The sequence below is a fragment of the Acipenser ruthenus genome, chromosome 12, assembly GCF_902713425.1.
Source record: "Acipenser ruthenus chromosome 12, fAciRut3.2 maternal haplotype, whole genome shotgun sequence".
In the NCBI taxonomy this organism is placed as follows: domain Eukaryota; kingdom Metazoa; phylum Chordata; class Actinopteri; order Acipenseriformes; family Acipenseridae; genus Acipenser; species Acipenser ruthenus.
The window spans coordinates 22,455,159-22,527,247 of NC_081200.1; the positions used below are offsets into that span (position 1 = coordinate 22,455,159).

The 72,089-nt window shown below is 41.8% G+C and overlaps 1 protein-coding gene and 1 non-coding gene across 2 annotated transcripts; both read right to left on the reverse strand.

Annotated features, from left to right (window-relative positions):
* Window positions 1–23,605: 23,605 nt before the first annotated feature.
* Window positions 23,606–38,512, reverse strand: LOC117416547 (vitellogenin-like). The gene is made up of 36 exons (XM_034027686.3): window positions 38,427–38,512; window positions 37,716–37,736; window positions 37,479–37,630; window positions 36,937–37,188; window positions 36,699–36,860; window positions 36,462–36,610; window positions 36,185–36,335; window positions 35,938–36,095; window positions 35,680–35,845; window positions 35,463–35,588; window positions 35,164–35,382; window positions 34,853–35,070; window positions 34,662–34,759; window positions 34,356–34,480; window positions 34,165–34,266; window positions 33,687–33,806; window positions 33,387–33,576; window positions 32,866–32,959; window positions 32,587–32,772; window positions 32,210–32,357; window positions 31,902–32,112; window positions 31,405–31,583; window positions 30,672–31,031; window positions 30,522–30,578; window positions 30,069–30,170; window positions 28,818–28,910; window positions 28,302–28,514; window positions 28,066–28,208; window positions 27,221–27,359; window positions 26,856–26,988; window positions 25,763–25,946; window positions 25,178–25,272; window positions 24,885–24,979; window positions 24,627–24,792; window positions 24,147–24,308; window positions 23,606–23,828 (listed from the first exon to the last, which is right to left on the reverse strand). Exons 1-36 carry the CDS (start codon window positions 38,464–38,466, stop codon window positions 23,716–23,718), a joined length of 5,322 nt encoding a protein of 1,773 aa, XP_033883577.3. The 5' UTR covers window positions 38,467–38,512; the 3' UTR covers window positions 23,606–23,715.
* Window positions 38,513–40,952: 2,440 nt separating this feature from the next.
* On the reverse strand, window positions 40,953–41,037 carry trnal-uaa (transfer RNA leucine (anticodon UAA)). Its single transcript has one exon. It is a non-coding gene; the product is annotated as a tRNA-Leu (tRNA).
* Between the last annotated feature and the right edge of the window lie 31,052 nt (window positions 41,038–72,089).

Below are 72,089 nucleotides of genomic sequence, written 5' to 3' on the forward strand. Positions count from 1 at the left end.
GATACTGTACTTTAACCCAACAGGCATTCAGTTATTTATTTCCTTTGACATAAAAAAGTTGAATTCAGTTGGTTATTTTCTCAAGGAAAGTAGTAGAACTGACTGTTTACTGCATTTTACAGATTTACTATTTCTTTAAAACTGCATGTACAATTTGGTGCAGCAGGTTAACTTAAATGACTGCTTGCAGTTATTTAGTACAACTGGAAGAGGGTACCCTGCAATCACTAATAAAGCCATTCTACTTGTTTGAAGGTTTTAGAAAGCTAATTATTATCATTCAAATACCAATAGTAAACTAAACATAATCTGTTTGTTTGTTATGCCCAGTGTTTAATTAATATTCCTTGCTAACTCATTTGCAAAGGGCAGACTCAAACATTTTGACAAGATGACAACCAACTGACCCATTTTCACCTAGTCCTTTTCTTGGCCTTTTTGGAGTGAACATTAAACTAATCATTGTATTTCCATAAAATGAATTGGAAGCTTGCGGCTGTTCAGACAGGGCAGGGCAGCCAACTCCTTTCCTGGTTGCTAATGTCCTTTGTTACTTAAACTTGCCTGTGTTTACCTGTGCTGCTGCCATTCCTTTTTTTGTTGCTTCTCTCCATCTCAACCCCTCAGCCTCCCTTCTCTTTAACGTCACAGCCTCACCTCTCAACCACCTCACCCATGCTCCTTTTTAAGGTTCTGTTCTGTAAGGTTTACCACAGCTGAGGTGGCCCAGGCCCAGAGGAGTGAGAGTAGACCTTTATCTAAAGCTCATTCTGGGGGCTGTGATCTCCTGTACTGGGGATGGGGCCTTGCTCCCTCTCTCTACCTCTAGTGTGTGTGCTGGTAGGTTCAAGATCTGCCCTTCCTTATTCTAACTGCTGTACTGTAATGGCATTTGATCCTGAAAAGTGGAATGACCTGCTCACGCCGCTCCTTCCCTGCCTGTCTGTGCCAGAGCCAGCGAGGCAGAACGGTTACCAGTGGCTACGGTCAACCTTTGTTTCATGATGAATTATTGCAGCATATAACTAATTATATATATATATATATATCACTTTAGTAGACTGGCAGTAAAATACTGTGGGAACCATTGATTTAGTAAAGTGAGGGAAAGAGCTAATGTGAGAGGCTCCAGTGTCAGACTTGCCTATTTGTTGAGCTGGTCAATATTCACCAAGGTGAAAGAGATAAGACATTACTCTGATAACACTGTTTAAAAAAAAAAAACGATGTAAAGCTACATTCGTATCTCAGAAACTAAACGGATAACAACATAGAACATCTGTACAGCACTGAAAAACACTATTTAAAAAGAGAAAAAAAACCTAAACTGTACTGCTGAACCTCGTCTTCTTTAATATTAGCATCACAAGGGTATCCATGTATTATAAAAAAATAATAGATGGGCCTCTTCAGTGAGTTACATCTTGGGTTTCTGTGACAGTTTATAAATTAATCGACCTGCGGCCTCGTAATTTATGACGTCACAGAAACACTGGACGAAATTATTTTCCTGTAACTCACTGAAGCCCATCTATTATTCTATATATATAATACATGGATGAAGGCTATATTTGCATCCTGAGCCATTCAAAAAAAGTGATAATACCACAGTAGTGACGTCAAAAAGTGAAAATACGCTACATGTGACAGGCAAGACCAAGACCGGTTTTTCTGTGAGTAAGAATGACACGTACTTCTTTTTTCTTTATAGACGCTGGCAGATCTAGCCTGTTTCCTATGTCTGTGGAAGGTAACTAGACCTGAAGAGTAGCATCTAAACTCAGGACATAGTACATTATCACAGACTTTTATATATAAATAGTAATAATAATAATAATATAATAATTATTTAATAAGGGGGAAGAAGTAAAACAAAAAATGTAATTCATAGCTACTTACTTTTATATAAAACATGTAAGCCTACCCACTATCTGTTACTCTACAGTTTATTTGTTAAAATCGATAAAATTGGCACAATGACAATCTGATATGGTAAGTGGAAAGGTAACCAAAAAAAAACTGCGCATGAGCAAATCTAGTGGTCCTGTGCAATATACTGTGTATAAATAGATACTGTGCAATATACTGTGTATAAATTTCTAACTTTTTAATATATATATATATATATATATATATATATATATATATATATATATATATTCTTTTTATTTTCAGCTGCTGCTCCGGATAGCTTGGGTATGTATATTTTAAGTGTATTCTTGTATTTTATTAATTAATTATGTTTTTTTTATTGTTTCCGTGGTAACTGGTATCTGTGCTTCATTGCAGACCCAGATTACAGCAGCAGTAAGACCTATGAGTACGATTATGAGGGTCAGCTTCTGGCTGGGCTTCCTGAGAAGGGCCTGGCGAGAGCCGGCCTGAAGCTGGGCTGCAAAGTGCAAATCAGCGGAGTCGCCCAGAAAACATACCTGCTTAAGGTGAAACTGACACGACGATTCACACACAAACTCTCCTGATAACACCGTGTAACAAATTTTTATTTTTTTTTGGTTCCTGGGTAGTAAGTGTTATTTCCTAATTGCTTATGCCTCAAAAGTATAGAAAATGGCTATTATTCCCCACAAACTTTGCTTTTGTGACCAGGACAGTGATATTTTGAAATTTACCTATTTCCAATGAGAAAACCGGCGAATTTGTGTCTTTTCGTTCACATAAAGTCAGAAAAAAACAACATATGAATCCAAATGAACATGTATTTATACTAAAGTAATACAAAAATGACTACAAAAGATTTAGAAGTGAGTAGTTTTTCGAGATTTACGATTATACTGTAAATCACTTTCACGAATCAGCCCCCAAATGTAGTCTCCCATCATGTTCTCGTTATACTGTCCTTCATTGAAAGCTCATCCAGGAGCCTCAAAGCCGTGCTGCTCCATAATGGTAACAAGTACCCGTCTCTTCCCCTGGCTCACTCGGTGCACCTCAAAGAGGATTACAACAGCATCAAGACCTTGCTGGACGCCTTGAAGTATGATGAGTACGGCTGGGACCCCTGGAAGGTGCTGATGCCACCACTGCACATCAAATTGGGCCTTATGAAACAATTTGTCAGAGCTCTAGATAAGGAGTCGGCAGCCTTCAAGTACCTTCAAGACTTCTTCCCTAAGCTGTCTGAGGCAAAGGTCAAAGCCGGTGTCTTCATCGGACCACAGATAAAGAAGATCCTGGAGTGCAATGAATTCCCCAAGAAGCTCACTAGTAAGGAGAAAGCGGCTTGGAACAGCTTTGTCGCAGTGGTTCGGGGCTTCCTGGGCAATCACAAGGCCGAAAACTATGTGGAGCTGGTTGAGACTCTGGTGAAGAACTACGGCACAATGGGCTGTAGGATGTCCCTCAAAGTCCATATCCTTGATGCTCATCTTGATAAATTCAAGGAGAACATGGGAGCGTACTAGGAGGAGCAAGACGAGCACTTCCACCAGGATATACTGGACTTTGAATGCCGCTACCAAGGACAGTATAACGAGAACATGATGGGAGACTACATTTGGGGGCTGATTCGTGAAAGTGATTTACAGTATAATCGTAAATCTCAAAAACTACTCACTTCTAAATCTTTTGTAGTCATTTTTGTATTACTTTAGTATAAATACATGTTAATTTGGATTCATATGTTGTTTTTTTCTGACTTTATGTGAACGAAAATACACAAATTCTCCCGTTTTCTCATTGGAAATAGGTACATTTCAAAATATCACTGTCCTGGTCACAAAAGCAAAGTTTGTGGGGAATAATATCCATTTTCTATACTTTTGAGACATAAGCAATTAGGAAATAACACTTACTACCCAGGAACAAAAATTGTGTTACATAGTGTAATCATTTTTAATCACTGCTGCCATTAGGCATTCAACTCCAGTCGTTAATAGTGGGGGGTGTCACTTTGGAATTACCGGAAATAAAGGTGCAAAATGAAATAATGATAAACCCTATGCAGGCATGAATGAATGTAAACCCTCAGATCCTATTGATGTAACTAATGACAGTGCATACGGTCTGAGAACTAGGTCACAACCCATTTATATAATAATAAAGCCCCCTTTAGAGGAATTATCAGCATTAACAAGCTAATTAACATTGGAAAAAAAATCAGGAACAATAATTTTGTCAGATAGTCCACAAAGGAATTTAGCTCAGACTGGTTGGAGATCTACGAAGTCTCATCTGAGGATAAAGATGGGACGATGTGGCGCCAAAATGTCTCCGCTTCCTCAGGAGAGTCAAACAGCATCTGCTTGCCCCTGAAGGTAACACGAAGTCGAGCAGGGTGAAGCAGGCCGAATTTAATCCCATCTTTGTACAGTTTGCCTTTGATGGTTTTAAAGGTAGCACGTTGTCTGGTGAGGTCAGCGCTGAGATCCGGAAAGAGGAAAATCTTGTGACCCCGAAACATAAGCGGGCCCTGCTCTCTAGCCAGGCGTAAAATCAGCTCCTTGGTCTGGGAAAGCATTGCCCTGGGCCTCTCATCCTTGCCAGGCTTTGGGGTGTCAGGGAGCGGTGCGCCCGATCCAGTTCAGGCGGCGATTCAAGAACTCCATCACAAAATATCTCAAGAAAGAAATCCGCCATGAATTTCGTCAGGTTCGGTCCTTCAAATCCCTTGGGGATAACAATGATGCGCAGATTCTGCCTTCTGTTGCAGTTTTCCAGATCGTTCAGCTTTCCTTTTAGTTTCACATTGTCAATAACCAAGGCTCCACATGTTTCCACCAATGCACTCACCCGATCTCCAGTGTCAGTGGCAGAAACCTCCAGGTTCTTTAGGCGCTGTCCAGAGGAATGAACAGTTTTACCATGCTGTCCCCACCAGGGATGCGGGAAGTGAGGATGCGGTGACAGTGCGGACGCACCCCCACATGCTGAGGGAGGGGTGCGGTGGCAGTGCGGACGCACCCCCACATGCTGAGGGAGGGGTGCGGTGGCAGTGCGGACGCACCCCCACATGCTGAGGGATGGGTGCGGTGACAGTGCGGACGCTCCCCCACATGCTGAGGGAGGGGTGCGGTGGCAGTGCGGACGCACCCCCACATGCCGAGGGAGGGGTGCGGTGACAGTGCGGACGCACCCTCACATGCTGAGGGAGGGGTGCGGTGACAGTGCGGGCGCACCCCCACATGCCGAGGGAGGGGTGCGGTGACAGTGCGGACGCACCCCCACATGCCGAGGCAGGGGTGCGGTGACAGCACGGACGCTCCCCACATGCCGAGGGAGGGGTGCGGTGACAGTGCGGACGCACCCCCACATGCTGAGGGAGGGGTGCGGTGACAGTGCGGGCGCACCCCCACATGCCGAGGGAGGGGTGCGGTGACAGTGCGGACGCACCCCCACATGCTGAGGGATAGGTGCGGTGACCGTGCGGACGCACCCCCACATGCCGAGGGAGGGGTGCGGTGACAGTGCGGACGCACCCCCACATGCTGAGGGAGGGGTGCGGTGACAGTGCGGACGCACCCCCACATGCTGAGGGATAGGTGCGGTGACCGTGCGGACGCACCCCCACATGCTGAGGGATGGGTGCGGTGACCGTGCGGACGCACCCCCACATGCTGAGGGAGGGGTGCGGTGACAGTGCGGGCACACCCCCACATGCCGAGGGAGGGGTGCGGTGACAGTGCGGACGCACCCCCACATGCTGAGGGAGGGGTGCGGTGGCAGTGCAGACGCACCCCCACATGCTGAGGGATGGGTGCGGTGACAGTGCGGACGCACCCCCACATGCTGAGGGAGGGGTGCGGTGGCAGTGCGGACGCACCCCCACATGCTGAGGGAGGGGTGCGGTGGCAGTGCGGACGCACCCCCACATGCTGAGGGAGGGGTGCGGTGACAGTGCGGGCGCACCCCCACATGCCGAGGGAGGGGTGCGGTGACAGTGCGGACGCACCCCCACATGCTGAGGGAGGGGTGCGGTGGCAGTGCGGACGTAAGGATAGGGAGACTGTGTGGTCCAGTGGTTAAAGAAAAGGGCTTGTAACCAGGAGGTCCCCGGTTCAAATCCCACCTCAGCCACTGACTCATTGTGTGACCCTGAGCAAGTCACTACGTGGCAACCGCCACACAATGTGCTGCAAGAAGCGTAGCACCTGCGCATTCTTAAGTGAATGCCAGTAAGCCTGGCCAGGCAATCTAGTTATTTCATGACAGCGTTTTTAATTAGCTCCTTAATATTTCGCCATACATACATGTATATATAATCTATATCCTTGCCTGGTTTAAAAATAAACTCTTGGGGCAATTATTGTTTTAGTTCGTGTGCTGGGTACATTTGTTTATATTTGGGTTAAAATGCTATGGTCCTAGACTAATTCGTTTTAGGTATTTTGGCCATTACTGTTTTCTGTAATTGAGGGCGGAGCTTCCTTTGCTTAAAAGCTCTAGACCAATAGGGTATAAAAAAGGGTTTTGAAAGTCTGTTTAAAAGAGAGAAAAAATACAGAGTTATTAGAGAGACAGAGAGAGAGAACTTACAGGCAACCTGTTCAAACGACAGAAAAAACAGGTTAGTCTGTGTATAGCATGCTTCTAGTCGGTGTTATGTCAAACAACCGTGGTTTGGTTTTTACCAGTTTCTATAGCGGGTTCGACTAATACTAGTGCAATAGCTAGTATCACATGCTGCTCAGTGCTCGTTGGGCAATACTTCCGTTTTGGGTCCTATTTTTCTTCCAGCTGGTTTGATTTATATATTTACTTTGATACTTTACTGCTTTTACGGGACAACGGAATGAGAGAAGATATTCAAGCAAATGTCGACTCCCAACATTGTATGAACTGGAGGACTTGCACACGGATTCATCATAACCGGGTGAGATCGATCCTTTTCTATTTTTTGCTGCAGTTTGGATTACAAATATTTTTTGAATGGCCATTTGGGTTTTTGTTTGTAGAGCGTTCTTTTGGGATTGCTGGATTGTTGTGTTATTTTTCTAGAACTTTATGTTTTTGTTTGTTTTGTTACTTTCTGGGTGTGTTTTAATATCAAGCCCGGGACTGAAACTTTTAAGTACTCATACACTGGGATATAATTATTGCAACTGCGTGGGCCATAGAATGAACAGCCTGATTATTGGTTGGCTTGCCTGTATTTTTTTGTTGTCTCCTTCCCTCTCTTTTTCTTTTTTGTTTACTCAAGTTCCAACAGCGAGGCAGATTATTAATAGTTTTGCTATACATTGGTACTGTGATTATCGGTACAAAGGCCTGTTCATATAATGTGTGTGTGTGTGTGTGTGTGTGTGTGTATGTGTGTATATATATATACAAATAGACATAATAAACCTATCCTGTTTAAAATTTACTCCCTTGGTTCTCGTGAAATCCTTGTTTTTTGCTGTACTGATTTACCTGCTGGGACTGTAGTATTGAATGTTTAATGCTCGGTGCTAGTATACACTTATGGCCTAGGTGTTTGGTTATTGCACACTAGGTAAGTTTGTTACAACTTAACCTCCTTGTGCTCCGTCTTTCGGGTGAGATGTAATTGTAAGTGACTCTGCAGCTGATGCATAGTTCACACACCCTAATCTCTGTAAGTCGCCTTGGATAAAGGCGTCTGCTAAATAAACAAATAATAATAGGGTAGAAGAAACAGAAAGGAGCAGTTAGTAGGACAGAAAGTTGTCACTGACTGAGGGCGACGATGCCGACACATCCCAGGAACCAGCAACCGAAGACAGGATAGAAAAGTGGTCACTGACTGAGGGCGATGATGCCGACACATCCCAGGGGCAGAGGACCCAGCGACCGAAAACACATATGAGGGTTATGACTCGAGGAGCCGCCCCTCGAGAGGAAGTCAGTCCTGGAAGACCGGGACACTAAAGGAGCTGAGAGAGAGAGAGGTACCCAGCATCTGAGACTTCTGTAAAGGTGCGCTCGTTAAAACCCCCAATTGGCCAAGACTTCACACTTCACGCTGCCTGGGACCTGAAATAAGGACAAAGCATAGAGGTTAGAATGGGACTCGAGCACGAGTGGCCACGTCCCGAAAGAAATGCAGAATAGAACAGAGCCTCGAGTGAGGTAAGATAAGCGCAGGAGCTGCGACAGGACAGAGTGTGGCCGGGGGTCCGCTCTTACTCACATGGTGAGAACCCCTCTGAAGGTAAGGGAGGTGGATGCCTAGCCCTGAGGTCGGGGAAGTGAGACTCACTTGCCCGCCAAAGGATGGCCCCCCGGCACCTCATGGAATCTCCCACACCGTGACACACACAAAAGACAGCACATGCCAACGCATAACATAAACAAAAGACCAGAAGGACAAACGGGACAACCAGAGGTGTAATTAGTAATTTGTTAGTAGGATGTGACTATGTGTATACCTGCCGCTCAGTGGAGAGGAAAAAAACCCTTGAGGCTGATTAGGGGAAGCCCCCACTCCGGGCATACTAGCAATTTTAAAAATGAGCAGCAACTATATGAGAGGAGGATGAATGAATGAAAGAATCCACCGCAGAAGAGGACCAGCTCCCCACATTCATGATCTGGCTGTGATTAATGTTGGCCTTCACGGCAGAGGGGGCTGTGCCTACAGAATGGTGGAGGGGGGGAGGCCCGCTCTGGAGGCGAGGGTGGAGAGGTGTGTTGAGAACCAGTGACGAGTGATCCTAGGAGCGAGAGAAATCAATGAATAGAGGGTCCTGGGGGGGTAGAGTCAAGGAGGGAGGCATGCTCTGGAGGGTGGAGAGGTGGGTTGAGAACCAGTGATGAGTGATTATAGGAGCGAGAGGAATCAATGAACTGAGGGTCCTGAGGGGGGGGGGGGGTTCTTGCCGGGGAGATACCTTGATGTTGAAAAGAAGGGGCAGATAGGGGACTCTACTTGACAACTGAATGAACTGACCACGCTGAAATTGATCTTTCTTGGAGGTACACAACCGAATGATGAAGTAAACTAGAAGCAGAAGAAACTGTGAATTCTGAGCTTCTGAGGAGACCAAAGAAGGCTGAGATGCAGATGATCTCTATAGGTAGATCCTTGTAGGGAGAAAAGTGGCCTTTCTGAAGAGTAGAATGAGCAAATGGAGAGTGTCCATTGATAGAGAGGGCGGGAAGGTGAGGCAGAAGGGAAAGCTCTTAAGAATCCCACGGAGGGTCAGGCGAACTGCTGGTATGGAGTGAATAGGGGAAGATGGAGAGAATCCCTAGCGTGGACGATGAAAGCCAGGATCTGGTTTTGATTGAAGGAATAGGATGAATCTGATTCTGGGCACAGAAGGTTGAAAACACTGACCAAGCTGTAGAATATGAAGCTCTCGAAGAAGGAGCAAGGGCTGCAGACATTAACCCTTTGCGGTCCTATGTCGGACCTGGTCCGACATTGCAATTATTCCTATCCGGTCCAATGTCGGACCCTGTCCGACATCATCAAAAAGACGCAAAAAACTTGTTTCTAGTCGTTTTTTCTCCGGAAAAAGCCGAGAAAACCATTCAATGACTGAGTGGGAGCGACAGGAGCCGAGACAAGCCGAAAAAAAAGGGCTTATCTCATGAATAGTCATACTTGCCCCTGGCATCTGATAATGGAGGCCATAAGGAAACAAGCTGGCTGTGACTGCATCAGCGCTCAGAGAATATCACGGAAATTTGCAGAGCTTTTTTCAGATGTTATAGTAATAAAATAATGACTTGGATCGCATTATTGAGGCGTTTGGTGATAAAACGAGTGATCAGGAGATGATTGATCGGTATGTTCGACTATTATTATTATTATTATTATTATTATTATTATTATTATTATTATCATTTATTTCTTAGCATATGTGAAAGCTATAGCGAACGAAAGGGTGGGGCGGGGCTGGAGATGCCTAGTGAGTGCTTTGTTGATATGTAGGGCCTTTTAAACCCGTTTGACTGTGGAAAAAAAATACTTTTAACAGCGCGTCTAAAATTAACTGCGCGTGTGAAAATAAATTGGACCTGACGGGTCTGACACACGCGTCTGACACAATCGACTGCAAAGGGTTAAATGCTGAGCAGATTGAAGGAGGTTACTGAGAGTAGGATTCAGTCAAATAGCAGCTGGTGAAGCTGAGGTAGTCTGGGGGGGGGAGTAGACGGGACCAACTAACGGAACTTGGATACCGAAAGTAGAGGCAGAAGGGGAGCTGGAACTGAGGGCTGAGGTGGCAGCTGGAACTGAACGAACAGATGTAATCGACTGCTGGGGAAGCTCAGCACCCTTTGCACTCCATTTTTTGGAAACGAGGTGTGGCAATGTGCCCCGCCCCTGTATGTATTTTTGTGTTTTATGTTGTCACCAGCAGCAGAAGAGTGGCAGGATTGTGCCACCCCGCTGTCAGCACTGCTGTTAACAGCCTTACAACCTGTGGGCCCCTTGAAGCCTCTGGTTATGGCCCAGGACTTTGTGCTGGACTTTTGGGCTTTTAAGGGGGGAGGTGGCCATTGAGGCCATGTGTGCTGCGCACACGGGGGGGTATATGTGGCAATGTGCCCCGCCCCTGTGTGTATTTTTGTGTTTTATGTTGTATGTTGCGTGTGTTAATGTTGGTGTATTGTAGTTGGCACACGGGATATAATGTGGGTAATGAGCACTAGTGTTTAAAATGTATAAATGTATTTAGGCACGGGGATTGCACTTCACTTCACATGCATTTAAAGTATTTAATATGTGAGCACGGGGTGGAAGAGAATTAGTTCACGTCCTGGGATTCAAGTGAATAATTAATTAGTAATTGAATCCCGGCACAACAGTATATATAGATGCACGTTTTACTCACTCGGGGTTGTGTGTTTGAGAGCGGAGAACGGGAGAGAAAGAGGAGAAACGTAAAAAAGTAAATAACAAATGCTACTCGTGCGAGAGGGCTTGCACGATACTTGTTTGGTTCGTCCACTTTGTTTGTTTGTCTGTCTATTTACTTTGGCCAACGCGCCGTTTTTGTTTGTTCAGTCAGTGTTTTCTGTTTTATTCAGCTTTTTTAAACCGGCGCAAGCAAGCGCATTTACCATTTCACTAAAGTACTGTGTGTGTTTCCTTTCCTGGGTCTGACATCACCACTAAGCTGTCAACTGTCACACGAGGGCAGAGATGAGGTGTCGACCATCCTATGTGTTTGTTAACACGGGATCGATCAGCGGTTTGCTCCTATCATGTCTGCTTGGAATGGAAAAGCTGAACTCACATTCAGAGATTTGGGTTTCACAACTCCAGTCATTCTCCTTGTAGTGGAACTCCTTAACTCATTATCAAGACAGATTTCCAGTCTCATACCACGTCTCTCACCATGTATTAATGCTGTAATATTTGAGAGGATGTGTGGACATATGAATAGATTGCTGAGAAAGTCAAGAACCCCGTATTTTTGATTAGATGGGGATTAGAATTGATTTGGTCGGGAGCAGTCTATGAGTGTATTGTCTATTGCAGGATAGGAGGACACTTTGACTGAAATGTTATAGTCATAGGACATGGTTTCCGTGTCTGACTGGCAGCTCACGTTGATTAAATGATAACTTTGAAGGTTGAATGGATGCCTGATGCAGGGAAGCTGGAAGTTAATGTGACGGTAGATTCAGAGCATCTCAGAAAGCCGATAAGTGCGTGGCTTCATGACCAGGTCCTCAAAGGGGCGGGCGGGGGGGTAGAGTTGAAATTGAAGAATGTCGGTTGATATGGGTAGGCAAAAGGTTGAGGCAGGAGGGGAACTCCCGAGAATCCATCAGAGTGACAACAAACTGCAGGAATGGATAGAAAAACTGTAGTGTCCGACCTTCGCAGTGATAGCAAACCGGCTTAAAATATATCTATATATAGAACTTGTGGTATTATAGTGCCATTTAGAGGTTACGATTGGAATTAAACCATTGGGTTGAGTGAAGCAGGGTAGAATATATGAGGTTATTACGATTAAAATCCTTGTCTATGTAGAACAACATGTGCTTATTCCTTTAGATTTGAATAGTAAATATTCAAGACATGTTTTAGGACAGTTAGTCATGTATGTGAATAAGTTAACGCAGTATTTAGATGTCATGATTCGGCGAGTTGAACTCGTCCCCACCAGTTGTGAAAGCGCAGCAACAGGAAGCCAGAAGATTGCAGTACTGAGGCACAGAGCACGCAGAGCCTGATGAAGCTGCCTGGTCACCATAGCAACTTACCACTCCCCACAGTCACTCAATGAGGGCGTTGCCGTGGTAATCATGGTCTGTGAAGCGCCGGTGGAAAAGTTGCAGTACAGCAGTGTCATTGGCGCATGTTTTGACCAGTCAAATCACGAGCCGGTGGTTGAAATGGAGTTTGTAATGGGCTGGATAAGTCTTTAAGACATTGAACGTACCTAATGGAGGTCCAGAACAGGATCTTCTGATGGAACGGTAAATTGTGCTGTCTCTGTGGGATCGGGGGTGCTGGCTCTGTGGGAGCTGGGGAGGGGCATCTGATTGCGGGCGAGGAGTAAAGAGAGATTCTGCAGACAAAGCTTTTGTGGTGGATTTAAATAGAGCTAAAGTAAGGCAATCACTGACAACGGGAATGTCGATGTCTTGTCGAAGGAGCTTGAAAGTTTAGCGGAGGACCAGTCTTTCTGATAAAGTTGCAGACAAGTTGAGTAATGAAGCTGCGCTTTGAATGGCCCTGTTGTTGCTGAGGTGGAGACTGGATGGGGCAGGAAAGACTAACGTTGGAGCTCTTGGAGCCTGTGGCAGGATGGCTGATGTGGTGATGTGTGTGACGTCAGGTTCCAGGAAAACAGTACACCAAAGGCAGAATGCGGGTCAAAACACTGCGTGGCGGCGCAGTTTTTTTTATTAAACAAAATAAACTTTTCAAAACACAAATAAAAGGGCACAAGGGCCAAACACAAGAAAGCTAGAATACCAGAAATAAACAAAACGAATACCTTAACCAAACAAAGGTAGCAGTCGTTTTCTCTCACTGCTGTCTATCTCCTCCAAACTCTTCAAACTCTCTATCTGTTCCTTATCCTAACTCCAACCAAACAATGAGCCTGGAGCTGGGCTTATATAGCAGGTGGTTAGGAGTTAATTGCACAATTAACAATCAATAAACTCCTGACCACCTGCACCTGAACAATCATCCCTGGATGGGAATTAACCCCATCCTAGCCAAACACTATTACAACTGCATTTGAACCAATACAGTCGTTTTTCAAAACAGAAGAATATACAAAATACAATCAATAACAGTAAATCATAATACAATTATATAGGGGGAAGCGGGCACCCCGTCACATTTGCCCCCCCTTGTGCACAGCACACATGGCCCTACGGCCACCTCCCCCCCTAAAGTCCCAAATGTCTTTGTCAAACTCCTGAGGTGGGGACGGAGGCTGCCTTGGGCCCACAAGCAGTCCGGTGGTCCCAAGCAAAGATAGTTCAGCTGCCTCAGGCAATGACAACCTGGCAATCCCGGGCAGTGGAAACCCGGCGATCCCGGGCAAAGGCAGGCCAGCAACATCCCTGGACATTGATGCAAGGCAGACAGCAACTCCAGGAGATGGTGCGGAGCAGGCAGCTCCCCAAAGTGGTGGCTCGCAGACGGCATCCCCAGGTGGCGGTGGCACGCAGGCAGCATCTCCAGGCGATGCAGAGCTCTCAGCGACCCCAGTCGATGCAGAGCTCTCAGGAGACGACGGCAGCGGACCCTCAGGAGGCAACGGCGACAGCGGACCCTCGGGAGGTGCACTCGGGAGGGGAGCCCCTGGCGATGAAGGCGGCAGCGGGAGCTCCACTTCTCCCTCGTACTTTGTAACTGGTAGCTCCATAGGCGATGCGGAGCACCAGGCAACCCCAGGTGAAGCAGGACCCTCGGCGACCCCAGGCAAAGCAGGACCCTCGGCGACCCCAGGCAGAGCAGGACCCTTGGCGACCCCAGGCAAAGCAGGACCCTCGGCGACCCCAGGCAGAGCAGGACCCTCGGCGACCCCAGGCAAAGCAGGAACCTCGGCGACCCCAGGCAAAGCAGGACCCTCGGCAACCCTAGGAGAAGCAAAAGACACACCAACTCAGGTGATGCGGAGCAGGCTTTCCCGGGCGGTGCAAAGCAGGCATCCCCGGGCGGTGCAACTTCATCCAGCGGGCTATCTTCCTCAGCTGAGACTTTGACTAGCCCGTTGTCTTCCTTCACAGGTGGGGAGTGCCAAACATCTCCTTCTACTAGAGGTGGAGGGAGTAGTAGCTCCAGCTCTGCTCCCTCTGGTGGATGTGGAGGGAGCAGCAGCTCCTGCGCTACTCCCTCTGGTGGGGGTGGAGGGAGCGGTAGCTGCTGCGCTACTCCCTCTGGTGGGGGTGGCGGGAGCGGCAACTCCTGCGCTACTCCCTCTGGTGGTGATGGAGGGAGCGGCAGTTCCTGCGCTGCTCCCTCTGGTGGGGGTGGAGGAAGCGGCAGCTCCTGCGCTACTCCCTCTGGTGGGGGTGGAGGGAGCGGCAGCTCCTGTACTACTCCCTCTGGTGGGGGTGGCGGGACACCCTGGTCCTTCCGGTGGCGCTGGACCCTCTGGACCCCCTGGCGACGCGGACATGCAGGCAACCCCAGGCGATGGAGGGAGAGACAGCTCCGGCTGTTCCCCCTCTGCTGGCGGTGGAGGGAGAGACAGCTCCGGCTGTTCCCCCTCTGCTGGCGGTGGAGGGAGAGACTGCTCATATTCTTCCCCTGTGGGTCCCTTCAGCACTGGGCCTGTGGGCTTCCCCTTCTCGGGCCGTGGACGCACCGACTCCTCCCGCTCGGGCCTTGGACGCACCGACTCCTCCCGCTCGGGCCGTGGACGTACCGACTCCTCCCGCTCGGGCCGTGGACGCACCGACTCCTCCCGCTCGGGCCATGGACGCACCGACTCCTCCCGCTCGGGCCGTGGACGCACTGACTCCTCCCGCTCGGGCCGTGGACGCACCGACTCCTCCCGCTCGGGCTCCTCCCCCTCAGGCTGTTGACGTTCGGGCTCCTCCCTCTCGGGCTGTGGACGTTCGGGCTCCTCCCTCTCGGGCTGTGGACGTTCGGGCTCCCCCTCTCTGGGCGACGGCAGCGGCTCCCCTTCTGGCTCTCGGGATGACGGCTCCTCCCCTTCTGGCTCTCGGGACAGCAGCTCCTCCCTCTCTGGCTCTCGGGACAGCAGCTCCTCCCTCTCTGGCTCTCGGGACGGCAGCTACTCCTCCACTCTGGGCACTGGACACTCAGGCACCTTCCCTCTGGGTACTGGACACACAGACACTTTCCCTCTCGGCACTGTACGCACTGGCTTCTCCGGGTTTGGCGACTTGGGCTTCCCCTTCTTGGACACAGGACACTTGGGCTCCTCCCTCATGGGCTCTGGAGTAAGCAAGGCACTGCCCGCTGAAACTGGTAATGGTGGAGCCCCTCCCATGTCTGCAGCCAGGTAATCAAGCACCATAGCTGCAATGTCCTGGAAGGACTCTGGGTGGTGCTGCTTCTCCCAAGCTTCCCACCGTTTCCTGTCTCGAGCCCACAGGACGTTAATCGCCACTGGGAGGTCCCTCTTCATGTCCCCATCGAGGTCCACCAGCCAATACCAAATCTCCCGCGAAGTAATCTGCTCTGGTAGCACCAGAGCTGACGGCCCTTCTCCAGACGGTTCTTTCTGGGTTCTTTGGGGTGCCTTGTTTTGGCTCATTCGAGCAGCCAACACCTCTCCCTGATATTGGGAGGGGCAAATGGCCACTGTGTGCCCGAATTTGCTGCAACCAGAACACTCTTCATCCACCAGGTAGACCTGACAGACAGCAGACGGCAGTGAAGCCACGCTGGACTCTTCCTCCAGTGCAGGCTGCAATGGCTGTTGCACTGCCAGTCCCACAAAAGGGCACTTCCTCCAGCTGTGTCCAGAACCCTCACAGCGACCGCACCAGTCTGGAGGCACCTCCGGGCAGTCCAACCAGCAGTGCTCCAAGTGGCCGCACCAGGTGCACCCGGGCCAAACTTCCCACGGTTCCACCCATGGCTCTTCTTGTCGGGGTGGCTGCTGCTGCTGTTGCTGTTGCTGTCGCTGTTGCTGCCGCTGTTGCTTCTTGCTGCTGTTCCTTCCCATATTAAAAAATAATAATACTTCTTCTCAAAGAAAACAAAAACAAAAATAAGGCACCCACAGTACTGCTCCTGGCCTGAGTCCTCCGAGGCGCTGTTTGATCCCACTCTGACACCACGTGTGGCAGGATGGCTGATGTGGTGATGTGTGTGACGTCAGGTTCCAGGAAAACAGTACACCAAAGGCAGAATGCGGGGCAAAACACTGCGTGGCAGCGCAGTTTTTCTATTAAACAAAATAAACTTTTCAAAACATAATACAAATATATAGGGGGAAGCGGGCACCCCGTCACAGAGCCGAAAAGAGAAGCTGAATTAAAGAAGGATTACCTGAGCAGGTAGGAAAAAATGATTGATAATATCTTGGCAGCGCTGTGCAGAGAAGTGACTTGCAGTGAGCGAGGCAATGAAGTTTAGATATTAGCGGTGAAGCACAAAATGACAGCGTCTGAGCATTTGCTACAAAACGAAACACTAGACAGCAAAGGTGCAAGTGATCAGGGCTTAAATAGAAAATAGATACTAATTAACAGGAAATTAGAAGCCCCCAGCTCCTCGCCCCCGAACCACGCAGGCTAACATATAACTGTGTTTCTTGCCACGACATGACAAATATTAGGTTACGTAGGTAACCATGGTTCTATGAGTAGGAGCAGCTCCCTCTCCTTTCACTGTTGGGATATGTGCTAGTCATATGCCGAATCACTGAGCTTTCAATACCAAAGCTGCCAAAGGCCATGCCCCCGCGACAACACACTTCCCCTATAAGTAGTGACGCCTTGGGGAGCTCTTCCTCTTTTCGCATAGAATGTCTGACGGCATCCTGCGTGACCGTGAGTTCAAGGGGAGGGAGCAGCTCCCACTCATAGAACCATGGTTACCTACGTAACCTAACGTTCTATTTCGTGGTCGCAGCTCCCTCCCCTTTCACTGTTGGGAATACCCAAGCTGTCACAGGGGAAGGCGGAAGGCAACGGCGGTCGCATGAACCACCTCATGGCATAAAAGCCGAGGAAGCCTGCGACCCTGCCAGGACCCTCGTGCCCAATGTAGGCCTACCCGAACTCGTCACATTAAAGTGATAGAACCGGGTAAAGGTGAGCGGGGTAGCCCAGCTAGCCGCATCACATATCTTCGCCAACGTGGCCCCCCAAAAGAGGGCCCATGAAGCGGCCATGCCTCTGATGATACCCTATGCCCCTCGTCCCGGAAGCAGCAACAGGAAGGGTCCACCGAGAGGGCCCGCAGTTCACTGATGCGCTTTGCAGACATGATAGCTAGCAGGAAGGCTGTCTTCATTGACACGAATTTCATGTCTGCTGACGGCATAGGCTCATATGGCGCCTTAGATAGAGCCTCAAGCACCACATCTAGGCGCCAGCCCGGCAGCATCTCCCTCCGTGGTGGTTGCAACTGCCGCGCCCCCTTAAGGAAATGTGTCGCCAGGACATGAGCACCTGGGATGACCGAATCCACTGGCAGGTGGCTCGCAGAAATCGCTGCCAGGTAGACTTTCAGGGCCCTGCCCTTGTCCAAGAGGCCCTGAAGGAATTGCAAAATAACCGCCATAGGGCAAGACTTAGGATTGTGACCGCTTGTGATGAATGTTTTCCATCAATACGAGTACAATGACCGTGTCGAGGGTGCCCTGGCATTCTGCAATGTCTCTACCACTGCCCTTGACAGCCCTAGAGCTGTGACGTGTTCCCGCTCAGGGGTCAGACCCAGAGCTGAAGCTGGCCCGGGTCCGGGTGCCAGAGAGCGCCCCCTGCCTGACTGAGGAGATGTGCCTGTAGGGGAATCTTCCATGGTCTGCCGCTCAGGATCTGGTGGAGGGAGGAGAACCAGATCCTTCTGGGCCACCGAGGTGCCACAAGGAGGACTGTTGCTCTCTCTATCCGGACCTTCTCTAGGAAGGCCGGGAGTAGCGGTAGCGGGGGGGAAGGTGTAAAGGGGCACTTCCTCTGAGCCCAGAGAAGTAGTGAGGCAGCCATACGTCACAGCCGTCTTGAGCAAAGTCCACCCTGGTGATTGACATACCACGACTGTCCTGGTGTCCGATCGGACAAGGACATGCCTGCGACGCAGCACCGGAAGGAAGTGTAGAAGGGCGAGGAACACAGCTCGGAGCTCCAGTGTGTTGATGTGTGCGGAGGTCCAACGGCCCATCCAACAGCCCTGGACTCCTCTGCCACACCACACTGCTCCCCAGCCTGTGGCTGAGGCATCCGTGGTGATGACCATTCGCCTGTTGATGGCACCCATGCTCACTCCCTCCAGAAGATGGAGAGGGGAGTCCCACCAGCGGAGGACAGACCGACACCTGCGGGACACCTTCAACTGATGGTATCTGTCGGGGTGCAGGCTGAAAGAATTCAGCCAGGTCTGGAGGGAACGCATGCAAAGGAGACCAAGGGGAAGGGCAACTTTAGCTGCTGCCATTAGGCCCAGCAATGTCTGACACAGCTCCAATGGCACCGATGTCCCTAGCTGAAAGGGGGACACACATGCTCGGAGGGCTGTGAATCTGTCTTCCGACAGGTACGCCCTCATGGTGCGGGAATCCAATCGGAGCCCCCAAAAATGTGTCACTTGTTTGGGAATGAGGTGACTCTTGCCGGATGGATTGGAGAATCTGCCGATGCGTGAGCATCCGAAATCGTTTCTTCTTCAAGAAGTGATTGATGCCCCGTAAGTCCAGGATAGAACGGAGGCCTCCACCCTTCTTGGGGATCAGAAAATACTTTGAGTAGAACCCGTCCAGCTGGACGTCTGGTTCCATTCGGCAAATAGCCCGCTTTGCCAGCAAAGACACCACTTCCAGTTTTAAAGCTAGCGCTTGACTCAGGTCTGTCACTGTCGTGACTAAAACCCCGGAAGGGGGGGGGGGGGGGGGGGGGGCCCTCCTTTGAATTGGAGTGCGTACCCTGCCTGTATGTAGCTCGCACCCAATTGTCGGTGGTATATTACCTCCAGGCCGACAGATGGTGCTGCAGGAAGGGGTGCTGGGCTACCGGCCACAGACCATCAGGAGCATGGCTCAGGGGAAGCGCGTTTACTGCTCTTCCCCCTCCTCCTTTGCTTGGGAACACGGTTTCTGACCGCAATCACCTCGCTTCCTTGGAGGGGGGCCATCTGCGACGGTGGCGCAGGTCCCCCCGGGCGATAGCAGCATTACCTCGGGATGCCCCCCGGACCCCCTGGGGACGGGAAGGCTCTGAGATCATAGCCGCTACCCTGCGGGAGTCTTCCTCCTACAGGATGAGCAGGGATTAAACCCTGCTGTTACTGTAGTCATATTTATGAGAAGCTACAGTACCCTAACCCTCCTGAACAAGGGGGGGGGGCTTCCCTAATAGTGCAAAACACTGTCCACACCCTCTCTGAACTCAACTGCCTCAGTTTACAGAAAAAGGAGCAGGAGGGCCTTTTCCAGTGTTTTTAATGTTTCCTGCAATGGTTACGAACTAACCGAGAGGAGCAGGAGGGAGCCTTCCTTTACTCAACTTCAGTGATAAACACGAAAGAGCAGGACTTGCAGTACCCTTTTTTAACTCAACCGCAGTGAGCAAGAGGGTTGCATTTTTAATATATTATTATTAATGCACCTTTCCTGAACTCAACCTCAGCGGCCAGCTGACCGAGAAGGAGCAGAAGGACGCTTCTCTGTACTCTACCTCAGTGATTAGTTATACTAATCAAGAAGGAGCAGGTAGGCTTGTGCAGTATCCTAACCCTCCCTGAACTCAGACCCAGCGACCAGAACTTAATCAAGCAGGAGCAGGGAGGGCGTAGTGAACCATAGCTAAAGCGTGCAAGCACAGCTGTAGCCTGATACACACGCTGCACTTAGAAGTGCAGCACCCCACTCTACCTGAACTCAACCACCCATATTAGAACGAATCTAGAGGGAGCAGGGGGAAAGGGATACTTACCTTAGAACACAGGCAAGATGGTGCCCGAGAACTGTAAACAACAGAAACTCGAACTGCCATGTTTTTTTATTATTTTTTTAAAATCGCCTTGTAAACACAAGCAAAATGTACTGGGAATCAGTGGAAGGGTTGCTACAAGACCGCCAGCTTCCTAGCACTGAAAAACAGTCTGGACTAGCAACAGTACACACAGCTCAGATTTTTTTTAGACGACTGCTATGAAAAAGCGAAAAGAGGAAGAGCTCCCCGAGGCATTGCTACTTATAGGAGAAGTGTGTCGCCACAGGGGCGTGGCCTTTGGCAGCTTTGGTGTTGAAAGCTCAGTGATTCGGCATATGACTAGCACATATCCCAACAGTGAAAGGGGAGGGAGTTGCGACCACGAAATAGAACTGCCATTTTCATTTTTAGCTTCCAGTAGAAAATAGTTTTTCCATTGACCATTATTGTTACATTATTGTTAGATTTTGAGTTGAATATTTGGTAATTGACCGCAATGTAATGGGGAGTTCCAAAATGTAAAAAAGAAATGCAAGACATATATAAAAGGAAGCCGGGTAGGGATGCAAGACGTTTATAAAGGAGGGAGTCGGTGAAACTACTAAGAGATCAAACAATTCAAATAAAAGAAAAATCTAAACAAATCAATTTACAACGATATTGACTTCAATCTTTCACGCTAAAGAATTACTCACAGATAAAAGCAATTTGACTAGCTGGATTGCTAAAAGGTTTATTGCTCTGTATCCCCGGATTGCAATTTAAATAGCGCCCCTTTTAATGCAAACACATAATAATACTTCAAGTCGTTTCTTTGTTAATTCTACATTTTGCTATTTGTTAAGTTTAACAAGCCATGTGTATCCAGACAGGATATCAGGATATGGGTGCGTTCACGATACGCAGACTTTTCTAAGTCTCTGCAGATTCTGTGGAAAACCTGTCCAAATTCATCGTCTGCGTGAACTCAGCTGGAAAAGACGTCACCAGGTCAAGCATCCATTAGCTTAAAAGTCTGCACAGCCGCGCAGCTTCTCAAGAGGTACTGCGCTGAAGCAGCCGTGGCTCAAAACAATAGACGAGCGTTCGCTGACAAAGAAGTGTATTTTACAAAATCAGCAGTATGTAGTGACTACATCCTCCTCACAGTGAGAGGAAAGCCACCAGTTTTCATTAACGAATTCCAAGCTACAAAATATTTGAGCTTGATTTAATCCAGCCCATGCTTAAACAAGGCTAATTACAGCTTTAAAGACAGGTAGAGAACATAAATAAATGTAAAAATCTACCAACCTTATATTAATAAGTAACAGTTGCTACCAAATGCCAAGCAGTAGTGCACTGCCTTTAAAATTGTAACTTATTTTTCAGGTGCAGCACACAGGGCAAGGCAATCCACACACAGGCGGAGGGCGGCGCAAACCCAGAACCTCTCGCACTAAAGCATAGCGCCGATACCGCTGTACAAAAGAGCCGGCCCTGCCTGCGGGAACCAGGATCGCTACATTGGTGTCAGAAGTGGACGCAGGTACCCCGGTACGCACTTGTCGGACTGTAGCCTGGTTAGCAAGTCTGGGGCGGACTTGAGGCTGGCAGGGGAGTCTAGCGTGCACGTAATCACACACAGACATAAGCCCGATATACGCTCCTTGCAAGGGAGCCGGCTCTATTGTACAGCGGTATCGGCGCTATGCTTTAGTGCAAGAGGTCCCGGGTTCACGCCCGCCCTCCGCCTGTGTGATGCGTCTGCCTGCGGGAACCAAGAACGCTACAGTATTTTATTTGTATTTATTTTAAAAGACATCTAAGGACAGTACATCTGATTTGCAACTTAGTTAATACGTTGTCTTTACGTTGCTTGAATCTTACATAAATATTTTTAGACTTTGTGCCGCAGTGTCTTATTCCTTATGAAACTCATTTGGTCTGTGCATATTTTGATGGTGAAATGCACTCAAAATGATGATTTTTTATATTTTTATATATTGCCCGAAGGTGCCTCCCCCCCCCCCCCCCCCCAATACAAGAATTACAGAATTACCCAATACAATTAAAAATATCTAATATATTGCTTATCACATCTGCAATGTGTTTTGCGCTGTATTGATTAATCAAAGATTGGCAATGTATGTGTAAGCCAAACATGCAATTGTGGTGTCAGATGAACAGGACATAAACCTTTCAACTGTTTGCAATACTTAAAGTGTAAATCAAACTTGCAACATTTAATTGATAAGAAACAAAATATCAGATAAAAGAAGGCCATCCATCAGATGTAGAAAATTCAATTTTGTTTACCAATTAAAATAAACAAATAAATAAATACATTTGAACAGTGTAAAGAAGATGATATATTAAAAGGAAATGTACATGCCGCTGTTAAGATACTTGGAAACTACACTGTAGTCTTCAAAATTTTCTTTTTTGAATATGCTCTTGAGAGATGTGACCTGTGGATGGCTAGTTACTTCATAATGTCATAAATTGTAGACAGGGATAATTAGCATATGCCTGCTGGTTCAGACAAAGGGCCTCATTTCCAAAAGGGTGTTAAACTTTATGGAGCACCAGAATTGCAATTAGTGTGCACGTCCATGATTTCCGTATGTACTACTGCAATTTTATTCATTATCACGCAAAATAGTGAGCATATTATGGTGCACACTGATTTTATTGTGCCAATTTTTATTGTGATAATGTATGATAATGCATTTAAATGACGCACCCCACTCTGAATAAATATAGTGTGCACCTTAAAGTGAGCGATAACTAGTTATTTAACCACTGATAGGCGCACTATTTAAACCTATTCTTCTGGGCTGAAATCTATCTGGCATCATGGAATACTTGCATTAAAATTTTCATATAGAGCAGTGAAAATTACCAGTAAATAACAGGTTATATTAAGCATGAATAAATGTGAATGAATGTTATCATTTCTTAGATTTTATTTTATAGTTCATTACATTGGAAATGAGGCCCTTTGTCTGAACCAGCAGGCATATGCTAACCCCTGTGGGAACACTGCTGCTGTACCCTTGAGCAAGGTACTTTACCTAGATTGCTCCAGTAAAAACCCAACTGTATAAATGGGTAATTGTATGTAAAAAATAATGTGATGTCTTGTAACAATTGTAAGTCGCCCTGGATAAGGGTGACAGCTAAGAAATAAATAATAATAAAATAATAATACATTGGTACAAATAATAGAATGGTTAAAGTGCACTACCCCATTTACTAACAGAGAACAGGAAATCCAACTGTGCTAAAAAATATTTATGAATATGGCCTTGAGTGTCTGATTCATTCATCTACACAGAACCAGACAAACTGCATTTCATTACAATTTGAAGCAGTGTTTAGACACTACAACAGTCACATGTCCTAAAAGTAGTTTGCTGTCAATTGGGTCTGTAGAAAGCTTGTAATTATTATTTTATTCACAAATATCATGTACATTTAAAAAAATGAAGTCTGTAATTTTGCTTTTTTAAATGAAGACACAGACAATGTTATTTGTATGCTGTTCTGAATTTATTAACTCCTTAGATAGATGGATGGATAGATAGATTTTTAGATAGATATAGATAGATAGATTTAAAACCGTTTGCATGATTTTCGGTAGCCGGTGCATTTCTATACATCTAAAGTAATGATCAGCTGGGTAAACCATAACACATTTGAACTGATGTCTAGATTAGGCAAATATACAGTACATCGTTCAATGTATTAGAGTTAAGCACACTGAGCACTGCAGCGGCAGGCTACGTGAGCATCCACAGTGTCTTTAATGTCCACGCTCTTCTCTGAGAAGCTCAGCTTGCCATCCGTTCTGGTCACGTACGATTCTGGAAGAGAAAAGAGGTTTTTTTATTATTTTTTAATTCTATTTAAATTAAAGTTTTTAAACAGGTACAGTGAAATATGCAATTTTATACTTTTCTCCTCATTATTCCAACCTGACTGCTTCAATCTCTTGTTAGGCTCTAAAAGATTGTATCTCATTTCCACTAGACAGGATATGGGATGCTAAAGCCCAGCTTTGTGAAATTCACAGTCCTTTGCACTAGGTGTTATGGACTCAGGTGCACTGCTTTGGCTGCATGGTTCAGCAGTGGCAGACTTTTCTTTATGATTTGTTTTATTACAGCACGACAGAAACCTACCATTTGGAAGGCAATGGAAACCAACGGTGACAGGAGTAGTTCTGAGCGGGAAGCACCCTGACAGGCAGCGCAGCACAGGCTCCACTGAGTAACACTTGGAGTCCTGTCCATCGAGAATCACCTGCTTCTCTAGTTTCACAAACTCATGCTGCAGTCTACATTCTGTAACAACACAGACAACACATCAAGCAATGGGGAGGGAAATGGCCATGTATTGTATTGTATTTGAGTTCTTGGGTTCAAATCCCAAATAATAATGTTCTTCAAGACCAACCATCTACAAAATGATGGGATGTCCCAACAGAAAAGGTAAAGCTATATTAAGTTAAAAAAGTACTTTGTTAATAAAAATAATCACCCTACACACACTCACAGCCCATAGCAATATACGATTTATTACAGTTTGCATTGCAACATTATTATCAGTGTGAAAAAACCTAAGCAGTTTTTATTAATAAAAGTACATTCAAAATACATTACTTTCACTGGTTCCGCAGCCCTCCCCTGGAATGATCCACGAATGTGCAAAGCTCATATAGTCCTCGGCCACATATCCATTTGGTGTCTGATATTCCTGTTTCATTTCTCCATCTCCACGACCACAGATTCCACAGGTCTTTCCCTTCATCCAGGAAGCAACTTTAACCTGGAATACATAGTAAAGTTTCTCAGAAAAATGTTAGTTGACATTTCAAATAAAATTGGATCTCTTTGAAATTGACCACAAGTTCACTGCACCTTCCAGGTGTTTCCATCAAAATATATTTCACTGATTCCATGGCTTTGAGCGCTGAGAGACAGCCCTGGCCCGATCGGCTGGATTGTTATTGAACCTTAAAAAATCACAACACAAACATCACGTTACAATTCGCCCCATCAATCTGTATTTTAATTATCAGATGAGTTGAAAAACATTTATTTTATTTGCAGATACATTGGATAAGTCTGTAGCCTTCCCCGATCCACACTAAATGTTGTATTGCCTACAAACCATTGTCATGCATCTGTACACTGTATTTCAATGCACAAACCTGCTGAATCCACGTATGGGAGGTTGCTCATTGGAATTTTTAGGCCGTTAACCGTGAGCCACATGCCGCTTTCATCCGGATGCATATCAACATTACTAGAAAGAAGGTTTAGAAAAAGATTGCATTTTAGAATGCATTTCATAATGTCTGTTGGGTTAGGTTACATTTGGGTCATGCTGCCAGCAGTGTGTGTGTCCTTTTGAGATAAATACCTAAAACAATACATAGTGCAAACCAGTGCTGTTGGAAAGTCATGAGAAGAGCTCAAAATACATCAATTAACATAAAATCTTTGTTGTGTTCTTTTTTTATATACCAATACTAAATGTGCTCAAGTTAACCTTGAAAATGTGTTGAGATACCACTATAATACCAATACATTATCCTGTAGAGAGCCTAGCTGAACCATGTTGCAGTTCTCAGCACTACGAGTGATGGCAGCACAATGGAGGTTTCACAGTGGTACAGTAGAACTCTCTTACTGTACTACTGCAATACATTACAACTTATTTGTGGGTATTGGTTCTTTTATTTTGTTTTGAAGAGTGTAGGATTGGTGTTAATACTTGAGGTGACTGAACTCACACATCACCAAGCTGCACATTAATCGATTCTTTTCCAGTGGTTTCATCCTTCTTCATTAGAACAATGAACTTGAGATCAGAGGTACAATCTTGAGCAAGGACTTGATTGCAGGATATCGGCATTTCAGTCCTGAATTTCACATCATTGAATGTTGTCAATGTGTGGTTTGCTGACGTGCATTGAGCTGGAAACGAGAATGGGAATAATGTAATAACTAAGGAGTCTGCTTTTTGGGTGAAATTTTTTTTCAAATTCGGGTTAATGCTTTTTTATAAATTGGGTAGAATTATTTAATGAAAAAATCGAGTGATATTGGCTGGATTTTTTAAATATATTATCAAGAAAGAATAAATATTCAGGTAGAAATCGGGTTTTATTTAGAAAGAAATAAACAAATGCTTAAGCACAAAGTGTTGACAACAAAGTTGTCGTCAACAATTTAAATTTCCACACATTGGGTTATGCAAACATTTGACAACATCTATCTCTCTCCCCCCCTCTCACTCTCTCTCTCCCTCTCTCTCTCCCTCTCTCTCTCTCTCTCTCTCTCTCTCTGTTACATCTAAATGCTCTTGGCTTAAACACACACTCATAAAAAAAATAACTGGGAAGAAAAGTGTGCAAAAAAAGCAAAAACCTTAAAGCTATATTGCTGCAATTTTGAAAAATCTAAAAAATCAGGTTAAATCAGATAAAACCTGAAAATCAGATGCCCTAGTAATAACCTTGTTAATACAAACTTTGACATTTCTGTTGGTAAAAACTTTTGATTATGGGGCATGCGTAACCATGTAATAACATGGTAAATACAAGGTAATTACTAATGTTTCCTTCTTTTACATGGTAACAAATGGTAGAAAAAGTGTGCAACTGCATGGAAATGGCCTGTACCATGGTGGTCCCATTTATTTATATCAGTTAATATTGTTTACAAGGCCATTTAGACATAAATACATGGTTGTTGCTATATAAAATATAGTAATGACATGGTGTAATTCTAAAGTGCTCCTGTGTTCCTGTATTGAAAACATACACATAAAGTACTCATACTCATAAAGTATTGCAAAATGAATATTACAGTAAATGAACCAACCTGAAAAGGCATCTGTGAACATATCGGGAAGGGAGCTAAGGATGTTCCACCCTTCTTGTTTTTGCTGTTCGTTGGAGTTTTGTCCAACAGGCAGTGCAAGAGGAACTTGGATAGCCCTTTTGAAAATGGTCATCTGCATAAATAAATAATAAAGGAAAACATAAACAAATGCACGTGAATACTTGGCACATATTCTGTAAATGTAAGCTTTTGAATATTCCATGCAATACAATTCCAGCTGCCAATGCAATGCAATTCCAGCGTCTATTCCGATCTTAATTTGATACAATTTTTTTAATGAAAGACTTGATTAAAGGCTTCCAGAATGTACCCCAAATTAAATTCATGTAAAATGAAACATTTACCCTTGGTGTCTTTATAACAGCATCAATGGTCCTTGTGGAAGTTGCTGCTAATGTTATTGCGATCTGCTTAGATGGGTTTTTATGCCAGCTCTCAGAAAATCCTAACAGCAGTGCAGCTCCTGGTACATATTCAGCCAACCTGCACAGAAAAGGAAATGAAACTTGAGTCCCAGGAAGAAAGCTGTTACACTGCATTCTTAATATCCTAATATGGTAACACAAAATGTACTGGAAATCTTTGTCATATAACAATATTATAATTCTGTCAACCCTTTATTAAACCATGCAAGTTATTAGTTTGTTTGATTATTATTTTTTATTTCTTAGCAGATGCCCTTATCCAGGGCAACTTACAATTGTCAGATATCACATTATTTTACATACAATTACCCATTTATATAGTTGGGTTTTTAATGGAGCAATCTAGGTAAAGTACAGCAGCAGTGTCCCCTACCTGGGAGTGAACCCACAACCCTCCGGTCAAGAGTCCAGAGCCCTAACCACTACTCCACACTGCTGCCCTTTTAATTGTTCAAGACTATCTACATAAACAATACAGCAATTCATGTCTCGAGAAAAGCATTTTTCAGTAATTTAAATTCATGTTAGACTGAATGAAAGTCGAGCAATATTTATATACATTTCTATATCAAATGAATAAACCAGACATTTAATTTAAGGCCTTGTAATCTCATTATTACTTTTAGTATTGTATCTAAATAATAATAATACACCAAACATTTTCAACGGATCAGATCGGAATTTGTAATGTTTACCTCCTTGTACATTTAAAATAAACTATCGAATAAATATACATGGAAATACAAAGTGATAAAGATACACACCTCTCTGCGGTTCGTTTTGCTTGCCGAGGAATCCTTCGCCACTCTGCTTTAATTTGCATGGCTGGATGATTAGCCAATTGCCCAGTCACTGCCTTAACAGCTATCTTATAGCCCTGGCATTCATCTCCCCATCCTACCACAGCCTAGAAAACACAGAAAACATGGAATAGAGAAAAATCAATTGCCAAGCATTTTGCTGTGTTAATCCTGAGCTGTAAATGTCCATTTTACCTTACCATTGCTTTATAGTGGCTGAGTTTGACACCATCAGCACAGATTTGCCATTTGCTTCTCTCTTTAAGTTCAGCAGCCATCAGTTGAACCCTGGGTTTACTTGCTCTGTTATCGTTATAGATAGCAATCTGGTAGCCCTGCTGTTTCCCATCACTCCTTATGGCTTGAGCAATGATGGCCAGTACAGGTGGCATTAAATCTCCAAGAAACCTAGGCTGGAGGACACAACATAGATTGATGATAACTTATTAAGGGTATGCTAGCAGCAACTAGCAGTGGCATTGATCAAATATATGTGCTCTGTGCACACAAGTCACACAACTGTATAAAAATAGAGCAAGTTATAAACTAATTTAATACACACAGTAATATGTATAATAGTTATAAGGTAATGTTTTTCAAAAATTGAATTAATAGTTTGTTTGTTTTTTTATAGTAGGATATTTGACCCTATAACCCCACTCTAAAATGCCAATGTATTCCAGAACAAAGCTTTTTATTAAGTCTGAATGCCCAACCTGTTGAGCTGCTGCTGCAAAGCTGGAGGCACTGCTGCTGCTGCTGCTGCTGCTGCTGCTTGACTGTCTGTCTGACAGCTTCCTGGGGCCATGCTAGAATAACATTGAGACAGTTCAACAACTCTACAAGGTGCAGTCAGGAAAATTCTACACTGTTTAAATTGAATAAACGTTGTATATCTTTTACATTAATCTGACCTCATCTTTCTATCCGCAAATGGGATTTGAACCAAACTCACATGATCATGCACTATATAGTCCCTGGGGACCCTTGAACAGAAGTTAGGAAGGATTTCATTTTTCTAAAGCGTCTCTCTTTCTCTCATACAGTTAGCATTTCTGAACAGTTTGAATAGCGCTATGGAGAAACTAGAATACCCCTGGTCCAACAGAGTGGGCAGTCAGCACTGCTTTCCCCTGATTAAAAAAAATAAATTGGAGACAAGAAGCTGAACATAGTTATGTTTTGTTTGATGGAAGTTATATTCATATATAAAATAAATGATCTTGTTCACCCTAGTATTTTTGTACAATAATTTAGCACTTTACCTGGCATTTCCCAGGCTTTTGCTTTGCATTCCCTGTGCTTTGTAATGGTTAACAGTGTTTTTTTACAATGCTTTACCACGCTGCTCTGTGGTTCACCATGCCTGCCTATGCATTAATCAAGCTTTTACTGTGCTTTTACTAGGCTTCACTACATATACACTTCCATGCTATTATTGTGGTATACCATAGTAAACTTGTATTGGGTTATAACAACTTCTTCTAGAGAGTTAGACATAAGAGTACCAGCAAATAATAATTTGGTAAAGCTAGAAAAGACAAGAGTGTTGAGAGAAAAAGGGAGCGTGTGAATGATAAAGCCCATAATGTTTGTTGGACAAATGTGCAGTATCTGATCTGATTATAATCTGATAAGGCAGAAACCTCTCAAATATCTTATAGAGTAGCCCTGCTGTTTCCCATCACTCCTTATGGCTTGAGCAATGATGGCCAGCACAGGTGGCATTGAATCTCCAAGGAACCTAGGCTGGAGGACACAACATTGATTGATGATACTTTATTAAGGGTGTGCTAGCAGGTACTGACAGAGGCATTGATAAAACGTCTGTGCTCACAAGCCACACAACTGTATAAAAAATAGAGCAAGTTATAAAAAAATGTAGTGTAATATTTGACCCTATAACCCCACTCTAAAATGCCAATGTATTCCAGAACAAAGCCTATTATTAAGTCTGAATGCCCAACCTGTTGAGATCCTGCTGCAAACCTGGAAGCGCTGCTGCTGCTGCTGCTGCTGCTGCTGCTGCTGCTGCTTGACTGTCTGTTTGACAGCTTCCTGGGGCCATGCTAGAATAACATTGAGACAGTTCAACAACTCTACAAGGTGCAGTCAGGAAGATTCTACACTGTTTAAATTGAATAAAAGTGAGATGTGTTTTACATCCAAATGGCGTTTGAACCACACTCGCACTATATGAGTCTTTTGGGACCCTTGAACAGAAGTTCATTTTTCTAAAGCGCCTCTCTTTCTCTACTTACAGTTAACATATCTGAACAGTTTGAATAGCTGTGGAGAAACTAGAATACCCCCGGTCCAACAGAGACAGAAATTGCACAGTCGGCACTGCTTTTGCCTGATATAAAAAAAACTAATTTGAGACAAGAAGCTAAACAGAAGTTATGTTTTGTATATCTTACCTCATGGATGTGAGCTGACCGGAACTTGTATGCATAAATCTCTGGAATTCCCTTTTGCTGTAAAAGAAAGTCATGTGTCTTTACATTTGGTATTTTATTCCCCTGCAACTCCACTAACTTTAAAAAGTAATGCAGTATTAAATGCCTCACCTGTTGCTGGCTGGATTGACTAGAGGACCCGCTGCTGCTGCTTGAACTGCTGCCTCTTTTATTTCTCGACTGCCTCTGCCTTCTGGAGTGACTGTCACTGGATGAACTGCTGCTGCTGCTGCTGTTCTTGTGCTGGTGTTGTTGTCTCCCATTCTGATAATTGCCATGGTGCTGATCCTGATCTTTGTCTCGATTTTGTCTCTTGTGCTGCTTCTGCCATTTCTCCTGCCTATCCTCGGAAGATGAGCTGCTGGAGGAGGAGGAGGAGGAGGAGGAGGAGGAGGAGGAGGAGGAGCTGCTGCTTTGAGAGCTGGATGACGTATAGTTTCCCTTTCTATAAGCTGATCTCCTTTTGCTCACCTGTTGGGAAAATGAAGCAAAATGAATCTACTGGTCAGAAAGCATTCATACTTATTTGGAAGGTTTCTTGTCTGCCATAGTTGCAGTCTGATTACGCGTGGTTTGTCTTGGTAAGAATGACATTATCATGATTGCCCCCATTCTGTAATTCTCAAACTAAAATCCATACAGGATACATGTAGCGTACATACTTTGATTTAAACAGTAAGAGGTCTAACTGGTTCAATCTTAGGACCTGCTGCTTTTCATAAACTAAAGAAGTTTAAGTGTTATATGTTTAATTTTCATAACTTTGCTATACAAATTTGAATTCTATAAGCAGTGGGGTATTTATATTTGGCCAAAGTCTATTGGATGTGCCCTAAACGATTACCTTTTCTGTTTTCAGGAGTTTGTGCAGTTTCAACAGGACTGTTTTTCCTTGAGGACCTTCCTCTGTCTCCTCTTCATTGGGCATAGCCTTCAAGGATATTAGTTTGACTATCTTAGAAGCTGCCTTTGCTCCTGCCTGAATTTCAATCTGTAGTTTTTCAATGGATTCCTTTGACCGATCTGCAAACAGAACACCAAGTTAAAATGTAGAAATGAGGTTATATATATATATATATATATTAGAATTGACAGTGAGAGCTAGATTATGGTGCACTGGTGTAAATTACTAAACCAGAAAGAACAGACTCATACATTGGATTCATTAAGCTGTTTAGAATTTAAATTTCTGTTGATTTTTTTCCTTTTAATGGTAATGAATAGGCTTTAAAAATATGGCCCAGAGACTTTAAGTGGTGATGGATTCATACATATAATGCCAAGAGTCTTCAACAGGCTTGCTTTGAACAGAGCATACATAATTATATTTGTAAATGGTACCTGGTTTCAGAGCAACTTTAGCTGTGTGTTCTCCGATAACCTTATACAGTGCAGAGTTTCTAATGAATGCAGCGTTCTTGGTTTTTCCCTCGAAGCACAACTGAACTCCAAAGTTTGTTGCTTTTGCACAGGATCGATGAGATGTGTCTGATGCCTGTTGATATCCCGCTTGATCTGAATAAACACTATCTTCTGCTGATACCTCAGAGGACTAGTATCACAAATAAAAGAAAGGCAGAAGCACTTCATTTCAACATTGTGGCTAAACAAATAAAAGATGGTAGGAATTCAAAAGTGCTGGTTCTTACCATGCCATGTGCATGCTCATTAGACGCTTGTTCTTTAGAAGTGAATCGCTGTTTCAAAATGTTCATATCGGTGGAGTCTGGCAGTATTGGAGTCATCTTTGAAGCTGATAAATCTTCCACATTTCTTGTAACAGCAAAGGCTTGAGCCCTATTATGGGGGGAATGGGATAATTAGAGCTGAACTAATCACAGATTTGTCAGTTTGGATTTTTAAAATAGCAATTTAAAAATTTAATTTCAAAGAACATTCACTTTTTTATATTTTTTTCTTAAAACATCTATGCAAAGCTAAAATAACCTCTTCTTTTCTATTTTGCTGCACTTTTCATTGTAATTAATTAAAATGATATGCACAGTAATGTAAGCAAACAGTATACCTCAGGGACAGAAGCTCTTCCTCCTGCTGACACGGTAAAGCCTCTAACTTGAAGTTCTGTTCCTTCATGTCGATCCTCGCAGTGAACTTCATTGGGATTGCCATGCGGGCTTTTGCACGTAATTCCACTCCAGCCTGAATTAAATGGGTGTTGATGCCCATCACTGCAACTGTGTGAATGGAGACACTGCAAAAAGCAACATTTTATCACATACATTGAAATATGTTTTTCACAGTTGCATCAATCAGGAGATATTTGCATTCTTTAAAACAGACCTACCTGGGGGTGAGTTTGACTTGTGTCTGAATGTGGGAATTCAGCAGCTGGGAGATGTGGAAACTGCCAGTTGGAGCAGGTGACAGCTGTGTTCGGACTTATTGGAGGGCAAGCAGAAAAGAAAATATATAAGAAAAGCCTCTTTCTCCCAGTTATCTTTTCTTGCAAATTCATTGCTCATGAAAGGTATTGACAATGGCTGGCTGCAGACAGCCACATTTAGTCATGCAGGTTTCCCCTCACAGCTCTGCAAATGCACCTCAACCCAAATACACTCTCTCTGCCATTCAGCCCTAGGCCTTTCTCATGTGAGACTGCCAATAAAGATAATCTGCTTCAAAATGAAATGTGTCCCTTAAACCAGGCTAGTACTTCAACAGATTAAACACAAGTACAGTATAATTCTTTATTTCAGAAGTATCATAATAAGTATGTCATTCTTTTCTTTTTATTTTGTATTTCATTTTGCTGTGTCAAACTCGCTTACATTGCATGTAGGAAAAGATCTCAGTGAACTTTCTTACCATTTGCAGCAGCCGCTGCCACAGCAGCAGAGTACAGGCTTATTTCCATGGGAAAGCCAACGCAAGTGGGTACAATTTGACGCACTTCTGCAGCCAGCAAGGGCTTGGACCACTGTGCTGCAGCACCATCCTGAAGCCTCCTGACCACCCTTCTCACAGCATCCTGTCTTTCTAAAGGTCCAGTCATTGTCTGCAATTAAATAAGATATTGTCATAAAGAGGGGTTCATTTATTCAACAGTAAGAAGATCATTTAAAATCTGTTTTACTGAGTGCTGAAGACTGCTGAAACATTCTGTACCTGAACGAAGTCCTCAATGACATTCTTGTCGATCTCAGAGAAGGATACCTCTTGTCCAAATACCTTGACATAGGCAGATGCCAGAGGTTTGTTTGACGATAAGGACTTCCAACCGGAGAGCTGTGCAAAGTAAGAATAAAAAAACAGTTAAAAAACAGTGAGCCTTCAATTTGATTGCAAAACTTAAAGATTTACTATTACAGTGCTCACTCATTATTTCGCTATCTTAGACAAAATATACTGAAAGATTAGAGGGAGTGAATTAGTAAAGGGTCCTTACATTGTAAAATATAGCACAAGTAAAATTTGCTTGAAAAGGAAATATCGTGAAGTAGTGGATTCACATTTTAGCAGTACACATATATCCACTAACTTGGAAAATACTTTTTACCATGCACTAAAATGACTAGAATGCACTACATGAAAAGTGAAACTGCAACCGTAAAAGTTGGACAACTTCTCCGTAAAGCACCCTTACTGTTTTAAGGATGCGCTGGATCTTGCTTGTGCTTCGAGAGCTGCTGACTTTCTCTTGATGTTTCTTAAGGATCTCCTGAAGTCCCTCAGCACGGAGGCCAACCTGTGACACAAAAAATAATACCAATTATGAATAAGTGATATTTTGAAATGTAATATTTTCAAGAAACTCAGCCAAGTTGATGCCTCTACCTCTAGAAGATCTGCTGCAGATCCAACCATATATCCCCGGACTTTGGACACCACAGCTGTGGGGAGGATGTTGGCTGCGTTGTTTATCACAAAGACATTAGCGGCTACACCGGCCATCAGTTCAGCTAGAAAGAGAGAATATAGTCAGTGCTTCAGTCCATATCTGTGAAGTTTTAAAGGAACAGTATTCAGTGATACTTCACTGAGAAGAAACAGGCTTTTTTATCATTTCTATGTAACCCTAGTTATTGTTCTATATGACTCGTGATAAAAAAAGGTTATCCTTTTAAGGATTATTATACTTACTTTTGAAAGCATCAAGGTGAATAGCCTTGCTGTATTGGTAGCTCAGTCTATCCAGTTTGCGGCTCAGAAGTTTGACAGCTACATTGCAGGCAGCAGCACTAGTGTGGAAAAATTGTATTATAATATAAACAATTAACCTTGACCAAAGTTTGAAAATGAAGGAAAGACTGTGAAATCTCACTGGTTCTTACACTGGTTGCATGTCTGGAGCAGTGCTTCTGGTGAGAGCCTTCATGTGGGAGTAGGTGAAACTGGCCACTTGCAAACTGGTCTCCTTTAGCAGGGCATCAGCTAGCGTTGCCACCAGTGCCATAGGGGGTCTGGTTTCAAATAGAACGACACAAGCCAGCATGCGGACCTCAGGATGTAATTTTTTCTCCATAAAGATCTGCAGAGCAATTTCTTGAACCTGTAAGAACAATACAGTATGTATTGTAGAGTTTTAGCGATGTCATTGTCTGTGCAATACCATTCATGGAATCGTACTGTGAATTCATCTCACCTTTCCTGGTTCCTTCTTGGCGATGTTCCTGAGAGCCATCACAGCATCAGCTTGAATTTTGACTGGAAGCTGCGAAGCTCCAGAGGAAAATCCTGGCAGGAACTTCTGGATGCGCTTGATACTAGAAGGCTGTCCCGCATTGCCCAAAGCCTTCAGGGCAAGGCCCATGTCTTCATGATGGGCTCTGCTAGCAGCATCAGCAGCAAGGTCATGGAGAGGCTGAGAAAACAAGGTTTGAGACGAACATCATCACAGCAATTCATAGAGAGACTGACTGCAGTACCCTGAGAGACACCTACCTGTAGTGTTTTCTCTGGGCAGCTCTGAAATTTAGCACAGTACTTGTGAACCATGGAGCCATAAGCAAGCAGAGCAATTTTGTGAAGAATGTGTGATTTCTGAACATGGCTAGAGGTGACGATGTCCTGAAATGAGAAAGGTCATTCTTATTGTAAAATGTGTTTTTCATTGTATCACTGATAATGTGGCATTACGTCCATGACGTGACCAACTTACAGCTGCAACTTGCATGGTATCTTGGTCAGCTTTCATTAAGTGCATTGCTGTGAGTAGAGCCTGGGCTGCTTCTGTCTCTGTAATGTCCTTATTCTGGATTTTCTCCTTTATGAACTTCAGTGCACTGGGTGTTCCTATTGCAGGAACTGCATCCAGGATCCAGCGTCTATAAAAGAAGCAAACAGAGGGAGACGCAGTGTTAACTGTCAATGTTCAGGAAACTGTGTCTATTATAATCCATAGAAACACAAAAGTTACCTGTAGTCATTTCTGTTTTCAAACTGCTTCCAGATGGCCTCAATATTTTGATGGTTGGCTGAACGCAACAATTGGGTGAGTTGAAGGAACTTGGCTGGGGCATCAGCGTGGACCTGCTCCTGATTGTTCTGGACCAGATGGTGCAGGGTCTCCACTATCTAAAGAAAAGGTAGAGAAAGAAAAACATAAGCAGTGTAGCTAACAGAAATGTAAGGAATGCTGTAAATCAAAAAAAAAATTACTGTACCTTTGTCTCTGGGTTACTATTCCTGATGAGTTGAATAGGTGTCTGGAGAATTTCAGATGCAAACTCATACTGCAGAGAACCTCGTTTTTCGTACTCAGAATCAGTTGCTTTAACTGGGCTGTTCCTGATTTCTTGGAAACTAAGACTTTGTCTGGAAAAGGAAAATGAAACAGTTAACAAAGTATTTCAAAATAATGACATGCTGTGCTGCAAGGAAGCTGAATGACTATGTCAGTTTAATTAGCCATCTTCATATTAGATTATGCGGGGAACATACCTTGCTTCCATTTGAGCAGCTCCATGCATTTCATTAAAGGGTGTGAACTGATGTATTTCCTGAGCATTGACTTGAGTGATCAGAGCCCCATTGTCAGTGGGTTTCATCATGTATGTGTAGGTAGCGGCACCTCGCAGGTTCTTTCCATTCTAATCAGATATGGACAGGAAGATATGTTAGACCTAGAAAAACACCATGGCGAAGAGAGTTCAAAAGAAACCTCATCAATTATTGTACCTGTTGACAGCGGGCACAGTGCTGTGCATAAACCATACCAATGTCCTTCTTTTTTCTGTCCTCACAGTTATTTAAGTCCTTGGATTTTGTGACAATGATGTGATTTGCCTTCTGGTCTTCCTGAATCACATAGCTTGTTTGGCAGACACCTTGAACTCCAACCTAGGAAAAGAAGCATCATTCTGTCAGCAAATGCAGTAGACAGGTAACCCAGTTACTAGCAGAGGGGGGTTATTACCTCCTGTAGTTCGTACACATTCTGGGTCTTCTTGATGTTGAGTTGCAGGAGGTTCAGGATTCCTCTTTGGATGTTGGTAACAGTTTCTGATACCTCGGCGGGAGAGTAAATGTTTCCCACACGGCCATTACTGTATTCAAATTTGATGGGTTTCTGTAGCTGAGAAGCCAGTGCCTTGGTTAATTTCTCACTAGGAGCAAATTGATCTTTGGGCCAAATTCCATTATACTCATTGATCTGAGGATCAACAATCTGAAACAAATGAAAAAATAAGTGAAACATTCAATCAGAGTGGTGAATCCTGTACATAATGATCTATATGTACTTTCAAATTGAACAATGCCTTTGTGAATATCTCCTGCCTTGCCACTGGTTCTAAAGCTATCTGAGAAGCTTGGGTCTTCCCATTCTGTTCCAGTTGCATTTATTTGTGAAGTGGCTTATGCTAAGTTTTTACAGTTATTTTTCTTTTTCTGAAAAAAAACGTATTGGAGAAATGGAAAAAACGGTCTTTAAAAAGTTGGTAAATCAAACAAGCTTACCTTTAGAAGATATGTTTTTTGAGCAATCCCACTGATGTGTACTTTGCTGGTCAACTTCAGACCAGCTTTTGCCAACCCTTTCTCTTGTAGTCCAGCTAGAAGGTAACCTTCATATTTGTACACGTATGTCTTACTTGCACTAAAATCTGGTTCTAAAATGAAAGACAGTTACCATTACAACAGCAATTTCATTATGATTTACGTAAGTACATATTTCGAATTGAAACCTTCACTTACCTAAGTTGGATTGTTGACCCGCTGAAATATAAAGCGAATAAGAAAACATATGAGGAAATTGCTGAAACATATGCCATCCTTGGTCCGAACTAGGGAAATATATGGACAAAGGGTTGTTTTATATCTATATTTACACTTGTTGGTCTGGTTGAAAGAACAGGTTAGACAATACAGTAAACTAAGTGTATTTGCAGCACAATTGATATGATGATTTTAAATGTTTGTCAATTAAAAGATTGGTTGGAAATGTATAGATTATGATTAGAAATAATAATACTGAATTAGTATGAAATCATTGCTTGCTATAACATGTTATAAGAATGTTATAAAATATATTGTTACATGGGTAACACTTTTGTCTAGGGGATCCGTTATAAGTGGTTATATGTGGTTATAAACAATGGTGTATAATAAAGTGAGGCAGACATATACATATTCCATGATTGTTAATAGCATAATTAATAGCATGTTTATAGATTGTTTATAATCACTTATAATGGATCCCTAAACTAAAGTTTTACCATTACATGTTTCATATATATAACCATAAATTGATCCCTAAAGTGTTAACATAATATCATGCAGTATTTGAATAACTTTGAATAAATTGCATTTCCTTAATTATTGATAATAGACGTATGCATAACATTGTTAAATCACAGTGCAGCATAGTACAAATATGAAATAAAATTAAATAAAAGATTTACTCACCCACAATGGCTATAGCCAAAGCAAGTACAAGTCTCCTCATGGTGAAGTCCAGTACTTTGCATGATTTCAATTCAGCCTTTATATAATAATCAGACCCAGGAGATGTGTAGCTTTTTGCTGACCATCAATTTCTGTTATCAGTTTTGCTGAACTGTTGTCCTACTCTTATCAAAATATCATCTTGCCCATCTTTCTGAAAAGCAAACCTTTTATTTGCCTAACACAAAATGTCAAATTACTGTTTAAATTACACATTTTCCTTAACTAAAAACAGTTGCATAGGTTGTCATGGCCTCATCCAGGTTAGGTTGACTTATCGTTTGCCAATTTGTCATTTTGATAACAGATTAAGAACAATGTTCACATTTGTTCATCAGTGTCACTTGTTGATTACATAGACAGTATTGGTGACTACTATCTCAAATCTTTATTCCCAGTTTAGATTTTCAAAGTTTTAAGATCCATAACTACATAAGCCTCAATCAGAATTCTGAGGTAAAACTTTGTCAAGTAGGCTAATGTCTGGACTAGTGTGCCCTCTGCACTTTGTGCTAGTGCTTTTTGAAATTTTATCTAGTGATGAAGGCACTAGTCAAAACGTTTGACTGCTTGACTTACATTGGCTAAGACTCATTTTGTTAATATACATATACAGCTATGGCCAAAAGTTTTGCATCCCCTATAAAATGAACTAACATAAAGTCGAATGAAACCTGCTGAATAATGTTACGTTAACATATTGAAATGCATACTGCTTTGTATTTGTTCATATACTTAACAAAAAAACTGACAAAATTGAAAAATGTGACATTTCAAAAGGTAACATGAAATACTGTACAACTCTTCTGGCTTCTGGTAGACTTTTGCAATGTAATTTTGTAGTTTCTTGATTACATGATGTTAAATAAAAGATCTAAATTATGTTCATATGGTTATTCATTTACTTTTTTATTTCTCAATCCTAAAATTCGAGGTGATGCAAACCTTTTGGCCATAGTGGTAGGTAGGCAGGCAGTGCTTTTATTTTTCTTATTAAATTTCATTTTTTAGCATCTAACCAATATCAAAATATGTCTGTGATCGCTGCCTTTCATCCTTTAATTGATTACTGTGAGAACACAGAAAATACAAAGAACTGTAGATTCACCACTGAAACCACATGCACTGAATTCACCGCAGTAAATTCCTCGCTTTCCTATCTGAAAGTCAGTTAAACTGCTGATTCTAACATGGTTTAATTGCTAGGAAAAGGTGCAATGACAATGGTGTACTATGTTATGAATATCGGTTGAATTAAAAGTGTCTCTATATAGATAATTCTACTGTGTTTTATTTAACTATTTTTTATTCCTTCCAATGAAAACAGTTGAACTATCTTCATGTATAATAGCACTCACTGTGCACTGTATATGTTTAAAAACTTTATGGATAGATTAGTTAAGTTTTATTAATAATATATATTGGAATATAGTATGAGTAAAAAGAATGGCTACCTGAGTGTAACCAGATGATGAAGTAAAGTATGATTATTGCACTTCAAACTGTACCCCATGTGTTTCCAAATGACACTAAAAAGGGTCATATTGACCCTAGCAGATCATTCAACACACACACAGTGCTTTGGTACATAAACATGTGTCCAGATCAATATTCCAGAGAAGGTTAAAGCAAGGCTTAGCCATTGCATTTAACAAAAACAAGCTAGAGTTAATACTATTACATTGTGTGTGGGAATTAATACAAATTAAAACTTTATATATTAGATCACTTCTGATCTGTAGTCCCTTTTGTATACATAATATTTTATAACTGTGACTTTGTTTGCATGTTCTAAAAAGTGACATGCCTGGTTCTTTCCACAATATCTAAAAAAGCAATAACAGATTATATTTATTTCTATATGTATTTTATGTATGTAAACATCCAACCATTTAAAATGTGGTTAATCACTTTATAGTGTCCATTACTGTTAAGCTCACAGTGTGAACTAGCACACAGTGCTGTGAAAAAGTATTTGCCCCTGTCTGATTTTCTGCATTTTTGCAGATTTTTGACACTGAATGTTATCAGATCTTCAATCAAAACCTAATATTAGATAAAAGGGACCCTGATTGAACAAATAACACACATTTGATACATATTTCATTTATTTATTAAAGAAATGTATGCAACACCCAATGCCCCCGTGTTATTATTATTATTATTTATTTCTTGGCAGACGACCTTATCCAGGGCAACTTACAATTGTTATAAGATATCACAGTAGTAATATTACTATAGCTTATGTCAAAAGTCTAATTTATGACCCTTTTGACCTTTATGACCTTATAGGTATGAATTTATGAATATATAATGAGGGGGCGTGGATTTATGAATTTATGAATATATAATGAGGGGAGCGTGGATTTTATATAGTGGATTTTTTATAATGGTAGGGTATATATATATATATATATATATATAATTTCACAAGCGCTTATAACCATTAAATATTTATAAATGTAAAAGAGTTTGAAATAAAATAATTACTGTTGGTAGGAATCGAACCCACGCAGACAATTGAGTCAAATGGATCTTAAGTCCATCGCCTTAACCACTCGGCCACAACAGTTTTTCTTAAAACGTTAATAAATAAAAAAATAAGTATTAAGCTTACCGGGGTTTCAGAGAATCAAGGTGTTTAAGTGTTTGAGCAAAAGGTTGAACTGATCGTGACTACGAGGGGTTTTTGTTTTTTGTTTTTGTTTTTTAGAAGGGCAAGTCTGGGCATGTTTTCAGACCTCATAAAAGGAGAAAAATATTTTGTGCAGTTTATTAGAGTGTTACACAAGATGGCTCATACCTGTGTTAGTTCCTGCTCTGAGAAAGTGGATCTTGAGGATCAGCAAATGGCTGAACTTATAAAAGCCTTTAAAAAAATGCACATTAACCCTTCCTCAGAGGCTAAAGAAACCACGGAATGTAAACAAGGTTCAAGAGAGAGTCCAAGCAAGGAGCTTTCAAGCATCAGTCCCAAGGATCCTCTGTGTACTGTACAAACTCCTCTGTGGACTGAGCTGAAAACAAACATCAATGAGAGAGAGGGGCGGATGTTTTAGGGTAACTCAGAAAACGCCCCGATGGGCGGCGCCTCATGGACCACCCATTCATGGATCTCTGATAGGTCGTCTCAAAGGACACCCCACTGGGCCAGAGGCGTCATCAACCCTCATAGGCTGACACCTAATCTTTGGGAGCCTACTAAAGGGGTCCCCACATGCCCTTTTGATTGAAGGAGTCTGCAGCCGTGTCTTCTGCAAACTTTAGATACTTCTCTGAAAATGCGGTTCTTGAACCTTGCGATCTTGAGATGGACTGGACCAGTGAAGAAATGACACAGCTTATAAAAGACTTTGAAAATGTCCCCCTTCTCAACCCTGCAGAGTCTGACGACGTCGACGGCTCTTTAGGCATCTCTTTTGAAAAGGTATTAAAGATCTCTAGGGGTCTCCTGGCTTCTCTATTGGAAGTGATCATTGACCGTGATATGGTGAAAAATTGTCACGGTTGTGAAATTGATCACCCGAGCCAGCAGAGACACAGTTGCCTTTTTGAAGCGGACCCCGATTATATTGACCAACATTTTGAAGAAATACTAGAATACACATCCCATGGCTGAAGCTTCTGGTGGCTAAAGCTCTTGTTTGTTTCAATTTCCATCCAACTTTGACAAAACTTCAGAAACTGGTGGAAGATATTTTAACAGAGCTAAGACCAGAACCCTCTACAAGAAACCATCTACAAGAAACCCTGGATGACAAGACCAGAGACATTGTTAACAAACTAACCAAAGCTTATTACCATCGCAGTTTTACGAAACCGAAAGCGCCTTTAGCATATTACGGAGCAGGGGCCTTTGAAAATGGGGAACATCCAGACTCCAGCAAAACTGAGGAAAACCATGGAGGGGCTGCTGTTTGAGTTAATAGCAGAGAAAGTGGATTGTAAGAGACTCTTTCAAAACCAGATCCCCGTAAATGTGAAAATGTTCAACAATTTAAAAAGTGTAACTGATTTAATCCATAAAGATGTTGATGCTCAAGAATGGTTAGAGTTGGTAGATACACATGTAAAACACTATAACCCCTTAAATGCATTTTTAATGAATATATTACCTAAAATGTTTGATGAAATAGAAGACTGCAAATGTACACATATCATTGTTTTGTATGCTTATGTGACTGATGTCTGTTTTTATAACCTGGCAAGGTTTTTAAGAGATGCAGATATCTCAAAAGTTGTGCATAATGTTGTGGATTACTTAGTGACTAATCATGAATGTTTGTGTAAAAACTTTATATGTCTTCTAAAATGTCCTAATCTTCTTGATAAACTTTGAATAAAAACTTTTTGAACTACATATTTGTCACAGTTGTGTTATTTTGGTTAAAGATGACACAACACGTCTGAAAAAAATATACTACGATCCCTCAAATCCTGGGGGTCTAGGGGGATTACAGACTCTTCAAAGGGCTCTAGGTTCTGAGGGGCCTAAAGTCTCTGAGAGGGTCTTAACAGACTTTTTATCAGAGCAAGACTCATATACGTTGCATAAGCCCTCTAGAATAAACTTTAAAAGAAACACAGTATTTGTATCTAATATTGATACACAGTGGCAAGCTGATTTAGTGGATATGTCTAGCTTGTCAAAAGAAAATGGAGGTTACAAGTACATGCTAACATGTATAGATATCTTATCCAAATATGCATGGGTAATACCTTTGAAAAATAAAACATCTAAGACGATGACAGAGGCTTTCAAAAGGATACTCAGTAAGGGTAGGAAACCTAAAAAACTACAAACTGATAAAGGGACACATGCTAAAAAAACATAATATTCTACACTTTACCACGGGGAATGAACTAAAAGCATCTATTGTTGAGAGATACAACAGGACTCTGAAAACAACGCACAGGTATATGGGTAAACTACAAGAAATGGTACAGGCTTATAACAACTCCTTTCACCGTAGTATTCAAATGAAACCTTCAGAAGTTAATGAAGACAATTCATTTAAAGTGTTTAAAACTTTATACTCTAAGAAGAAAAGCCCCAAACATATAAAGTTTAAGTTTGCCGTCGGTGACAGCGTAAGAATTTCAAAGTTAAGAGCTCCCTTTATAAAAGGCTATGAACAGACATTTACGGCAGAGATATTTACTATTACAAAATGTATACCAAGATTTCCACCTGTGTATAAACTAGGTGATTGTGATGGAGAGCCTATAATGGGAACCTTTTATGAACCAGAATTGCAGAAAATAAATGTCAAAACTGATAGATTGTTTAGGATAGAGAAGATAGTTGCTGAGAAAAAGGAAAATGGCAAAAAGTCATATCTCATAAAATGGGCCGGTTGGCCGGAAAAATTCAAAAGTTGGGTCGCTGCACATCAGGTGGTGGATCTAAAGAGTTAACAAGGCTGTGGTGTATTTAATTTCCCTTAAAACATTAATCAAGATGTCTCAAGACTCTTTTTATGTGACTGCCTAGTAACGCATCACAGGATGTTTTCCCTAAAAACGCTATATCCCATTTTACTACCAAATTGGTTAAAACAATGAATCTACCGGGAAAATGGGAAGTTTGCTTAGCAGAGATTCAGTATCCCCATACCTGGGATAATATAAACCTTAAGGACAGCACTTTTATTACTTATGATATAGAAAAGGCGATAAAACGGGATTATACAATACCAAAAGGATATTATGAGACCCTTCAGGATGTAATAACGAGCATGAACGATGTCATGCTCGGAAAAGGACTAGATCAGAAAGGTGACAAGGATCCCGATGAACAATATAAAAATGATTTGAAATTAGTTTATAAACCTATAGAAAGGCGAATTTATATAAAAAGTACGACTCCATATATGATTTTTGCCAAAGAACAACTCGGACAAATGTTGGGATTTCATGAGACTATAAAGGGTGACACTATTAGACTATTGGGTCCTATTGAGGCTAAACTGTATAGTGCTCATTTGAGAACCCTCTACCCTGCTGATATCTGAGCGAGTTTTTATACCATGTATGTCTATACAGATATCATTACACATCAAGCCGTTGGAGATAGTTATGTGCCTCTTCTAAGGTGTGTCCCTATTAAAGGCAAAAACAACGATATAATCACGGTAACTTATGACAGACCTCATTACGTACCCCTCAGCAAGACCAACTTTGACACGTTAACTATACAAATTAAGACGGATCAAAACAAGTTAGTGCCATTCCGTTTTGGGAAGGTTGTAGTGAAGTTGCATTTCCGACCTGTAAACCTCTTTTTTACACCTAATTGAAAAATGGTACCTAATGGATATGTCAATCCTTATATTAATTATTACAAAAATCAAGCCGGTAATGGGTTGCCTGGAATTTCCGGAGCTCTGGTAATGTACGGTGCGGGTATAGGGGGTATTTTTAGAAGTCTTTTCAGAAAAGCTTTACCGTTACTTAGAAGGGGTTTTGAAATAGGCAAACCTCATTTTAAATCAGCAGCTAAAAATATTGTTAGTGACGTAGTGTCAAATGTCCTGACCAGTCATAACCCTCATAGCCACAACAAGAGCCAGTCAGGGGAGGGATTGATGGTGATGTCCAGAGGCTACAAGAGAAAACGTAGCAAACCCCCGGGATCTCGCTATCATCATCACAAAAAGGTGAAACTGGCTACATTCAAGTCATTTAGTAACGGTAAACGGGGAAGGAACAAGAAACCAAAGACTCCCAGAACAAAGAAAAACAGAAACATATTTTAAATCATGACTCTGGTACATCATATGTCTCAAGAATGTGTGAAATCAGAATTGGATCTGTTTACTATCCCTTATACACAAACAAGTATTGAAAAAAGCCTATATGTGGAAATTCCCCCCCTGTCTGCCTTGTCTGACACGCCCCCACTCGAATTTTACATAGCGGGGAATGGGGAAGATTATCTTGATTTGAATAATACTCTTTTAAGACTTTCATGCAAAATTACTAGGGCGGAAGGCGCTGATTTAGTTGGGGGCAGTATAGTTGGTATTATCAATTACCCTGTAGCTACCATATTTTCACAAGTGGATGTAACTTTAGGAGACCGCCTAATTAGTCAAAGCAGTAATACTTATCCATACCGCAGCATTATAGAAGCAATGCTAAACTTTAGTAAGGACACTCTAGAATCTCAATTCACAGCCGGCTTGTTTTACAAAGATACCCCTGGACACATGGATGAGACTGATCCTGCAGGGGCTAATGAAGGTCTAGTTAAACGGCATGCTTTTACCAGAATGAGTCATAGCGTTGAACTTTTGGGTCCACTGCATGCGGATATATTTTTTCAAGAGAAACTCATGCTGAATGGTATTGACCTGAAAATTAAAATGGTGAGGGCCAGTGACACTTTTTGTTTAATGTCTGATGCCGCAGAAGAGTTCAAACTTAAAATTTTAGAAGCCTCTCTCTATATTAACCCTTTGCGGTCCATTTATTAACTGCGCATCAGGCACGCCAGGTCTAATTAATTTTCACACGCGCAGTTAATTTTATACGCGCTGTTTAAAAGTATTTTTTTCACAGTCAAACGGGTTTAAATGGCCCTGCATATCAACAAAGCACTCACTATGCATCTCCAGGACCGCCCCACCCTTTTGTTTGCTATAGCGTTCACCTATGTAAGAAATAAATAATAATAATAATAATAGTCGTACATACCGATCGATCATCTCCGGATCACTCGTTTTATCACCAAACTCCTCAATAATGCGATCAAAGTCATTATTTTATTATTATAACATCTGAAAAAAGCTCTGCAAATGTCCATGATAGTCTCTGTGCGCTGACGCACTCAGCCAGCTTGTTTACTATGAACGCCCCATTATCTGATACCTGATACCATGTATGACTATTCATGAGATACGCTTTTTTTTTTTTCCAACTTGTCTCGGCTCCTGTCGCTCCCACTCGGCAATTGAATGGTTTTCTCGGCTTTTACCGGAGAAAAAACGACTAAACACCTGTTTATTGCGTTGCTATAATGATGTCGGACCCAGTCCGACAAAGGACCTGTGAGGAATAATTGCAATGTCGGACCCAGTCCCACAATGGACCGCAAAGGGTTAAAAAAGTAAAAGTGTCCCCTGAGGTCAGAATTGCCCAAGCTCAGGCCTTGATGACCTCTAATGCCAGATATCCTATTGATAGAGCGTCTATGGAAGTTTTTAGTATTCCTAGAGGGAGTCGGTATGTAATCAGGAGAATTTGTTTCTGGGACAGTTACCAAAGTTTGTGGTTATTGGTTTAACAGATAATGACGCTTTTAGTGGGTCCTACGCTAAAAACCCTTTTAACTTTAAACACTTTGCCGGGAACTTTATAGCAATGTCGATGGTGAACAAGTCCCCTCAAAACCTTTACAACCCCACTATACAGCAAGGCACAACCCCGTCCGGGAATATTACAGTCTAATACAAGCCACAGGCAGACATCTCAAAGACAAACCGCTGATAATTGATAGGTCAGACTTTATTAGAGGCTATACGCTCTATGCCTTTGATTTGACCCCCGACCAAGAATGTGGAGATCATTTTTCCTTAGTGAAAAATGGTAATATGATTGTTTATGCGGTTTTTGAGAACGTGATTGAGGTTTCTCACCAAAGAGCTGTTCTCTTTGATTACTGAAAAGTTTGATACACCCTTTATCCTTTTAAAAAATGAATACCACGCAGCTTACAGCGCTGCTATCCAGCAACCCTTTGACTGCAAAGTATTTTTATGGGGTTCTAGCTTGTGATCAACTACCTATAGGAAAAATAAAAAAACTGCTCGCGATACTCATTGTCAACACAGACCCCAAAAATTATCCTGGAGAACACTGGCTGGGGATTTATCTCAAAGAAGAGGGCCAGGGAGAGTTTTTTTATTCTTACGGTAACCCTCCGAATTTTATTTATTTTCCTAAGACTATCTCAAACTTTTTAGACAACAATGCTAAACAAACAGTGTACAATAATCAGCCTCTACAGGGACTTATGTCCGCGACTTGTGGCCATCACTGTGTTTTCTTTGTACATCATCGAGCCAAAGGACTTACTTACCCTGAGGTTATGGCGCTCTACAGCTCTGATTTAAACAAAGATGATCTGATGGTGTCCCAATTTATACCTTGTATGTCTAACCCTAAAAAACAGAACTGTATAAATGTATTTTCATGAGTGCAGTGTGTCAAGACTCATCATGATTTTAAAAAATGTTATGAATGTTAATCTTCAAAAAACTTATGACAATGTAGATGGTGAATAAATATTTTTATTGTTGTAAAGACATATATAGACATATATATCAGGCATTGTTTATACACCAATTGCTTGAATATACAGACATATACAACAAAATGTAAAGATATGTATGAAACTCAATAAAACAGTAACATCTTAATAAGTTTCCCATAACTGTTGTCTTTTTTCTGCTTCTTATTCATAGGGGTCTCTAAGGGTCGTTTTTTATAAGCTTCTATGAGTTGTCGTGTTTGAGAATTAGGCACTGTAGAATAGGGGACATTTATCACAGACAAACCTTTGATGAATTCAGCCCATCCTACAGGTAGCCTATGTTCAGGGATATGGGTATGCCCCATTGCAGCCCTGATTAAATCAACCATATGCGACCCTCTAATGTTCTTGCCCCTAAGAATTAATTCCCCTTGATCATTCCATGAGGTAACCAAAGCATTCTGAGACATGGCATTTAAAATAAAATTAGCATTTTTCTTAGATCTGGAGGGAACGCTACTCATAACAGCAGTCACTATCTTAGATGCTACTCATAACAGCAGTCACTATCTTAGATTCAGATTCTGCAGCAGGTTGGATCATTTCCTCAGAGGGGGACGTAATTAATGTCAAGGTATTAAACTCTTTTTCACTCTATTTAAGCAAGGTTAGATATCTCTGTAAGGAGCTGGTGTATAGCTTAACTTTCTCATGGTCACTGATGTCAGTTCTAAGTAGAATGCTTTTCATTTCAGAGTCAAGTCGGCTTTCAACTGCTTTTTTAATAGGCTCGGGGTGCTGGGGCTCAGGCTGCCGAAGTCTATCGAGTTGATGTTGTGGAATCAGAAACATTTTCTGGGAGTGAATCATTTTTTACAAATCAACTTTGAGGCGTTGAGTCCTGATAAAAAAGGCAGAGCAATCCTTATTAAAGCGCCAATAAAACCACCACTCTGATTCACAGTTTTTTTTCTTCTTTTTAATTGAATGGTTCTTATTACATAGGCTCTTTATAACACGCAGCTGCTTTTTGAGAGTGTTTAACTGACTCGAAGTTAAGGGGATATGACCCTTTAAGGCGTTTAAGGCAATTTCCACAATAGATTTGATAAAATCGTCTGAAGCATTTTGTAAAACTGCTCTTCTCTGATGAGTAGAGCTGTGAACTATGCTCTTTAAGAGATGGAGGTTACGTTTTATTCTAGCCGACATGCTGCGCTGTTGCTAAGCCTAGATAAATAAAAGTTTTAGCGCAATAAGCGTCCGCTTATAAGTGTTTTGTCTTGGTATTTCTCATGATATAAGCAACTGGCCAATCAGGAGTAAATAAACTAGTTCTTAGACGGTATGCTTCGGGGGTTTGTGCCTTTAAGTCTATTAAAAGATAACCATAGGGTTTTTTTGTTGCATCTTCAAACGCCTCCAAGAAAAACTTGGAGTTACCGGGGTACATCTGTCGGGCTAGCGTGTTGATTTGAAGTTTCTCTCGAGGGTTTTTAAACAGAATAATGTAACTGGCATTCAAATTTATGGTATGGCTCATTTTTCCTTGAAAAAAAAAAATTGAACCAAATACAGTACGCATAAATTCCTGTGATGAACGTATTTTGTAAAAGCTTTCTGTATTTCATCATTTTCGCTAGCCGCCTCCATCAAGTCATCTATAATGATTAAATTGATTTTGTTAGGAGGTAATAAATTATCATCGGTTAACCCTTTGCAGTTCGTTGTCGGACTGGGTCCGACATTGCAATTATTCCTCACAGGTCCTTTGTCGGACTGGGTCTGACATCATTATAGCAACGCAATAAACGGGTGTCTAGTCGTTTTTTCGCCGGAAAAAGCAGAGAAAACCATTCAATTGCCGAGTGGGAGCGACAGGAGCCGAGACAAGTCGAAAAAAAATAAATAAATAAATAAAAAGGCGTATCTCATGAATAGTCATACATGGTATCAGGTATCAGATAACGGGGGCGGTCTGAAGTAAACAAGTTGGCTGACTGAATCAGCGCACAGAAAACACGGACATTTGCAGAGCTTTTTTGAGATGTTATAGTAATAAAATAATGACTTGGATCGCATTATTGAGGAGTTTGGTGATAAAACGAGTGATCCGGAGATGATCGATCGGTATGTACGACTATTATTATTATTATTATTATTTATTTCTTACATAGGTGAACGCTATAGCAAACGAAAGGGTGGGGCGGGGCTGGAGATGCCTAGTGAGTGCTTTGTTGATGTGCAGGGCCATTTAAACCCATTTGACTGTGAAAAAAATACTTTTAAACAGCGCGTCTAAAATTAACTGCGCGTGTGAAAATTAATTAGACCTGGCATGCCTGATGCACAATTAATAAATGGACCGCAAAGGGTTAATGTAACCGGTATGCCTTCAATTCAAATTTAAGTGCCAATTCATTGTATATTGGTTGCCAACAGCTATAGCACCATATGATATTCTCAGGGGTTTGAGAAAAGATCTGTTGAGAGTTTTCTAAAAGCTGTTTCACAAAATAACTTTTGCCTGAATTGGAGGGTCCCGATATTATAGCCGCAAAAGGTACGGATAGTCTAATATCAAAACCAGACAGACAGCAAGACACGCTTATTGTAGACTATTTGAAAAGTTTTCTGGAGTGGTTTGTTTTCCAATTGAAATTCTTTTTTATTACAGTGAATCTGGGAGCCTCGAATCATGATATGCTCCGCGGGGGTGTTTCTATCATGATTCACAAAGTTTTGTACAAGGTCTTTTAATGAAACGAGGTTAATTAATTTGGAATTCTCATAGTTTAGGGTAATACCCTTTACTTTGAGACATGTTTTTCCGCTGTTTGTGACGTATCCATACGGTTTAGGTCCCCCTGACACAAACTCTGTAATGTATTCCCCCGGCTTCAACTCGCTAGTTAAATCACCAAGATAATCACCTAGTTCTGGATGCCAAGCCTGGGGCCTGCTGACAAAGATTACAGAGTCTGTATCATGATACAGACAGCGAGCCTGCAGACGATCCAAGAGGTTATAGAGCTCTAGCCGGGCGTAAGCGGTTGTAAACGCCGCTATGAATACGTTTACATTACCTGTGGGAGTATAGGCATCAGAAGCGTAACGCCACTGAACCTGAGCCACCGTATCACTTACAAAACAAAAATGCAAAACCTGATAACTTTTTGAAGCTTGTAGAGAGCTGGTTAGTTCTCTGGGCTAGTTTTCCCCACAAACTATTGAGGCATAGTTTGGAGATTTGTCTCTTAGCAAGGTTAAACTTAATGTTTTGAGGATCTAATTGAACCCCCTCTTTCTGAAAATATTCAGCAATATAACGCTCTTTACGCTCCTCATCGGTACAATGAGCAGGATAACCTGAACTTTCCTGCTTCCCCTTGAGATGACTGTTAATGTAACCTGTAAAGAGAGTGTCAGATTTCTGAGGAAAATGCCAAACTTTGTGTATTTTAGACACCTTGTAACCTTTCTCGAGAGCTTTGACTACCTCGACACTGCACCAGGTCCCTGTCAAGGCTCTTTCTCCAGAGGTATGGTTACATACACTGGTCTGGTTTAGTGTTTCTGCGCATGAACGGTAGAGGGTAAACATTAATTTACCACAGATGCGGGCAGGCAGTACAGGGACATAAAGACCCCTCGGAGGCAGAACAGTTAATTTGAACAATCCAAAGTACTGGCTCAAGTCTTGAAAATTATGGTAAATTATGGTAGGATGGTCTACGGGGTACACTTTTGTTTTGTTAACAAATGGATACAAGCTAGTGAAATCAAAGTATTCCACCCTTTCATTTTCCTGGGCCATATAATGTAATGTAATGGCATTTGTACGTCCCCCAAACAGAGCCTCACGAGGATTGATACGTTCTGGAAAATCAGAACGAACCAGAAAATCGTGAACTTTAGGCAGTTTTTTCATGGTGTTCCATTCATGTTCCCAAATAACTCTGACTTCCAGCCCGTAAACCTGCTGCATGGTTTCAACCTTTTCATCAAAGTGATGACGCATCGTACCACACGATACTTTGCTTAAGGGGTTTACATCGGCCGAATCATAACACAAGGGACAACCATGAAAAAAACACCCTGCAAATTCAAAAGCTGTACGCTTACCATTAATCACCGCATACCCGTCCAAGAAAAAGTGTCCTATTTTAAGCTCTCCATAGTTTAAAGCATGTTGAATGAAAACATTTTCAGTTTCAGATACATACATTAACCATTGTATCGATGCATTTGAAAAGCTTTTTTGTTGGCCACAGTAATTGTCAGGAGGAATGATAGCAATTGTGTCTTTAGGCATGAATTTACTTCTGTACATAGCCATGCACAGTGAAGCAATGGTAGTACATTGGAAGGGGTCTATCTGCTCTATAGCGTAAACATCTGTTCGGAATTTGATACATGCCTCTTTCAAAATTTCAACATCATTTTTGCAGTAGAACGCCATTTCGTCTCTGAAATTAAAAACACCATTCCTAATCGAATCATACCATTTGTAAAAGTCATCACGATCTTTAGACATCATTTGCTGAACCCCGTAGTAACACGGTTCAGGATAAGGGCCTACGTAATTCTGTTTTTTAGCAGTATTGAAAAAATGAGGAAAATATACCTTTTCTGGCTTCAAATCCCATAGCTGCAGGCAGGGCACTTAACTTCATGGGCAAAAAGTTAAAGGAATCAATGTAACGCATTTTAAAAGCCTCGTCTGTAAAACACATCAACTTGCTACCCTGAGCTATGATATGCGGGTTAATACCGTTGGTTACTAAATAATTCATCAGTAAATAACTGTCATAAGACTTCGCATTGTGTGCCAAGAAAGTATATCCGGCATAACAAGGTCTGCGATACCTTTCAAAAAACTTTTTCACACAGTCCTCGCCCTCCCAAAACCATGATTCGCCACCCATGTGGATGCAGTACAAATAATTAGGAATGTGCACACCAGCTTCCTGCCGACATTCAAAATCATAAAACACATTTGTCTGTGGGTTCACTAGGTTTAAGCATTTGAATGAAGCATTTATGATCAGTGTGAGGTAACAACACAGCTTTACATCGCTTATAGTAAGGACTAAGACATTTATGAGTCTGTGGCTTCGTAGGGTCACATTTATAGAGAGAATAGCATCTTGTACAAAGTTTTAAAATGTCACACATAGAAACCTGTTTTTCACTGTTGGCTTTATCTCGGAGAATCTTATGCTCGTCATAACAGAGCTGTGATCGACAATAACGATTGCAATCGTCACATTTCACCTCGCTGTTACATGCTGGTGAAAAACAAACATTACAGTGGCCCTCACAACGATGGCCTGATCGATTACTGTAGGCTGTGTAACAGTAATTACACAGATAGGCAGCACCCAGAAAACCTTTCAAGTTAACTATACCATAGAAGTGATTCTCATGAAGAAACAGAAATACAGTTTTGTTTTTCAGGTCGAGTATCTGTTTGGTGTTTCAGGAATACGTCCTTTTGAGGGCATCTGTGCCACACCACAATTTTAACATCGAGGGCCTGTTCAAATTTATCTATGTCAGCAAACGAAACCAACTGATGTTCACTTAATCCTACACTCTGTTGCAGTATTAAAGCCTCAGCCATACACGTATCATAGGCACCTCTGAATTCTGGAAATAACAAACTCAGAACGCTGTATGCAAAACATAATTGATTGTCTCGGTTGTAACATATAATCAGATGCTTGGCCTTTTTTCTAATAAGCTCACTTTTCATCAAGGTCTGCCAACCTCTCCTTAAACCTCCTCCTTCAGGGCACCTGATAACCTGGACAATCAACATTAAAGAGTCATCAGCCAAAATTTCACTATGACTTTGAAGGAGAGCCTCAATCTGACTGAGAAAATCGTCTAGACTTAAATTGTCTCCAGTCATTTTTACATATACTGGTATATCTAAGGAGCCTGCTCGTAATTCTAACTGCACTATGTCTGCAGGTCTTAACGTTCTAGAAACCTCACTCAACATATTCTCTAATGTTTCATGCAACACAGTAAAAACTTCAGCACAGGAATCCAAATCATACAGGTGTGTAAAGTTAAGAGGGTGCTTCAATTCAATATTATTAAACATTGGACGCTGTCTAAGCTGTACACCTTCCCCCCCAATTTTACCGCTACCGCTATCCCTATGGGGGGCCTGTAAACCAGAAGGACCTGCCACTTGATCATCATGTAATACACCACCCCCCGGGACTTTTATGCTAAAAGAATCATCATGGCAAGCCCCATTGTTTAAGCCTCCCCCTATTTGTTTTTCCATATCATCTACACTCTCTATAGTACCATGATTTTCTCTAGACATTTCTTGCAAAAGCTTATCCAAAGAGTCAAAATTGATCTGAGTCAATTTAGCATCATTAATAAACCCAGGGCACTGGGAGTTATTGTTGTCTATATTAGTGGCGTTGTCATTTATCAGGGGACTATCTGTAGAAATTTCATCAATCAGCACCCTGATTGACGGTAAATTATACGCGTTATAATTTAAATCATTTAATAGTTTGTCTAGATAGTCAAAATTCTCAAAACAGGCCAAATTTTGGGGGTGAACAGTGCGTGGTCTGACATTGTGGGTTGGAGACATACTATGTGTATGGGAACTTGCTGAGGGATCAGAATTTAAGGTATTTTGGGGGACGATTATAGAATTAACCACAGAATTTGACACAGTTGGACTCGGATCGTTTGAAACCTTTTTATTTTTTTGAACACCATTCACAGCATCATCATTGTCAGAATCATCAACAGTAATTTCAATGTGTTTCCTTTTACAAGTTTTTTTGCGATATGGTTCCATTATAGCTCTACAAATACACTGCTACTGTTTTAAAAACTCCAGAGTTTTCAATAGGGTAATTAATGTTTGTATATTCTGAGCCACTTCTGGGTCGGAAACTAGGGCCCTTATAGCTGGGTGTCTGTAAATGATCTGATCTATAGTCAGCTTTACATGTTTCAATAGCTCTACGCTGCGATACCTAGTCGTAGTTGAAGTTGAGGGTGGTGTTGGTTTTAGCCTTCGTGGTACTTCTGAGAGTGTAGGGGTGGCTCTTGATTGTAGCGAAATGTGAAACCTTCCGGAAATTTTACGCAGCCTTTAGACTTTGGGTCTCTGATGAAGGATGTTTCGTCCTCGGAAGATTTGCTGTCCACAAGAAGTGGACGTCTAGTGGGCCGTTCTAAATGAAAATATGACAAAATATACAATCAGACCAAAATACATTAACAGATGTTTAATGAAATATTTAACATACTTTATATAAAAAAAAAAAAAAAAAAAAAAAAAAAATGCTTCATTTTAAAAAGGTACTTACTTTTGAGAGGTCTTTTCAGATTTTTGATGTTTATTGGGAGGATCTAAGGGGGTCTTCGCATGTAGAACTATGCCCTCCGCTGTACTTTCAACGTCTTTCCTTTCAACGTCTTTCCTTTCGGTTTTTCATGGTTTTCTAAAATATAAATGGTTGAACATTCATATGTTTTATTAACCTAAAAATAATTAATATTAATTATGAAAAACGATCAAACATATTTTATTAATCTATAAAACAATACGGTTCATACTTTTAGACAATTCTGAGTCTGATGCTAGATCGCTGAAAGATGTCATGAAGTATTGTTCCAGTTGCTCAGAATCTTCAACGTAGTCAGCTTCTAAAAACAGAATGAATCAGCTACGTTTTTAAAATGAAATCATAATAAAATAAAAACAATGTCTATAAACTGTAATAATAATTACATACCTTAATATCAATCTCTCTCTCCCTCTATAATATATATATATATATATATATATATATATATCATAATTACATTTCTGTATTTGTTATTAATAAACATAAACAGACAAACATGTCTACTATTTTACTCACTTTTAGGCGTATCTGCCGTCACTGAGAAATTATTTAAAAAGTCCTCAGGCACGACTAGAGCGCTTGGTAACTCTAGGGGTTTGTACTGTCCAGTGTTCGTATCTGCAATTTAAAGGATGTATATACTTGGAGAAAAAAAAAAAAAAAAAACCTTGCAATATTTTGGTTTAGCGAATGAAAAAACTCACCATCATGAGTCTGCAGTAACCAAGTAGGTGAGAGAGGGACGTTCGTAGGAGGCTGTTCAATTACTTCCTCCTGGTGTGAAATTAAATGTTCTTCTATAAGTTCCTGGATATCTAAAATATGAAAATATATAATTTAAAATAAATAAATAATATTATTGCTACAACATAAAACCCATCACAAATAAAAACGTTAGAGTATTCCTACACAAGATACAAAACACTTTTCTCTAGCACCGTACAAACATTTTTACCACATAGAGAATTACGCTCTGAGTTAAAACGCATTTTCAAACATCTTTACATATTAACATTATACAGACAACGCGGCATTTATAATCCATACAATTTCATTAACATAGTTTTTCGCACAGAGTTAAAACAGTATTTAAACATTAAACATAGGAACGTACCATATAGAAGTTCATTGTTCGTGTTTGATTCTCCGTCCATTTATGGCTGAAGTGTGTTTTTACGGGATATCGTTCTTGAGAGAAATCGTCCTTTTTTCAGAAGTGTATACAAAGCTCTGTGCGGTGTGTTTTATACTCTCTAAGATCCATGGTTAATGCGGTTGTAACCACAGGGGTCCGGATCAGGAAAACGTATCCCGGGGGAGATAAACACGACACCTGAGCGGTCCCTAGACTGCAACGCCTCAAATCTCCCCTCACCCTTGATTTTAGGGTTTTTCAGACACGCTAAATACATTACCAATACCGTAGCCATATTCTTGATATTATGTTTAAATCATGTTAAACTTTTGTATTATTCATGTACATCGGTGTTTAATTTTCCTTCATTTGTTTTTATTCCGGTATATTCAATTCAATAAGTTTTTATTGGTATGGCGTTAATAAACAAGAATTGCCGAAGCAAATACATATACTTGTTTGTTTGTTTTTATAGTTAAACGCAGGCTTAGTTATTTCTATTTTTCTTAACTCAGTATTACAAGCAAAAAATATTCATTCATTTTGTAAATGATTTTATACAATCTGTTTTTATAACACGTTTCATTTTAGATACACATTTTATGTTTTATTTAGTGTACACGCAGCTAATATATATATATATACACACGTGGAGATAACACATAGGGCTTTCCAACATCTGCAGACATCCTGACTCCTAAATCGGCTATGTTAAAGAAATGAGTACACATAGTTCCCACCTTTTCAAAAAGCCTTCTCTTCATGGGGCCTCCCTCTCCCCACAAATGTTATCGGCGTTTCAACACCCAAATGACTCCAGTCTGTTCATTAAAATCCTATACGCATATTCTCACTCGGGTTGTACACGTTTTTCTACACTCTGTTTATAACTTAGTTCATTTTAGAGCCATAATTTATGTTTTATTTAGTGTACACACAGCTATTTAATATATATATATATATATATATATATATATATATATATATATATATATATATATATATATATATATTAGGGCTTTTAAACAAATGAGTTCACATAGCTCCCGCCTTTTCAAAAAGCCTTCTCTGCAGGCTTCCTTCCTCTCCCCACATGATATCTAGCGTCAATTACCTTCATGGTTTCATATTGTTCATAACGTGCAAATTGAATATATATATTGTAACACGATTGCACTCACTCGGGTTCGTGCCCCTTTAAAAATACGACCCAGCACACACAGAAATGGATTTTCTTGCGCGTTTGCGCTATATTTTTAATAAAGACAAAATAAAACAAAATAAACACCTAGCTCCTCTTGGAGCGCTAACTATACAAGTTATTCCCTGACTAACTTGCAGGACGGCTAAGCCGTTTACCTGGCACCACAAAACAAAAATCACACAGGCTTAACACCGCACTTACTTCTCAATGACTGCTCGGAAGCAGAGCACCTCTCTTCTGCTTCCTTCTACTCAGCAGCCTCGAGCAGACTGCTTGCTCTCCTTTTAAATCCTGCACCTGGACCTAACTCCCTAATAACGCCCAGGTGCGGATGATAATGAATAATCAAACAATCAAACTAAACAATAAAACAATTCGCAAAACTAAATGAAACAATAAAGCAATCAATACAGTGCATTCTCACATGTCTTTCTTTCTTTGCAGGGAGGTTTTAACCCCCTCCCTGCCGTCTCTCACAACCCGCTATATTACAATATATATATATATATATATATATATATATATATATACACATACACACAGTACTGTGCAACAGTTTTAGGCAGGTGTGAAAAAATGCTGTAAAGTAAGAATGCTTTCAAAAACAGACATGTTAATAGATTATATTTATCAATTAACTAAATGCAAAGTGAGTGAACAGAAGAAAAATCTAAATCAAATCCATATTTGGTGTGACGTTATGCCATAAACTAGATCCCATTTAAAATATCACTAGACTTGTCAAACCTTACAGACTACACGGCATCAAAATGATCACCGAGCCATGTTTCTCTGCAGGATGCCTTCCTCTGCCATCTTTCTAATCTTTATGATTAAAATTATATGCTATTTTAAAATGGCCCTAGGAGTGTCTACCCTGCCGAGACCCAACCTTATGGCATCACAAATCACACGTTTCAAAAGCCTTCTCTGCAGGGTGCCTTCCTCTAACAAATCGGTATCTGTGCTTTTTAATACACCGAGACGCCAATCTGTTCATCGCGTTTGGTTCAGGGTTTGTGTGTGTGTGTGTGTATGTGTGGGGGTGTTTCAGTGTCTGTGCTCCAGGGGCGCGCATGTGAGTGGACCTGCAGGAATTTGTGCGCATGTTCGAAGCCAAAGGAACCGCCCCCTATTTAAGTCACAGAGCGAGGTTGCAGTCATTCGGCAGCTAATGTTTGAAGAGAGATGAAGCATGAGAGGGAGAGAATTCAGGCAGGGTTTGTGCGTTTTGTCCGGGGGAGTTTTTTTTTTAAACGGTAAGAGAGAGCTTTTTTCAGATCTTGTACTCTGGTAGATTATGTTTTGTTTTTGTTCTTTTATAAATATTTAATTTAATATCTGTTTTATTTTGTTTAGCGATACACTTTTAAAATGAATAACGCTCAAGTTGTACAGTTATTTATGTATGTAATACATTGTTTTCTGCATTTTTCTATTGCTTTTGTGATACGCTGTTTTAAACTTTCTCCTGTTTCATCTATTGGATTCTGTATGTGTAAATATCTTTTGCTTTTAACGGTGCCTAGTAAAAAATATGTATACGCCAAACATATCAAAATGTAAAATCACAGCCCCTCTTATGATTTCTGTGTGTGTGTGTGTGTAATGTTTAAATAAGTAGTTTTCTTTTTTGGGGTTTTTGCTTTTTGCTTTTTAATACACTATTTTAAACTTTCTCTTTTTCATTAAGTGTCTTATGTAAAAATATTATGACTTTAATGTTGTCTGCACCAAGCATAAGTCACCATAAGCATTAATGTTTGTCTGCACCAAGCATAAGTTAACGTAAGCATTAATGTTGTCTGCACCAAGCATATATAAAACTTGGGTACACACTATCCCCTGATTACATACATAACATATTAAACACTGATTTTTGTACATATCTTATAAAAGACGTGCAATAAGTTTATAGGCATATATAAGCCTATATTCAATAAACATATCTGTCTTGTAACAAACATAAAATCCACAGCCCTCATTATATATTCATAAATTCATAAATCCACTCCCCCCTCATTATATATTCATAAATTCATACCTATATTATTATTATTATTATTATTATTATTATTTATTTCTTAGCAGACGCCCTTATCCAGGGCGACTTACAATCGCAAGCAAATACAAATACATTCAAGTGTTACAATATAAGTCATACAATAAGAACAAGAAATACAATAATTCTCAAGTGTGACAAACCACAATTCAATAATACAGCAGATAATAGTGAAAGTTACATCAGGATATGATTAAGTAGTGATAGTTACATCAGGATATGATTAAGTACAAAATACTACAGATTAAACACTTGGGAGATTACAATATTCTGAGGTACAGGATTAAATGCAGTAAAATAGGGGGCAGATAAGAGCAAAATAAAGCATATTTAAATGAAGGGTGATAGTGTCCCAGGATACAACAGAGGAGTTCTACAGGTGCTAAAGGTCATAAAGGTCAAAAGGGTCATAAATTAGACTTTTGACATAAGCTATAGTAATATTACTACTTATCACATTATTTTTACATACAATTACATTTTTTTTTTTTTTTTTTTTACATACAATTACCCATTTATACAGTTTTTTTTTACTGGAGCAATCTAGGTAAAGTACCTTGCTCAAGGGTACAGTGTGAAAAAGTAATCGCCCCTTTAGACTCAATAACTGGTTACGCCACCTTTAGCAGAAATAACTGCAACCTAATGCTTCCTGTAGTTATTGTCTCTCACGGCACCGTGGAGGTATTCTGGCCCCTCCTCCATGCAGAACTGCTCCAACTCAGTGACATTTGTGGGTTTTCGAGCATGAACTGCTCGTTTCAGGTCCTGCCACAACATCTCAATGGGGTTAAGGTCTGGACTTTAGGCCATTCCAAAACTTTAAATTTCTTGTTCTTCAACCATTCTGATGTAGATTTGCTTGTGTGTTTCAGATCATTGTCTTGCTGCATGACACAGCTGTGCTTCAGCTTCCGCTCACGGACGGATGGCCTGACATTCTCCTGTAGAATTCTCTGATTCAGAGCAGAATTCATGGTTCCTTCAATGATGGCAAGGTGTCCAGGTCCTGATGCAGCAAAGCATCCCCAAACCATGACACTGCCACCACCATGCTTGACCGTTGGTATGAGGTTCTTACTGTGGAATGCAGTGTTTGGTTTTCGCCAGACATAACGGGGCTCATGTCGGCAAAAAAGTTCCACTTTTTACTTATTTGTCCATAGAACATTGTTCCAGAACACTTGAGGATCATCCAGGTGCTTTTTGGCAAACTTGAGATGACCATTTATGTTCTTCTTAGTGAGCAATGGTTTCCACCTTGCTACTCTGCCATGAATCCCATTATTGCCCAGTGTCGTTCTGATGGTGGAACGATGACCTTAGCTGAGGCGAGAGAGTCCTGCAGATCCCTGGATGTTGTTCTAGGGTTCTTTGTGACTTCCTGGACAATTTTACGCCTTGCTCTTGGAGAGATTTTGGCAGGACGGCCACTCCTGGGAAGATTCACTACTGTCCCAAAATTTCTCCATTTGGACAATATGGCCCTGACTGTGGTTCGGTGGAGCTCCAGAGCCTTAGAAATGGCTTTGTAAGCCTTTCCAGACTGATAGGCATCAACAACTTTTTTCCGGAAGTCTTCAGGAATTTATTTTGTTCGTGGCATGATGTGCCTCTAGAACCTGTGTGCTGACAACTTCACTCTGATGGTAAGGACCAAAGTTAGTCAGAGTTATATTGGGCAGGGCTGGCACAAATCAGGCCTGGTTTTTAACCAAAGTACTCAAACAGCTGACCCTAATTATCCCTTTAATTGGGTTGAGTTAACTAGGGGGGCAATAACTTTTTCACACCTGAAGATTGCACCAAACTTTGGTGTCATTTTTTCTCTCAGACTCCCTCTATATACTACTACAACCCACAAAAATATCTGACCAAATACAATGTGAAAAATGTGCAAAAATGCAGAAAATCAGACAGGAGGCAAATACTTTTTCACGGCACTGTACATTGAACATTTAGAGCAATATTTTGTGGCCAATGATATAGCTGATAATAAACAAGTGCCTGTCCTTCTGAATTTAATTGGGGGAAAAACATACAGTTTACTCCGTGATCTTACAGCACCGGCAAAACCAGCTACAAAGACTTTTGCAGAGATAGTGCAGATTTTACAAAATCACTTGCCACCTAAACCTTTGGTGATCGCCAAAAGATTCCGGTTTCACAAATGTGAACAGCGCGAAGGGGAAAATGTCAGCACGTATGTGGCCAAAATAAGCAAGTTATCTGAACACTGTGATTTCGGTGGAAACTTAAATGCACTGCGAGACAGGCTAGTGTGTGGACTGACAAGTGAGCACATACAGAAACGTTTACTTTTAGAGGTGGATCTCACTTTCACAAAGGCAGTGGAAATAGCAGTAGCAATGAAGACTGCAGCAAGAGACGCTTTAGAGTTACAAAGTAAACACAAGGCTGAATCCAATTTCCACAAACTGACACGCAACCACGCAAGACTCCCCGTGTGGCTGAAAAGCGCTATAGATGTGACAGACCAGATGAGTGCCGTTTTAAGGATGTAACGTGCCACAATTGTAAAAACAGGGGACACATCCAGAAAGCTTGTCGTTTAAAAAAATAAATAAAGGCAAATGGCATAGAAATCAAGTTGAAGAAAGTGATAACGATTCAGACAGTAATTTAATTGCTACAATGGAAATAAATAATGTATGCAAGTCCAGCTCTGGAGTAATTTGGGTAACTCCCACAGTAGAAGGCATGCCTTAAAAATGGAGCTTGTCTCTGTGATTTCATTGACTAGTTATGAGAAACTGTTCAAAAATATAAACCTGGAAAACACAAGTATTCTGCTGAAAACCTATTCAGGTGATAAAATTACACCAGAAGGTGTGCTACAAGTTAAAGTTGAATACCATGGACAGGTGCACAGACTGAAACTGAATGTAGTGCAGGGAGATGGTCCAACATTGTTTGGCAGAGACTGGTTCTATCTATCTATATCTATATATCTATCTATATATATATATATATATATATATATATATATATATATATATATATATATAGTAACAAAACCTTACTACTTTTGGTTCGTTGCCCCTTTAAAAGTATAGACCTAGGACACAGAAATGGATTTTCAAAGCGCTGACGCACTATTTTTAATAAACAAACAATTCACAAATGCACAAACAAACACTTTGCGGTACTACGTTTGCAAAACGCGATTACCTTTTAAATACCTTTTTCTCTATGGTTCATGACCGGGCTATTCCTTCGTCAACAGCCCCAAACAGACTGGCTGCTTTCTTTAAATACCCTGCACCTGGCTCTAATTTACAATGATAGCCAGGTGCAGGGGATAATTACTAATCAAACAATTAAACAAATGAAATTAAACAAATGAAGGCTTTTTAGCCTGTGACCTTCTGGGAGATGTAGTCCTTTTTTCCCCCCCAGGACTACAATCTCACAATATATATAATTAAGACTTGCATTATTACTCATTTTTTATTACTCTGTTACTAGTGAGTCTGATTACTATGTTTCATTCATTGTGTTGAGTTTGAAAAATACCTGGACTGACGGACACAAATAAAAGCTGTAAACCGGATTCATTCTCCTGCGCCTTTTTTAGAACTTGTACTGTATAATAATTTATTATTATTATTATTATTATTATTATTATTATTATTATTATTATTATTATTATTATTATTATTTATTTCTTAGCAGACGCCCTTATCCAGGGCGACTTACAATCGTAAGCAAATACATTTCAAGTATCACAGTACAAGTAATAATACAATTAAGAGTAAGATAAATACAATGACTTTGGTTCAAGCAAGTACAAGTGTGACAAAATACAATTCAATAATACAGCAGATAACAGTGTCAGAGATAGTTACATCAGGATATGATTAAATACAAAATACTACAGATTAAACACTTGGCAGATTACAATACTCTGAAGTACAGGATTAGATGCAGTAAAATAGGGGGCAGATAAGAGCAGGTAAAGTGCATTTAAGGAAGGGTGATAAGTGTCCCAGGGGAAAAACAAAAGAGTTCTACAGGTGCTGTCTGAAGAGGTGAGTCTTAAGGAGGCGCCGGAACGTGGTCAGGGACTGGGCAGTCCTGACATCTGTAGGAAGGTCATTCCACCACTGCAGAGCGAGGGTGGAGAAGGAGCGGGCTCTGGAGGCAGGGGAGCGTAGAGCCAGTCTTCTAGTGCAGGCAGAGCGGAGAGGTCGAGTGGGGGTGTAGGGAGAGATGAGGGTCTGGAGGTAGCTGGGTGCAGTCTGGTCAAGGCATCTGTAGGCTAGTACAAGAGTCTTGAACTGGATGCGAGCGGTGATCGGGAGCCAGTGGAGTGAGCGGAGTAGTGAAGTTGCATGGGAGAAGCGAGACAGAGAGAACACCAGGTGGGCAGCGGAGTTCTGGATGAGCTGGAGCGGATGGGTGGCAGACACAGGGAGGCCAGCCAGGAGGGAGTTGCAGTAGTCTAGGCGGGAGAGTACCAAGGCCTGGACCAGGAGCTGGGTGGCGTAGTTGGTGAGGGTCGGATTCTTCGTATGTTGCTCAGGAAGAATCGGCAAGTGCGTGCCAGAGTGGAGATGTGCTGGGAATAAGAGAGGCAGGGGTCCAGGGTGACTCCGAGGTTCTTAGCGGAGGAAGAGGGAGAGAGTGTGGTAGATTCCAGAGGAACAGAGATAGAGAGATCAGAGGAGGGGGAGGAGGAGGGAAAGAAAAGGAGGTCAGATTTAGAAAGGTTGAGTTTGAGGTGATGCGAGTGCATCCAGGAGGAAATAGCAGACAGACAGGTAGAGATACAGGAGGGGATGGTGGAGTCAGAGCTGGGGAAGGAGAGGAAAATCTGAGCATCATCAGCATAGAAATGGTATGAGAAACCATAGGATGCGATGAGGGGGCCCAGGGAGCGGGTGTAGAGAGAGAACAGGAGAGGACCCAAGACTGACCCTTGGGGGACTCCTGTTAAGAGAGGGCGAGGTGTGGAGGTTGCTCCACGCCAGGTTACCTGGTAAGTGCGGTTGGAGAGGTAGGAGGAGAACCAGGCCAGAGCAGTGCCAGAGATCCCCAGGTCAGCAAGAGATGATAGTAGAATAGAGTGATCAACAGTGTCAAAGGCAGCAGAGAGGTCAAGGAGAATTAGGACAGAGGAGAGAGAGGCAGTTCGGGCAGACTTTAGTGAGTTGGTGACAGACAGGAGGGCGGTTTCAGTGGAGTGAGCAGAGCGGAAGCCAGATTGGAGAGGGTTGAGCAGAGAGTGGTTGGACAGGAAAGCAGAGAGCTGGCGGTGTACAGTCTGCTCGAGGGTTTTGGAGAGGAAGGGTAGGAGGGAGACAGGACGGTAGCTCTGGAGGGAGGTGATAGAGGCTTTTTTGAAGACAGAGGGAAAGAGACCAGAAAGGAGAGAGGTGTTGAGAAGGGAGGAGATGAAGGGAAGTAGAGCAGGAGCAGCATCTTGGAAGAGGTGAGTGGGGAGGGGGTCCAGGGCACATGTGGTGGGTTTGTGACCCTGGAGCAGGGAGGAGAGGTCAGTCTGAGAGGGGTGAGAAGGTGGAGAAGGAGGGTGAGTTAGTAGGGGATGCAGTGGGTGTAGGGGTTGGAGCAGGAGAGGGTGCTGGGGAAGGAGAGGTGTTAAAGAGTTTGTGGATATCTGAGATTTTAGAAGAGAAGAAGGAGGCAAAGTCATCAGGGGAGATAGAGGAGGGAGGAGGAGGGGGTACGGTTTAGGAGGGAGGAGAAGGTAGAGAATAGTTTATGTGGGTTAATAGTGGAGGTTTGGATTACAGATTGGAAATAAGTACATTTAGCAGAGGAGAGAGTAGAGGAGAAGGAGGAGAGGAGAGTGCGGTAAAGGTCTAGGGCAGCAGGGAGTTTGGTTCTCTTCCATTTCTTTTCAGCAGATCGCAGTGCGATTCTTGCTGAGCGGAGCGCAGAGGAGAGCCAGGGTTGGGGAGGGGAGGGGCGAGCAGGTCGGGAGGTGAGGGGACAGAGGGAGTCGAGGGAGGAGGTGAGGGAGGAGAAGAGGGTGGAAGTAGTAGAGTCTATAGAGAGTTGTGAAAAGGAGTCAATAGGAGGGAGGTGAGAGAGAGCAGTGGAGGCAAGGACAGAGGGGGAGAGAGAGCGGAGGTTATGGCGAGAGGTGACAGCGGGGGTTGGAGGAGCAGGGAGAGCAGGGAGAGACAGAGAAAAAGAGATGAAATAGTGATCAGAGAGGTCCAGGGGGGTGACAGAGAGGGTGGAGGGGCAGCAGGCCCTGGAGAAGGTGAGGTCCAGTTGACGGCCAGCTTTGTGGGTAGGAGGGGATAATTTATAACACAAAACAGACTTCAAAACCACTCAGGCATGCTACATATATATTTAACATTGTTTTATTTCCCAACATAAGGCGGCCAAATAAATGAAGTTTAACATAGCACTAGCTTGTACTTTAAAACATACTATGCCTATTTAAGAAAATTAGAAAAACAGTAAGGACAACAAGCTGCACTGTTTTTTAAAACCTTTAAATCCATTAACCTGTTCTGCAGTCATACAGTACCTACACCAATTTCCAACACCATTTTCATCACTTCACACAAATTTAAATCAATTATTAATACTGACTATTAAGCTGCTAAACACACACTTACTATCATACTTATAATCAAGGGGCATTCAGCGTATTTCATAAGGTATATCTGCAACAAAAAAAAAACTGCACTCTTACCGTAAACTTTCGAATATCTATATGGGGCTCAGATCGGCGGGAAGAATGGACGTTAAACCTGCCAAGCATTGTCTCCTTGAATGACATTGAAATGCAGCTAAATCCTCTATTTTGGACCTTGGTGATACTGCAACAGCACCATCACAGCCTTGTTTACCTGTGTATCTGAAAACCGTCTTTGGTAAGCAAAACCATTCATTTTCATCAGAATATTTAAATATGTTTTCATATTTAGAGTACAGTAAGCAGGCAGATGCGGTTTTCTGCTTTCCATGCAGACACTTTTTCAGAAGTTCAAAAGACCCCGCTTTCACTGAAAATTGAGTGAAGGACTGGAAAAATCTAAAGAAAAAACTTCAGAAACATTCATAATCTGGCACCACAAGCAGTGTTCTGAAAGGTGGCATTTGTTCAAACAGTCAAAGGAAGTATGTTCTGACTGTAGTGTCACAGTTATCAAATTCTCACAAAACGATGGTGCGTGAAAACAGACCGTAAAGTCAGATTCAGATCAAGCAGTTCGTATAGATAACAGAAATTCGAATAAATGTAGAAATTGTGAAAAGGATGTTCAAGGCAAGGGAATGAGCGAAAAGGATTTTTTGTCGGCTGCCTCCTGCAGCGGTATGGAGGGCTCAGGTTGGCGGGAAGAATTGACGTTAAACCAGCAAAGCACTGTCTCCTTGTGACAGAAAAACAATGGGTTTTGGTTGTAAATCTCCCTCCTGACCTGTGAGGGCGCTAAGCAGCGAAAGTAGAGTTCTTTTGACGAGCTGGCCTGACAGTTCTTTCCTCGGGCCGGGAAGTCAGTCAGTCTGGAAGAAGGCGAGAAGAAGCCTCTTTATGCGCTGCCTATGGCCAGAACCTACCCCAGACTGCACCTGTTCATCCTTGGAAATGGCCTACTTCACCATGGCAACGCATTCATGTAGACTACGCTCGCCCATTTGAAGGAAGTATGTTCTTTGTGGTTGTAGATGAACACTGCAAGTGGCCTGAAGTGGTTTGCAGTCCATGACAGCTTCACGAAAAATTGATTTCCTCAGAATCACTTTTGCAAGATTTGGTTTGCCACTGCAACTTGTAAGTGACAATGGCCCTCAATTTACATGTGAAGAATTCCAGCATTTCATGAAACAGAATGGAATAAAAAATATCACCTCAGTGCCTTACCATCCATCAACGAATGGGTTAGCAGAACACTTTGTGCAGACACTCAAACAGCATCTATGTGCAACAAAGGGGGAAAACGGGACGCTGCAAAACAAAATTGCAAATATCTTATTAACATACAGGAATACCCCACACACCACCACGAAAAAACACACCAGCCATGCTGATGTTGAAATGCAACCCGCGAACGCGGCTGGACTTATTAAAACCCAATGTCCAGAGTGATGTTTTTAACAAACAGTTGTAGCAAACAATTGCACGTCCCATGAAGCAAAGCCGTCAGTTCAATGTGGCACAACCAGTAGCTGTTCGAACTACAGGAAAGGACAGAAGTGGATTAATGAAGTAATACATTCCCGGACTGGTTCCAGAACGTACCAAGTGCAGGTAGGGCCGAATACAGTGTGACGTCGACACATTGACATCCACTGGATGTTCCTGACCTGCCAGTCCAGTTACCCACCTGTACACCAACCTCAGCTGCGCATCCTGATACCAGTGACAGCAGTGCAGTTACTGATGCCCAGCAGCAAAAGCAGCCTGCAAATTCACCCAACCAACAGTTGCCTGACAGATGCTACCCGGAGCGAACTCGTAAGGCTCCAGACAAGCTGAACTTGTATATTATAAGTAACTGAGAATAGTATACACCAGTTGCTGTAGATGTTAGTTGTTTGATAATTTTAAAAATATTAAGAATAAATAAATAAAATAGTATTCTCTAAAAAGGGAAACTTTTATTAAGTTTAGAAGCCAACTTTAATCTACAAGGGAGAAAATGTAGTGTATTACCATAATACACTGATAGTTACGGAGTTAGTTAACAAAGACGTCAGGTCTGCTCTTTGTTAACATTCTGAGCTATGCAGTTTAATAAATTGAATGGCCGCATCTTGCAAACAACCTTGTGTGTGCAAGTGTTTTATTAACATAAAGAAGACCACAAAAGACACAACAGGACCAGTTTCCATTCGGGGCTATTTACACATGAAGTGGCGATGCACATGCACGTTTGGGAGAATTACTCGTGTGAATCAGGTCTGAAAATATAAATGAGCTTGTTTGTCCTTATGTGACACAGCTCTGAATATTACAAGGGAACAGGTCAGTTGTTACTGTGGGTTCCAAGACGGCAGAAAGTGGGCGGTTTTATGGTTAGCAGTGGTGTATTCACCTTAATGATAATGTGGGCAGCTTTTTTATTGTTGTTTTTGGCTGTGTGTCTGTCCTGTCATGCTGTATATCTCAAGTGGGTTTACAGTTTTGTATAAAACCACTTACAAATCTACCATGAACTGTGGTGTATACTTGTTATAGTATAAGCAGCTGTTTGAGAATGCCCTTGCTGTAAAAACTATGCTAAAAGTAAACAAGAGCAAGTGAGATGTCTGTAACTGAATTAAGTTCCGTGCTTTTTTTTTTATCCCAGCTATGTTTTATATATGGAGACCCACATTTCACTTGAAGATGTTCACTGCTCGCAATCCAGACAGCCTTGGGAGCATACGCGGAAGGTGTCTGGCACAGATCTCTACATCTCTGCCGGTTTTCAGCCATGGTGATCTGCAATAGCTGGATTGAACAGTTTCATTATATACCTGCAGGTTAATTATTTTCTTTTTTCTTTAATTAATACGTTATGTGATAAATTAGTTGAAATATTATTCACTACTAACGACATGCCACCCCACCAATGAACATTTGAAAAACACTTTGAGCAGTAAAACACATTACAGCATTAAACAACCAGGCACAAGGCATGCACAAAACGCAGCTTTATTACATGAGCTTAACACTGTTTCACTTTAACAAGATGTCACCTGACAACCATAGATTTCCAGGTGAGATTCTCTCCTGTACCTTGTCTCTGTGCATGGAAACTACATTTTCCCAAGCTGTCAAGAAAACAGCGCTATGCATGGCTAATTTGTATATCAACCTCCTCCTTTCCCCTTCATTTGCAAGACGTCAGATGAAAAGAGGGTCTTCTCGAGTAAAATAAACTGAGCCAATGGAAACCCGAAATGTATAGGTCATTTTTCATTTGTCTCGATCACAATATCTCATGAAAAATTAAAACACATATGGAAACTCCCTGTGACAGAGAGCGAAGGAATCCTAGTCAACAATCTCCCTCCCGACCTGTGAGGGCACTGTATAACAGGAACAGGGTGCCTCATACTGGATGGTCTGGCAGTTCATTCCAAGGTCAGTCGGGAGTCAGCCATCCAGGAAGGGGGCGGCGTCACAATGCCCATAGTCATCGCATTAATGCGGTACGCGATGTGTCAGTCATGGATTGAAGGAGACGTGATTCACCTAGCTATCGCAGGGGGTGTGACTAAGGGTGTAAAAGGGGATGTGACGATGTAATCTGTTCCTTCGTTATGGTTACTGAAAGGACCCATTTTGGAAACAGATGTAATTAATTACCATGAGTGTTAAGTGCTTTGTTTGTTGCTAACTGTCTGTACTTGTCATTATAGAAGGCTAACCTCCGGGAGCTATAATTAAACCGCCAGCAATTAAACCCGGACTCCACTTCACCATTGTACACGAATAAACCTGTAAATCACCACTTTCACTAAGAGCACTCACTCTGGACTTGTGACCGTGTTGTGTTTGTGTGTGTTTTGTTTAGTGTATTATTATTTCGGGACTGAACCCCGTGGTTTGCCTGAGCGGTACACATCATTGTGTAGAGCCAGGTATTATTATTTGTTAGCAAATAAAGAGCTGCTTTTTCACTGTGAATTGTCTTGTGTCTATCATTCCTGAGCACTGCATCACCACTGCACCTGTGCACTACAAACCACTTTGCCACACTCCCCCATTGTGTTTGGTACACAAGTGAGTAATGTAGGCACAATACAATTATATAGTGGCACATACATATTTAATGTATTTAGATTAACTGTATGTTCTAGTGAAGTGATTAAAAGCAATTGTATACATTGCTTGAAAGTAATTGTAGCAAACAGTTCTATAAATCTTAACCATTTTGTGCTTCCATTAACTACATACATCTGTGCAGTTTTGAAAGAAACACATGCAATAGTTTTCATTTTAATGCAGGATTTAAGTTAAATGAAACTTGAAACCTATTCTTGGGTTATTTGTTTGCACTTGTACTCTGGATTATTTCACCTTATAAGTGTCATCTGGGTCAAAGCATGTTACTGGCTGAAAGCATGTCAGGCAATAGTGGAAGCAACAGATTGGTTAAAGAAAGAAAATAACATAATAATGGGCCAGTTTACATGAGTGCTTTTTCTCACGGGAAAAACTTGTGAAACTGGCCCAAAAAATGGACCAAGTATTTAAGCGGGTGTGGTGGGTTATGAGAGGAAGTGACATGACCCAGAAGTGATGGAGACAGGAAGCACGTAGTTGGAGGTTGTAAAAATACAAAGTCCCGAGCAGTGGGTTTCAACACAAGTGCAGCAAACAAAAAAACTACCTCTGTTACCAGCTATGGTAAGCAGAGGCTTGCAATGAAAACAAAATAGTCCAAAACAGAAAAGAAACACTTTCACAAAGTTTTTCAGTGATCCACACAGCACAGCAGGTGGCTCGGGCTCCCTCTTCAAAAACATGATAAGTAATTCCTGAAGCTGTCCAGGATCACAGGGAAAAATCCAGGCTCAAAGGCAGCCGGCCTGGGAATCCTTAGTCTGGATATAAGCAAACAAACAAATGAACAAAACACACAACGCTCACGCAGCACAACTGTCTCAGTCCAGGATAGGGAGACCAAATGGCAGAACCCCACAGCCTAAATAGTGCCGAGCCCTGCCCCTACAATCAGTGCACTGCCCCACCTCAGCCAATCGTCGAGCGCAGCACAGCTGATTGCAATAATGGGGCTCAACCATGAGGTCCTGCCCCAAGTTAAGATGGCCGCCACCACTGCGGCTTCTGCCCCAACCATGGTTTTCTCCTCTGTCTCGGTCCTTCCTGCACAGCGCTGCCAGTCGGGATGGTGAATTACAAGAGGGACTCCTTTCACTCCTGTCACAGCGGGAAAGTCCCATTTTCATGTGAGATTCCAGTAAAAGTTTGTGAAATTAACACCCACTTACACATGTAAACACGAGTTTCTTGTGAAAATGGTAATTAGCTTCTTCAAGTCCTTTCCTACAGCCGCTATAAAAGTCACATGGGGATACATAAGTTACCATGGTCCAAAGATGGGAGCAGGGAAGTAAAATTTTAGTCAGCAGTATTTGCCTTATCAGATTGATGTTGCAGATAACCCCACTTTTTTCTTCGTTTTCCCTAGAACTTTGTATAATGCTAATCATACATGGATCCAAATGTGTTTGTAAAGTATCATACTGTGACGGAGTGTCCCGCTCCTTTGTTTATTATTTATTTTTATTATGATTTATGTTTATATTACGGCGAAGCACCGCTTATTTGTTATTGTTTTTGTATTTTAAAAACCTCATGAGGATGCGTGACTGATCAGCTACTGATTATTACATATGGTGTCCTGTGTGGGACAAACAACGCCTCCAGGAGCTGGACCAGGAACAACAAAGGGCGTTTTTTTGTTAGTTTTTTTTTTTCAAAAACAGTGTTTTTGTGTTTGGGGAAAAAAAATAAATAAAATAAAATAAAAAATAATACGATGTGATAGGTGTTACAGAAACTTGGTTGTCTGAGAGTGATGGAGACGAATATAATATTAGTGG

Bases quoted from the DNA above. Each gene is read 5' to 3' on its own strand.
- LOC117416547 (XM_034027686.3), bottom strand. From the start codon at position 38,466: ATGAGGAGACTTGTACTTGCTTTGGCTATAGCCATTGTGG. The intron at 32,773-32,865 runs GTAGGTCTGTTT...TGCTTTTTGCAG, and splicing joins CAAGTCAAACTCACCCCCAG to TGTCTCCATTCACACAGTTG. The intron at 25,273-25,762 runs GTGAGTTCAGTC...CCTTCTTTCTAG, and splicing joins AATGTGCAGCTTGGTGATGT to TAATGTTGATATGCATCCGG.